The 72,089-nt window shown below is 37.1% G+C and overlaps 1 pseudogene; it reads right to left on the reverse strand.

Moving 5' to 3' along the window:
- Positions 1 to 27,329: 27,329 nt before the first annotated feature.
- LOC118720219 lies at positions 27,330 to 28,648 on the reverse strand (annotated as a pseudogene).
- Between the last annotated feature and the right edge of the window lie 43,441 nt (positions 28,649 to 72,089).

The following is a 72,089-nucleotide window of genomic DNA, read 5'->3' on the forward strand; positions in this document are numbered from 1 at the left end:
ATGCCCTGGAGCCCTCCTGCAGTCCTTCTCTGGCTGGCCAACCTCCTGTGTCCCTCCTCGGCCCCGATCATACACCAATAGGGTCCTTCAGCCTGGGCTGTGCCCTCTTGCAATCTGGGACCCCTCAGGGGATATTGGAGAGCTAGTTTAGGCCCAATCCCACAGGCCAGGCCAAAGAACCCGAATTCATGCACCAGGCCTCTAGTAAATAATGTTTAGAAATTCTCTTTTCTTTTTGATGCCCTACTTCTGTCCTTACTCCTAACTTGTCATCTAAATCACTGATTCATTCCTCTGCTTCATTGAACCTGCTGTTAATTCCTACTAGTGTATTCTGTATTTCAGATATATTTTTTTATTTCTGACTAGCTATATATTACAGTTTCTTTTTTGTTTTTAATGCTTACTATCTCTTTGTTTAAATTTTCATTCAGATTACCTAGTCTTTACTTTAGGTTCTTGAACATCCTTATAATCATTGTTTAAACTCTATATCTATTATTTTGATTGTTTCCACTTTATTTTTTCTGGGGATTTCTCTTGGTCTTTCATTTGAGGCATATTTCGTTGTTTTTCATTTTTGTCTCTGTATAATAGTTAGATCTGCTATTAGTACCAAACTTCTTATGTTGGTTTTATGATGAAGATGTCGTGTTTGCCTCAGTGGCACAATTTTCCAGATCACCTGATTTCCATGCTGCAGAAATGTTTCTTGTGAGTTATATGCACTCTCTTGTTGTAGTTCAGACTTAAATACTGTTGGCCCTTTTGTTCGTGGATTTATCCCTTCAGGCTGACTCTTTGAAGGTAAGCCTCAGTAATTGTGTATGAGTTGCTGTGCAGGGTTGCTTTACTAGGTGGATTAGTTCCCAGCAGGATCTGGTGTCTGCTGTAATCACCCTTTGGATGTGCTGCTTGTGTGTTTAGTTGGGTTGACCTCTGGTATGGTATGAAGCACTCCACTGGTTGTGTTGGTTCTGGGTCACTTTGGGTTGGATTCACTTACAGATTGATGTCAGATGTTGTGTTTAATCAACCCTGGGCTTCCTATATATAGCTACCAAACTATTCATTGTTGATAGCTGCATCTACTGGGCCTGTATGTGATGTGAGGGACCAATCTGCTTACAAGAGTTGGCTTCCTCTATCTTAGAGCTGGGGGCAGATCTGTAAAAGGTCTGAAGCTCCCTGAAGTCTGCTTCAACCTGTCAACTACTTAGCCTCTCCCTGAGTTTGCCTGGTTTTCCAGAGCCTTCTGAAGAAATACTATAGAGTGGGCCCAGGATAGCCAGGAACCACTAACTCTTCAACAGGTTTTAAGCTCAGTAGTGAGGGGCAACCAGTATGAGGAAGATATGGTTAGTGAGTCCTTTACTTGGTGGTCATGTGGCCAAACACTCAATGATAAGAAAGTGGCCCTATTCCAAAGCAGTGACATTAAGACTTTGCCATAGTATCAACTATACCCCCCATCACCCAAGAGAGGCATAGCTGAGCATAGCTACAGTTTCATGAAGGGTATCTTCTATCATTGAAACTTTATAGCCTTGAGTGGAGGCCTACTCTGCCACGATCAGGCAGAAAGCTTGGGTTCCTCCATTTGCAGGGGAAACCCAAGCCTCCCTCCTTCTTTCTATGGCCGCAGCCATCTTGGTTGGGTTTATTTGCATATTTTCTCTGATTGGCTGGTGGGCATGGTTGGTGGGCGTGGCTTGTGGGTGTAGCAGAGGTATGGTCAATTTGCATATCCCTCTTTTATTAGATAGGATTATAAAAAAGGTAAATCAAGTGAGAAAAGTAATTTAGTTTCTTAAGTAAATGATAAAATATAAAAAAAAGTGAAATAGTGAAGGTTGTTCACTTCCTCAACTATTCTGTCTGGCACATCTGTTTCTTTTCAGGTAGTCAGCACAGTGTTGGAGTTCCCTGTGATTCACCACTCCTTTGTGTCATAAGCCACAACCTTGCTTTCAAGCAGGCTGGATCGCTCTGCTCACTTTGATTATCTGCCTGCCTTTAGTTGTATTTACACAAGAGTCAATTTCAGACACAACCCCAAGTTGGTGGTGTTTTTGTATTAATTTCCAGAACTAAATGACACCTCTACCCAGTGTTTAGATTCTTCTTTCCCTGCCACACTTAAGACTGGATTGGAGGGATGGACTGACCCAGAGTTGGTTTCCTGCTTGTCTTTCCTTATTCTGACCCCCAGTTTTCACAAAAACTACTTTCACCTGCAGTCACAGTGAGTGTTTTTAATTTGAAGATCCTATGTACTGGACTTAGCAAGCAAAGGCAAGGAGGTAAAAATACAAAACAAAACAAAAAGACAAAAGAACAGCACCAACTCACATCTTTTTCCCCTGGCACTGCACTGGGGGATGGGAGTTGGGTAGAGGGGGCCCACGGGGGAAAAAAGAGGGTGGACAACTGTAATACTTCCAAAAATAAAAATAACTTAAAATATATGCATAAAAAGTAGTGAGATACAACATTCCAATAAAAAATAAAGGCTAATGAAAATACAGAAAACTAATTAAAATGACCCTTAAACTTATTGAAATGTGCTCAACCATCATAGTAAGAGAAATGCCAAAATTACACTATTAGCACAAAATCTTCCTTATTAGATTGGCAAAAAAAAAAAAAATACCAACGTTTTACAACATACTCTATTAGCAAATTCATGGGAGGAAATTCTCATACAGTGCTAGTGGGAGAACGAAATGACAATTTTTAAGGGAAATACTTTGGCAATGCTTGTCAAAATTATAAATGCATGTATAAGTAAACACTAGAAGGTGATATTAGAAACTAACAAAAGGTTTTACCACCTATGTGGTTGTTGGGGATTGTGGAAATTGGTAGATAGGAATGTGGAGAAAAAGTGCTTGTGGGGCACATACATGCATAACCATGGGCAGACAATAGTAGAGTGAAGGCCTGAGAAAAGAGTAGGATCAGAAGGAAGGGAACAATTAGGGGATTAAGAGGGACATCTGTAATAATTTTAACAAGAAAGATACTTTTTTTTTTTTTTTTAAAAAGTGGTGTGGCAAAGCAGAGGTCATGCAGCCTATTTAAACTAAGGTTGATTTGAGATTGAGCTATACATATACATTCAGGATTTGGAACAGCCTGGCCAAAAATAACTTGTCAAAACTTTAAAATACAACCATGAACACTAATCACAAATTTAAAACAACATTGGTATCTACATTAAAACTGCTGTATTACAGTGAAACTTATCTACCATCTTTATAACAATGGCTACAGTATTTAATTAATTTATGGAAAATTTTGACCAAAAAGCCCATTTCATTCAAAATGTTTTTTATGCCCTAGCTGGTTTGGCTCAGTGGATAGAGCATCAGCCTGTGGACTAAAGAATCCTGGGTTTGATTCTGGTCAAGGTCACATGCCTGGGTTGCAGGCTCAATCCTGAGTAGGGGGTGTGCAGGAAGCAGCTGATCAATGATTCTCTCTCATCATTGATGTTTTTGTCTTTCCTCTCCCTTCTTCTCTGAAATCAATAAAACAATATTTTTTAAATGTTTTTTGTTTTGTTTTGTTTTGAAGGAATTATTCCCCAAGATGGAAGCTGTTGCAAGGCTTCATTATCAAGATAAGAAGGTAGTGGAAAGAAGAAAGAATCTCAAAAAGTTATGGTAAAAGAACAGTTATGGATAATCCACCATTAACTTTGTTTATAACTGGCCACTTGTAAATAAAGTGTATATATTGTAAATAATTTTAACATCTGTTATTAATATTAATACAATGATATTTATCTATAGCTACAACCTCTAAACATTACTCTGATCTTACAGATAGTGCAAATATGAGGTTAATGCTGGGTATATTGTGGACATTAGAACAAAATATTTACTTTTGTATGACTGCCACATTTTCTTCTGCAGAGAAATTAAGATTCAAGTGTGCTATAGATAGGATAATGATTGGGGCTTGGATCTATAAGCCTGTACTTCCCCATTGAAGTAAAGTGGCAGGTTTTGATGCAAATACAGTTTCTTTTTTTATTGAAAATAATTTTATTCTTTTTATTCAGATAAAAAATCCTTGCAGAAACACTTCAATATATATATAATCTCAAATGGGTGCTGGTTTTTAAAACATCTGGAAAATGATTTTGTGTAATCATTACTGTATTATTATCAAATGCTGTATTGGAGTTGCTTTAGTCATGTCAGTCTTATTAGTGGAAGTAAATGATTTCATTATACAGCTAGAAGATTAAAGTGAATAGGCATTATATTTTTAAATTATAGGAAATATCTGGTTTGTATCAATTTGAGTCGATTACTTTAATTGGAGAGAACTGGTATGCTGTTCTCTTTGAAGTTTTCAACTGCCTTTCATTAATGATTAGTATGAAGATGAGACGATGCACCAGTTTTTTAGTGCAAACTACTTTGCTTTATGTTTAACCTGGAAATTTCTTTACTTTTTTTTGTTTCATAGACTTTTTATGCTTCTTGTTGGTTAAGCCATTTTTTTTTTTTTACTTAGCACTTTGAAGACAAGATTTGCTCTATCAAAATAGTCAGTAAATTTAATTGACATATTAGGCGCTCAATATGTTTATTGAATTCAATTGATTTATCACAAATAATTATCTCCAGATCAAGAAGAAGAAACTCTAAACATTGATTATTTTTGTTTGGTTAATAGACTCACCATACTGTGAGCACAAAGGTAAGTTTTACCTCATCCACTTTTGTGAGTCACATGGCCACAAGCTCAGTGCAATAACTATTTAAAAAATATCTAATAAACAATACTAAAATGGCACTGGTAAAAATGAAGGCTGATGAATATAAACAAAACAATTACAATATAAAACATAAAACATGAAAAAAGGGTGAGTCATTTATCTAGAGTGGGAAGTAAGAAGGTGGCAGAATTAAGAATAGAATAAAATATTGAAATTATGTTCTGGAGCAAGAATTCCAGTACAATGATTGAAAAAGGATTTCTACTAACATTTTAGAAGACCTAGTCTCTTGGTGTGTTGTGTGTGTGTATTTGTACATGTCTTGTGAAAATAACTAAAATTGTATATACTTAAGGTTTACAATGTGGTGTGTATTGATATATGTATAGATTGTAAAATGATTACCACAATCAAACTAATAAACATATCCTTCACCTCCTGTAATTACAGTTTGTGTGTGTGTGTGTGTGTGTGTGTGTGTGTGTGTGTGTGTGAATGATGAGAAAAATTAAGATGAAATCTCTTGGCAAATTTCAAGGATGCAATTCTATTGACTACTAGAGGCCTGGTGCATGAAATTTGTGCATGGGTGGGATCCCTAGGCCAGGCCTGTGATCAGGGCCGTTGACGGCCAGGCCGATTGGGGCAAGAGCAATCAGGGTCTGCCAGCCAGAGGGATGGATGGAGTGTGAGAGGTTGGCCGCTGGGCCCAATGAGGGAGCTGGCCCTTGGCCTCCCTGGAAAAGGGGCCATGGCTGCTGCCACCCATCCCCAGTTTTTTGTCCCATCTCTGAAATTCCCCAGTGGGGTTGAGAGAGGGAGTGATGATCGCCAAGCTGGGCATGGAAAGAATGGACACCAGATGCAGACGTCCACCGTAGGTGCCCCACCATGATGCAGGTCCCTGTCTTCTCCCCTTCTTCCCTCACCACTGCACTGCCACCAGGGCCTGCTGGCCAGGGAGAGCTATGGGGAGGGACCATGTGAGGTTTGCTGGCCAGGAGGAGGAACCATGGAGGTTGGCTACTGGCTCCCAACAAGGGATATGGCCCTTGGCCCCCTTAGGGAAGGGACCACATCTGCCATCACCCACTCCAAGTTACCCATCACAGCCCAGGGCCCAGTCCCGATTGGGCGATTGGGGTGTCTGGTAGGAGGAACTGAGGGAAGTTGACTGTGGGAGTGCACCGAACACCAGAGAGTAGCTCATTCATTGAGCAGCTGCCCCCTGGTGGTCAATGAACATCATAGCAACCAGTCGTTCTGGTCATTTGATATTAACGGTCGCTTACGCTTTTATACATATAGACTGGGGGCCCAGTGCATGAATTTGTGCACCTTGAAAGGAATTGTGGGCTGCAAGGCTGTGGTAGGCACAGGGTCATGTCTCAGCGTATCCTAGAGGCCCCTATCCAGCCCCTCCCGCAGCAGCCCCCAGTCCCCAGTCTTCTCGCAGCCCTGCTACCACCACTGCTGCTCCCATATGCTGAAAGTGCCAGCCCCGCTCATACCTGCTGATGTTGCAGAGCAATTAGGGCTGGTACCATTAGTAGGTGCGGGAAGTGGCTGCTACCCAAATTGCTCCTCAGGAGCATGGGGAGGCGGAGAAGCCCTCAGGGGCTATCAGGACCTTCAGCCGCTGCTTGCACCCGCTGATGGTGCTGAGTGATAGGGCCTTGTGCTGGGCACTGGCAGCAAGTGTGAGTGGTGGCTCCAGTGCAGGCTGCAGGTGCAAGTGGGGCTGGCATTGGCAGTAGGTGCAAGCACTGGGTGGGACTGAGGCAGGGTGGAGCAAAAAATTTTCAGTAACAACCAGAGGCTCACCCTAATGACAGTGACCAGCACTCTGCCTTGGTCTGGCGCCCCCATTCACCTGCTCCACTATCCCACTGTGGCCAACATCTGCCATGTTATGTTCTGCACATGCCCCCTGATGGTCAGCGCATGTCATACAGACCGGTATTTTGGTTGTTCTGCTGTTTGGTCTATTTGCACATTAGCCTTTTATTACTGTATATAGGATAGTTACCAAAGTGTACATTAGATTCACAGAATTTACTCAACCTACACAACAAGACCTTTTTTAATTTTGACCAAAATGTCTCCATTTCTCTACCTCACAAACCCCTGACAACCACTATTCTATTCTCCACTTCTATAAGTTAGAATTAGTTAATTAGCACATATAAGTGATATTCTGTGTTTGTTCTTCATGTTAGGCTTATTTCACTTATATAATATTTTTTAGAGTCCTCCATGTTAAAAATAGAAGGATGACTTTCATTTTAAGGCTAAGATTATGACATGGTAATGATAACCTGTTTTCTTTCTTTATTCATCCATAAGTGGGCATTTAGGTTATCTCAATATCTTGGATATTGTAAATAATGCTGCAATAAATATGGGGAAGAGTACAGATATCTCTTTTTTATTGTTTAAAGTATTATAAATAGTAGTATATATGTCTCCTTTTTTTCCCAATTGGCATTCCCCCACCTCCCCTATCCCCAGCACATGCTCTCACCCTCCTCCCAATGTCTTGTGTCTATTGCTTATGCTTATATGCATGCATACAAGTCCTTCAGATATCTCTTTAAGATAGTGAAATTATTTATCTTGGATATATTCTCAATAATGTGACTTGTAAATCACGTCAGTTTTATTTTTAATATTTTGAGGAATCTCTTATCTTGTTTTCTATAATGTTTATACCAATTTACATGCCCACCAGTATTGTACAAGGATTTCCTTTACTCCATATGTTTGCAAATATTCAGTATCTTTTGACTATTTTATAATAGCTACTAGAGGCCCAGTGCACAAATTTGTGCACAGGGGAGGAGGGTGCATCCCTTAGCCCAGCTTGCACCCTTTTCAATCTGGGACCTCAACTGGCCTAAACGAGGTCAACCACTTGCCTGCCTGCCTGCCTGATTGCCCCTAAATGGTTCTGCCTGCCAGCCTGATCGATGACTAACTGCCCCCTTGCTCGACCAATTACCCCTAACTGCCCTCCCCTGCAGGCCTGATCCCCCCAATTGCCCTCCCCTGCAGACCCAGTACCCCCCAACTGCCCTCCCCTGCCAGCCTGGTTGCCTGCAACTGTCCTCCCTTGCAGGCCTGGTCCCTCCAAATTGCCCTCCCCTGCTGACCTGGTCACCCCCAACTGCCCTCCTCTGCTGCCCTGGTCACCCCTAACTGCCCTCCCCTGCTGGTCTGATCACCCACAACTGCCCTTCCCTGCAGGCCATCTTGTGGTATCCATCTTGTGTACACATGGGGGCAGCCATCTTTGACCATATGGGGACAGCCATTTTGTATGTTGTAGTGACAGTAATTTGCATATTACTCTTTTATTAGATAGGATTCTAACAGATGATATATCATCATGCATTTGATTTGTGTTTCCCCAATGATTAGTAATATTCAGCATATTTTCATATATATGATGACTATTTGTATGTCTTTTTTTGTGAAATGTATTTGGGCCCTTTGTTGGTTTTTTTATTTTTTTTAATTTTTTTAATTTTTTTATTTATTTTAGTATATGTGCTGCCCAAGCAAGCACCCTTTGTTGGTTTTTAAGTTTTTTGTTTGTTTTCTCCTTTTGAATTGTTTAAGTTTGTTGTTGATTTTAGATATTAATCTCTTATAAGACACAAGTTTGTAAATATTTCCTTCTGTTCCATGAATTGCTGATTGCTTGCTCTATTACATATATTTTTTTTAAAACAATTGATGTAATCCTACATGTCTTTTTTATTTTATGGCATATGCTTTTGATTTAATATTGAAAGAAATCACTGCCCATGTCAATCTTAAAATAATCTCTGTGTTTACTTCTAGTAATTTTAGAGTTTTAGGTCTTATATTTAAGACTTTATCTTTCTTTTCCTATGTTAACATAATAAATATGTTTATTCCTACATATGTTTTGTTGTTGCAATTTTAAGGAGAATTTTCCTTAATTTTTTGCATAGTTCTTTGACAGTGAATAAGAATAAAACTGAGTTTTGTACATTAATTTTTATATTGCAACTTAACTAAATTTTCACTATAAAAGTGTGTGAATACATATATAATGGTATATGCTAACAATGTAGAAAGCTTTTCTCTTTTTATCTAATTTTTTTTTGTATTTATTTACAATTTTTTTTTTTTTTTTTTTTTTTTTTTTTTTTTTTTTTTTTTTTTTTTTTTTTTTTTTTTTTTTTTTTTTTTTTTTTTTTTTTGTCTAATTGCCCTGGTTAGGATTTCCTGTGCATGTTGAATAGAAATGGTGACAGCATCCTTAGATCTGAAGGGGGAAGTTTTCAGTTGCTTCAATGATTATGATGTTAGCTGTGGACGTTTCATATATGTAAGGTTTTTCTATATCTAATGGAGGCCCAGTGCACAAATTCATGCGTGGGTGGGGTTCGGCCTGCCTGGCCCCAATTAGGACAGATTGGGACTGGGCCTGTCCTGAGGAGGAGATTGCAGAAGATTGGCCAGCTGGTCTACCTGGATTAGTGCCTGATAAGGGCCCTTGATCAGGGCCAGTCAGGCTGGGGGAAGGGGCTGCAGTTGATTGGCCAGCAGGCCCTGCCCCAAATTGTAGTTGGTGGGCCAATTAGGGGCTGGCCGATCATGGCGAGGGGCTGTGGGTGGGGGGTGGCCAGCCCCATCCTATAATGGAGAGGTGGAGGGTGCTGATTGGGGGCCAGTGGCCTAGGGGAGTGGCCATTTGTGGTTGGCCAGCTGGCCCTGCCCCTGATTGGGGTGGAGGGACCAATCTGGGGTGGGGTTGGGCGGGGGGCAGGGGCTTCAGGAGATTGGCCAACCAGCCACACCCCCTATTGGGGTGGCGGGAGTGATCAGGAGTTGGGCCTGATGGGGGAAGGGACTGTGGGCTGGTCAGGATGGTGGGGGTCCATTGGGGACATGGCTGGCCAAGAGGAGGGATTGTAAGAGGCTGGCTGACCAGTTCCATCCCCTATTGAAATGGGATGATGATGAGGGGCAGGGATGGCCAGGGGGAGGGGCTTCAGGAGGTTGGCTGGCCAGCCCTGCCCTGTATTGAGGTAGGGTGGTGATCAGGGGCAGTGCTGGTCAGGGGGAGGGATTGAAGGCTCATCAGGGTTGTGGGGGCCCATAGGGCCGTGGCTGGCTGCGGGGAGAAGCTGCAGGAAGTTGGCTGGTCAGCCCCACCCCCTATTGGGTTGGGGTTGGGGATTTGATTAGGGGTGGTGAGGCCAGGGGAAGGGGCTTCAGGAGGTTGGCTCACCAGCCCCTCCCCCTGTTGGGTTTGAAGTGTGAGATCAGGGGCAGGCTGGCCAGGGGGAGGTGCTGCGGGCCTATCATGGTGGGGTGGGCTATTGGGGGCATGGCTGGCGGGGGTGGGTGGGAGGGGACATTTGGCTGGCAAGCCTGGCTCTTGATCAGTGTGGGAAAGTCCAATTAAAGGCAGGCCGGCAGGCCTGATTGAGCAGGTTCACTGGCCACAGTGGGCACCATAGCGACTGATTGTTAGGTCGTTATGGCGGAGGGGTGCTCCATGCACCTCCTGGTGACCAGTAATTTGGTCATTTTGTTCGTGACGCCTCTTGGCATTTTATTATTATGATTTTTGGAGAGTTTTAATCAAAATTATATATTGAACTTTTTAGTAGATGTTTTTCTGCATCAACTGAAATGACCATATGAATGTTTCCTTTTGTTTGATAATACGTTGTGACATATTCATTAGTTTGCATATGTTGAAAAATCATTAAATCCCTGGAATAAATCTTAATAGGTAAACTTGTATAATTCTTATAATGTGTTGTTGAATTTCATTTGCTATTATTTTATTTATTTTTACACCTAAGTTCATAAGGAATATTAACTTATCGTTTTGTGTGTGTGATGTCTTTGTTTGCCTGTGGTATCAATATGTTTTTTGCCTCAAGAAATGAATTTGAAATTGTTACCTCTTTTATTTTTTAGAACAGTTTAAGGAGAATTTGTGTGGGAACCCTAATTAAAGTATGCCGGATTTCTAAGGCCAAGTTGAATGTGGGGGCCCTGTCCAGAATACTCCAGATGATCAAGGCCTATCTGTGTTTGCTACTATATTAGCAAGGGTTGCTTTGTGTGGCTACTGTGTGAAGCTACTTTGAAGAACTGCTTTGTCTGATGGCTCCTTTTTGGCAATGGCTAATTGGTCAGCAATAAAGACTCTCATATGCCTATGACTTCTTATATCTTCTCCATTTAATACCCAACATCCATAAAGGTCTAGTTCCTGGCAGGGGAATGAAAACTTCACCAATTGTTGGCCCTGGTGCCCAAAAAGCTTCTGAAATAGCTGCACAATTGCTGCTTTGCCCAGATAGTGGCTGCTGCTGCAATGCTTGGCTGCTTCTTTGTCAAATATTAATTGACTATATGGTGTGGGTCAATTTCTGGGGTCTTTGTTCTGTTCCATTCAACTATATGCCTGTTATTATGCCAGTACCAGGCTGTTTTAATTACAATGACTTTTCAGTACAGTTTGATATCTGATATTGTGATCCCTCCAACTTTGTTCTTCTTTCTCAAGATTGCTGTGGCTATTTGGGGTCATTTATGGTTCCATATAAATGTTTGGAATGTTTCTTCTAGATCTGAGAAATATGTCATTGGTATTTTGTTGTTGTTGTTAATCCTCACAAGAGGATATTATTTCCATTTCTTCTCAGAGTGCAGGGAGCAGTCTACGGCCATACCACCCTGAACGCGCCCGATCTCGTCTGATCTCGGAAGCTAAGCAGGGTCGGGCCTGGTTAGTACTTGGATGGCAGAGTGCAGGGAGCAAACCAGCAACCGAGGTAGGTGCCCTTGACCAGGAATCGAACCTGAAGTACATGGACTGAGGCTCTAACCATTGAGAAACACTAGCTAGGGCTGTAGTTGGCATTTTAAGGTTTTTTTGTAGTTTGGACATTTTAATGATGTTAACTACTCCAATCCATGAACACAACTTGTTTGTACCTTCCACTATGTAATTTTTTATTCAGTTTCCTGTAGTTTGCTGAGTAAGTTAGTTAACCAACTTAGTAAAGTTTATTTCAAGATATCTTATTTTTTGTTTTTGTTGTTGTTGCAATGGTAAATGGGATTGTTTTCTTTTTTTTTTTCATTTCTCTTTCTGAGAATTCATTTTTGGTATATAAAAATGGCATTAATTTCTGGATATTGATTTTCTATCCTACTACTTTCCTTATTTCATTTATTAAATGTGGTAGTTTTTTTGTGGGATAAAATTTAGTTTTACTTTTTCTGCTAAAAAGATGAAGTATTTTTTTCTGCAATTGGTATGCTCCTGATGAGATACTGTTAAGACATTTTCTTCCTGGAAGCAACATTTTGTTCTTTGCACTGACTTCATCAGTTCTTTGATCAATTAATACTGAATCTTCTTCTATTTTTTCTTTTTATTCTTTATTGTTGAAATTATTACATGTCCCCTTTTTCCTTCACTGACCTCTCCCAGCCCTACTTTGCCCTCCTATTGTCTGTGTCCATTGATTATACATATATGTATACAAGTTCTTTGGTTGATCACTACACATCACTCCCTGGCCCTGTCTACCCTCCCTCTGAAGTTTGACAGACTATTTGATGCTTATATGTCTCTGGATCTATTCATGTTCATCAGTTTATGTTATTCATTATATAACACAAATGAGTAAGATCATGTGATACTTATCTTTCTCTGACTGGCTTATTTCTCTTAGTAAAATGATCTCCAGGTCCATCCATGCTACTGCAAATGGTGAGTTCTTTTGTGTGTGTGTGTGTGTGTGTGTGTGTGTGTGTATTTTTATAGCAGCGTAGTATTCCTTTGGGTAGATGTATCACAGTTTTTTAAATCCAGTCATCTGCTGATGGGCACTCAGGCTGTTTCCAAATCTTAGCTATTATAAATTGGGCTGCTTTGAATATAGGGGTGCATATAAACTTTCTGATTGGTGTTTATGGTTTTTTAATTAAAAAATATTTTGTAGTTGCAACTTGCCAGTCTGTGGCATTTAAAAAATTCTTTATTGTTAAAAGTATTACACATGTCTCTTTTTCCCCCATTGAAATCTCCCCAGCCACCCACACACCCTAGCACATGCCTTTACCTGCCTACTGTCTGTGTCCATGGACCATGCCCATATGCATGCATACAAGTCCTTTAGTTGCTCTCTTACCCCATTCCCCTGACTTGCCTCTGAGGTTGGATGATCTGTTCAATTTTTATATGTCTCTGAATCTATTTTCTTCATCAGTTTATGTTGATTATTATATCCCACATATGAGTTGAGATCATGTGATATTTATCTTTCTCCGACTGGTCTATTTCACTTAACATAATGCACTCCAGGTCCATCCACACTGTTGCAAATGGTAAGAGTTATTTCTGTTTTACAGCAGCGTAGTATTCCATTGTGTAGATGTGCCAAATTGTTTGTTTGTTTGTTTATTTACTTACTTATTTATTTATTTATTTATTTATTTATTTATTTATAATCCACTCATCTGCTGATGGGCATTTGAGCTGTTTCCAAATATTAGCTATGGTAAATTCTGCTGTTGTGAGCATAGGGGTGCATATATCCTTTCTGATTGGTGTTTGCAGTTTATTGGGATATATTCCTAGAAGTGGGATCACTGGGTCAAATGGAAGTTCCATTTTTAGCTTTTTGAGGAAATGCCATACTGTTCTCCATCAGTCTGCGTTTCCCCCAAGCAGTACATGAAGGTTTCTTTTTCTCCACATCCTTGCCAGCATTTGTCATTTGTTGATTTGTTGATGATAGCCATTTTGACAGGTATGAGATGATACCACATTGTCATTTTTATTTGCAACTCTCAGGTGATTAGTGACTTTGAGCATGTTTTCATGTGTCTCTTGGCCTTCCTTAAGTCCTCTTTCAAAAAGTATCTATATAGGTCCGTTGCCAATTTTTTTATTGGGTTGTTTACTTCCTTTTGTTAAGTTGTATGGGTTCCCTGTGAATATTGGAGATTAAACTCTTATTGGTCATAACATTGACAAATATGTTCTCCCATTCAGTGTGCTTTCTTGTATTGTAAATCAATATTGTAAATATTGTAAATCAATATCTTGCTGTACAGAAGCTCTTTATTTTTATGTAGTCCAAATTATTTATTTTGTCTTTAGTTTCCAATTCCTTAGGAGCTATATCAGTGAAAATATTCCTTCAGCGTATGTCTGAGATTTTGCTGCCTATGGATTCCGCTAATATTTTTATGGTTTCCTGTCTTATGTTTAAGCACTTTATCCATTTTGAGTTTATTTTTGTGTATGATGCAAGCTGGTGGTCTAGTTTCATTTTTTTTTGCATGTATCTGTCCAGTTTTTCCAACATCAAATATTGAAGAGATTGTCTTGACTCCATTGTATGTTCTTCCCTTTTTTTTTTTTTTTTGTCAAATATTAATTGAGCATAGTGATTTGGGTCAGTTAATGGGTTCTCTATTCTATTCCATTGGTCTAGATGGGCCAGTACCAGGCAGTTTTGAGAACAGTGGCTTTGTAATACTGTTTGAAATCTGGTATTGAGATACCTCCTACTTTGTTCTTCTTTTTCAGGATTGCTGCAGCTATTTGGGTCTTTTTAAAATTCCAGATGAATTTTTGGAGAGTTTGTCTAGGTCTGTGAAATATGTCTTTGGTATTTTAATGAGGAGTGCATAGAATCTATAGATTGCTTTGGGTGGTATGGACATTTTAACAGTGTTGATTCTATCAATCCATGAACACGGTATGTTCTTCCATCTGTTTATATCTTCCTCTATCTCTTTTTTCAGTGTCCTGTGGTTTTTTGCAATATAGGAATTTTACCTTTTTTGTTAAGTTTATTCCTAGGTATCTTAATTTTTTTTTGGTACAATGGTAAATGTGATTGCTTTTGTAGTCTCTCTTTCTGTAAGTTCACTATTGGTGTATAGAAATACCATAGATTTCTTGGCATTAATTTTGTATCCTGCCATATTGTAGAATTTATTTATTAAGTCTATTAGTTTTTTGATGGAGCCTTTATTTTTTTTTATTTTTATTTTTTTTTACAGAGAGGAAGAGAGAGGGATAGAGAGTTAGAAACATCAATGAGAGAGAATCATCGATCAGCTGCCTCCTGCACACCCCCTACTGGGGATGTGCCCGCAACCAATGTACATGCCCTTGACCAAAATCGAACCCGGGACCTTTCAGTCCCCAAGCCGACGCTCTATCCATTGAGCCAAACCGGTCTCGGCTGATGGAGCCTTTAGGGTTTTCTATATACAGTATCATGTCATCTGTGAATAAGGACAGTTTAACTTCTTCTTTTCCAATTTGGATGCTTTTTATTTCTTCTTGTCTTATGGCAATGGCTAGTACTTCTAGCACTATGTCAAATAGGAGTGGTGAGAGAGGGCATCCCTAAATAGTTCCTGTTCTTAGGGGAAATGGTGTTAGTTTTTGCCCATTGAGTATGATGCTAGCTGTGAGTTTCTCATTTATAACTTTTATTATGTTGAAGTATGATCCTTCTATTCCCACCTTGTTGAGGGTTTTTATCAAGAAAGGATGTTGGATTTTGTCAAACTCTTTTTCTGAATCAATTGATACGACTGTGTGATTTTTATCTCTCAATTTGTTTATATGATGTATCACGTTTATTGATTTACAGATATTGTACCATCCTTGCATTCCTGGGATAAATCCTACTTGGTCATGGTGTAGGATATTTCTGATGTACTGCTGGAGACTATTTGCAAGAATTTTGTTGAGGATTTTGGCATCTATGTTCATGAGGGATATTGGCCTATAATTCTCTTTCATTGTGTTGTCTTTATCTGGTTTTGGTATTAGGGTTATGCTGGCTTCATAGAAGGAGCTTGGAAGTGTTCCTTCCTCTTGAATTTTTGGAATAGTCTGAGGAGTATAGGTTTTAGTTCTTCCTTGAATGTTTGGTAAAACTCTCCTGTGAAGCTGTCTGGCCTCAGGCTTTTGTTTACTGGAAGCTTTTTGATGACTGCTTCAATTTCTTCCATAGTTATTAGCCCATTGAGCTATTTAGATTCTTCCTGATTGAGTTTTGTAAGGTTATATTTTTCTAGGATTATGTTCATTACTTCCAGGTTGTCCAATTTGTTGGTATAGAGTTGTTCATAGTATTTTTTAACAATCCTTTGTTTTGGTGGTGTCTGTTGTTATTTAGCCTCTTTCATTTCTGATTTTGTTTACTTGGGTCCTCTATCTTTGCTTCTTGGTTAGCCTGGCTAGAGGTTCATCAATCTTGTTTATCCTTCAAAGAAGCAGCTCTTGGTTTTGTTGATCTTTTGTATTATTTATTATTATTATTATTATTATTATTATTATTAGTCTCTATGTCGTTTATCTCCACTCTGATCTTTATTATTTCTTTCCTTCTGCTCACACTGTGCTTTTCTTGTTGCTTTCTTTGAGTTGTAGTGTTAGGTAGTTTATAACCATTGTTTTTTGTTGTTGTTGTTGTTGTTTTTTTTTTTGTGTTTTTTTTTGCAGTAGACTTGTAGAGCTATGAACTTCTCTCTTAAGACTGCTTTCACTGTGTCCCATAGATTATGGATTATTGTGCTTTCATTTTCATTTGTTGCCATGATATTTTTTATTTCTTCCTTGATCTCTCTGGTAACCCAGTTATTGTATAATAGCATGCTGTTTAGTCTCCCTGTGTTTGATTTTTTTGGATTGTTTTTATTGTCATTGATTTCCAGTTTTATGCCACTATGATCTGAGAAAATGCTTGATAAGATTTCGATCTTCTTGAATTTGAAGAGACTTTGCCTATGTCCCAACATATGGCCTATCTTTGAAAATGACCCAGGTGTATTTGAGAAGAATGTATATTCTGTGGCATTGGAGTAAAATGTTTTGAAGATATCAGTTAATTCCATCTGGTCTTGTGAGTTATTTAGGTATGATGTTTCTTTGATGATTTTTCTTTTAGAGGATTTGTCCAATTGTGATGATGGGGTATTTAAATTCTCCTACTATGATAATATTGCTGGCAGTCTCTCCCTTGATATCCTCCTAAAACTTTTTATGTGTTTGTATGCTCTTATATTGGGTGCGTACATGTTTACCAGAGTTATTTCTTCTTGCTGGATTGCTCCCTTTATTATTATGTAGTGGCCTTCTTTATCTCTTGTGATGCCCATCACTTTGAGATCTAATTTGTCAGATGTAAGTATTGCTACCCAAGCTTTTTTTTTTTTTTTTTTTTTTTTTTTCCCCCCATTAGCTTGAAAAACCTATTTCCATCCTTTCACCCTCAGGCTGTGTCTGTCTTTTTTTCTGAGGTGGGTTTCTTGTAGACAGCAGATATAGATGGGTTGTGCTTCCTTATCCAATCTATTACCCCATATCTTTTGATTGGGACATTTAATCCATTTATATTTGTAGTTATTATAGATAGGTACTTATTTGTCGCCATTTTTATTTTTTACCCTTGTGTTTCTTCTTCACTACCTATATCCATCCTTTCTTTCCTTCTTTCTTTCTTTCTTTCTTTCTTTCTTTCTTTCTTTATTTCTTTCTTTCTTTATTTCTTTCTTTCTTTCTTTCTTCTTTCTTTTTCTTTCTTTCTTTCTTTTTCATTCTTTCTTTTTTTTTCTTTCTTTTTTTCCTTTATTTTTCAGCAGACCCTTTAGCATTTATTGCATTGCTGGTTTAGGGGCGATACATTCCCTTAGTTCTTTTTTTGTCTTTGAAGCTCCTGATTTTAACTTCAATTTTGATTGATAGCCTTGCTGGGTAAAGTATTGGATTCAGACCCTTCGTTTGCAAGACTTTGTATATTTCATCCCATTCCCTTCTTGCCTGATGTGTTTCTGTTGAAAAAGTAGTCACTACTCTGATGGGGGATCCTTTGCAGCTAACTTTCTGTCTCTCTCTGGCCACTTTGAAGTTTATTACTTTGTTGTTGGTGTTTGCCAATTTAATTATAATGTGCCTTGGTGTGGGTGTTTTGGGGTTCATTTTGCTTGGGACTCTGTGAGCTTCTTGGATTTGTGTGGTTTTTTCTTCCCTATATCTGGGAAGTTTTCTGTCATTGTTTCTTCAAACAGATTTTCTATTCCTTGCTCAGTTTGCTCTCCTTCTGGAAGCCTTACTATGTGAATGTTGTTTTGTTTCCTGTTGTCCCATCATTCCCTTAGGCTCTCCTCCTGCTTTTTAATTTTTTTCTAGGAGCTGTTCTACATGGGTATTTTTTCCTACTTTGTCTTTTAGCTCACTGATCCAGTCTTCTGCTTCTTCTAGTGTACTCTTAATGTTTTCTATTGAGTTCTTTACAGCAGCAATGTCATTTTTTTTTATTTCTTCTTAGTTCTTCATTTCTTCTTGGTTCTTACTCATATTGTTGAATTTGTCTTCTATTATTTTCAGCTATCTTACTACCATTTTTCTGAATTCTTTCTCTGACTGATTGCTTGCCTCCTTTTTGGTTACTTCTTTTTCTGGTATTGCCTGCTTTTCTTTCATGTGCAGTGTTTTTTGTTTCTCCATGGTCTTTCTTCTCAAAGTGTCTGGTTATGTAGTTCTCTCTCTCCTGAATTGATTTAAAGACACAAAATACAACACAACCAGATAAAATATACAAGGCACTGAACAGGAATGTATTCACAATATTAATAACTCTAAATAAAGATGACCACCAGATAAAGGCAAATTAGGGGGATAGGAGAGAAAGAAGAGAGAGAGAAAAGGAAAGAAGTGCCAATATAAAATTAGAAAAAGGAAAAGAATAGTAAAACAGAAAAAGAAAGAGAATTTGAAAGAAATGGGGAACAAACTTTATATATATATATGGGGAGAAAACTCCAATAGAACAGCCACCAATCCCAACAATTGCCAGCAACAACTACCTGGAGATTAATACAAACTACAAAACAACAACTATTGATAATATCAAGCAAGGTGAGGGAAAACAGAAGCAAAAAACAAACAAAAATAAGCAAACAAGAAAACAAAACAAAAGAATAAGCAAAACAAACACAAAAAAAGGATAAAAATCGATACAATAAACATTGAGGCAAACAACAATAAAAGGAGAGAGAGAAAAACAATTTTTTGGATAGTGAAGACATTGAAGAGAGAAGTATGTATGGACTTGGAGTAGGGGATTGGAAATTAGATATATAAGTAGGGTGGAATTTTAACAGGGGTAAAAAGAAAGACTAGGGAAAGTCTAAAGCAGAAAATGGGTAAGAGAAACAGAACACCAAAAGGGGAAAAGTTATTAAGAGAGTGATGGCATAAAGGTAGAGTTGAGATAGAGTAAAAAGATGCTAAAGGAAAGATGAAAATAGAATGTAGAACACTAATCCCAAATCAAGTAAAGAGAAAATAAATTGACACTTTTAAAAAACAAAGGTAAAATAGTAGTAGTAATAATACTGATTGAAAAAAAAAAAGTAAAATCAAGTGAGGAAAAAAATTTAAAAAATATTTTAAGTAAAATATGAAAAAATAAATAAAATGTGTAGTAGTGAAAGTCATTCACTTCCTCTATTGTTCTGTTTGGCACACCTATTTCCCAGTCAGAACAGTATTGCAGTTCCCTGCATTCCACTGCTCCTTGGTATTGTAAGCCAGTCCTGGTTATTAAGCAGGCATTGTGTCTTAATTTATTATATTCTTTTATTTGTGATTACACAAGAGTCAATTTGTGATTCAGCTCCTGGGTGGCAGTGTTGGTAGTGTTTATGGATTAACCTCCAAGTCTATAGAGCCTTTTTATCCTGTGCTTAGATCCTGCTTTCCTTGTGGCACTCAACACCAATTTGTGGGAGTGGGCTGCCCCAGAGCTGGTTCTCCAATGGTCACTCCCTGCTCTGATCCCCAGGTTCCAGAAAAACAACTGCAGTGTACTAGGGTGCCCTCAACTGGGTGATCCTATGTATTGGACTTAGTAATCAGAAGTAAGGATTTGATGAAGGAAAAGCACAAATGTACGAACTCTCTTTTCCCCCCTTCGGTTTAAGAAGCTGGCACACTTTTAAATTATTTTTAGGCTGTTTTTTTGTATCAGATCAAAATGGTTTGCTTTATAGAGATCCCATCTGTTAGAACCTCTGAGGACCCTTTTCCGCATACACGGATCCCACCAGCCCCTATGGATTTTTCTAGGCTCAGACTTCCCCCGGTCCTCCAGCTCCTGCAGTGCGTGTGTTTCTCTCTTCTGCAGGGACCAGAGACATCACCTTATCCCAGGCGAAATCTGACCTTTCTGTGGTGGAGTGTAGCGTTCCTCTGAATCCACATGTTTGCACCAATTGGGGCCGGTGTTCTGGGGTTTTAGCTGTTCAGTGGGTGCCACAGTTGTAGATTTTTAGGCTTCCAATAACATCTATTGTACTTTCCCCTTCAAGATGGCACAGTCTCTGTGTCTGAGCTGTTGGCTCTGGGAGGAAACCCAGCAGCAGTGGGGGATGCCTGATCTGGGGAGTCCCATCCAGCAGTCCCTCACCTTCTCCTGGAGAATAGCTGTTCCTTAACTCGCCAATAAACACTCCCTGTGCAACCCTCAGCTGTTCTTTCTATCTGCTCCTGGACAAGGGTCAGGACACGTCTGTCTATTCCACCATCATTTTTTTCTCTCTAAACTGGTTTCTTAATTAATAAATGATATAGAGTAGTGGTTAATAATATAGAGTATGAAATCTGATTCCCTGAGTTCAAATCTTATTCCACTGCTGTTTAGTTTTCTGTAAACACACCAAGCTTCAGTTTGTTCTGTTTGAATAGTAAATATGATGCATATGAAGGGAATATTAGTTTGTGATGTTAATATCTCAGAATATTGCTATATGGGTTGTTATAATCCATAAATTGATTACATTATTAACTAGTATTTAAATAGTTATTTTATGAAAAATGAGAAATGTCTAATTCAGAAATGTATTTATATGCTACATTTGAACCAATAGCAAATGAATATGTGTTCATGTGATAAAATACTTTGAAGATAGTAAAAATCAGCTCTTGCCCACATAAAAGAAAGTAGCAAATATGAAAAAATGAAGCATATTTTTTATGAAAAAATGCAGAAAATAAATAAGGAACAATAAATAATAGTTTAAGGAAGATTAATTAATGTTGTCACTGAAAATTTTCTATAGACCAAACTCTTTCACATGGCACAACATGTTATAAGCTCTTACTGACCACTCTGCATATTAAAAACTCCCCCACAAATTGCTTTCACCATACCACTGTACTTCAAAAATGTGAAGTGCAAGAGTTAACAAACTTAAACTTTTAAAGAGTCGTGAAATGGACTGTTTCCTCTTTCCATCTGGCTTTTATCAATTGTGAGTTTCAGAAGACCAGCTACATTATCAAAACACACAATGTCTTCTAGTCAGATAATTCAATTTTATAAATGAATTACTTATGTGCCTATAAGTAAATACATTCCTATGCATGAGGATATCGACTGCTGTCCATGAGATAATCAAATCCAGGGGAAAAGGATATCCTTTTAAAAACTTTAAACTCAAAAAGGCTCCAAGTTTCTGGACTATGATAAATTCAATCAGAAAATTTTTAGTCTTACAGAAAGGGCAAGTCAGAAACGATTTTTAGTACAGAAACATAAGGTCAACAGAACAGAAACATTTATATTATTAGAGAAAGCAACTGAGTTTTTAAAAATGCCATTCTGTATCACTTCAATGTCTACAAAACATGTATGCATACCAAAAGAAGGTGAACATTGTTCCAGCATGTGACTATGATCTCAAAAAGATAACCTATAATAAAGGAAGTAACTTTGGAAGCTGATAAACCTGATATGAATCCTGGCTTTTCTACTTACCAGCTGTGTGACCTAGAGAAATTTACTTATGATCTATCTATTTATATCTATCATCTATCTATCATCATCTATGTATATTTATAAAACCTACCTCACATAATTAGACAAGGGATGAAGGAATAACATACATGTAAACCAGCTAGTGTAGTGACTAGCACATATGCACGAAGAAAGCACCCAAAGAATAATAACTTGTAAAATTTTGTCCAGCATTTACTATAGAACTTAGCACAAATAACCTAACTTCTTGGTCTTTTGTCTGATTTCTTGTTTTGTGGAGTAAACAAAACAGCAAAATATGGAGGAGAAGTTACATTGATGCATATGAAGGGAATATTAGTTTATGATGTTAATACACAAAATCATACCTTAAATATATTATAAATCAATTTTCATCTTTCCCAAAAGCTTTCATATACATTGAATTACATAATTTTCACAACAAACCTATGTTGTTCAGAGAGAAGATATTTTAATCCTCATTTTAAAAATAAAAGAAATTAGTGTGACTATTTCCTGCTTGTCCAAATTCACACAACTAAGACAATAATTCAGAACTTCTGCTCTATTAGACCAAAGTGACACATATTAAACATAGTTTTTCTTTTTGGTTTGCATAAAATTACTCTTTTTGTCCTTGTAAGTCAGGAAAGATAATTAAAATCATGAGGTAAAACATTTTAAACAAATATAACTACTATTGTGTCTTAAATCTTTTGACTTTTTCTTTTGCATTGATGGAACTAGAGTATTATGCCAAGTTAAATAAGCCAGTCAGAGAAAGAAAAGTACCATATGATTTCACTTATATCTTGAATCTAATGAAGAAAATAAACTACCAAGCAAAATAAAAAGTCACATAGATACAGAGAACAGGCTAACAGCTGTCAGAGGGGAGGAGAGTTGGGGTGTTGGGTGAAAAAGGTGAAGGGATTAAGCAAAATAAGAACCTCATAAACACCTCATGAGGCTGGTAGAAAAGGGTAAAGGAGGGGGATAAATTTTGATGGAGGGTATTTGACTTAGTGTGGTGAACACATAATACGATATACAAATATAATAATATATCTGTAATCTAATCTAATTTTATTAACCATTGTCACCCTAATGAATACAAAGAATAAAAATTAATAAAAAAACAATCCAAATTTATGTATAAGTAACATGGTACAAAGATATATGTAAAAATTGTTATACCACCCCAGTTAATACATTATCAATCAATAATTTATATATTCTAGCCATGTTTCTACATTTGTTGTTTTTCTATACTTATTTTGAGTAGATTCTTAGCTATTTTCTGGTAATTAATAACATATTCAATATAATTATTCTAGGCTATGAGTTACAAATATGTGAATAGAAATGTGTCACCTTACCTAAAGAAAACATTTACAGTATTTGAAGAGAATTTGATTTTAAAATTCAAGGGCCAAGATTTTATAATTATCACTATTATTTTAAATGTGTCTGGATTGAAAGTTCCTGGAGGCCTAGTATCTTACCTTTGCTTTATCGATATTTGCCTGATTGTGAATAAATAATTTCTCTCATATTATTTATTGGCAAAGTGAGGGGAATGGCTTTCTGTCTCCAAGTTCAATGGGTCTACGAGACACTATTTAGTGTATATAATATTTAATAAAATGTATTTATTCAAGAAATAGTTTCCAGTGTTTCATGAGTTTTTAAAATCTCAATTCATAAAAATTATCTTGAATGTTCAGGTATAACTGAATTTCTTGATAATTGAATTTTAGAGCAGTAGAGCTATTTAACAACTCTTATTTAAGATTTTGTGGAAAATGATAATTTCATAGATATCTGACATGATCTCCCTTTAATGCCAAGTATAGTTTTATGACCATAGATGTAAATAGCTATAAAAGGAAATGTCTTACAACAGGCATATTCTTTGTCATTGGGCCGTTACAAGTATTGTAGATACAAGGCAGATATTAGACATTGCTTTATATTTAAGGAAGGCTTCCAAATAAAAATGACTTGTATGTATTGGATCAACAGTAAGCAAGTTCAAACAATTAAATACCCATACTCTTGTGAGAAAAAAGAAAAACATACAACTATAGGGTTTGTTTTTTTAAATCTTTCATTCATTCATCTGCCATCTCTCACTCTTTATACTTCATATATTTAATAAGAAAATAATAGGAGAAACCAAGATGGCGGCATAGGTAAAGACCTACTTGCTGCCTTGCACAACAATTTCAAAGCTACAACTAAAAGACAAAATGTCTATGACCCAGAACCACAGGAAAGCTGATGAGTGAAAGTTCTACAACTAGAAGGAAAAAGAAAAGAACATTGAGATGTGCACAGGGCTGAAAAGCTGAGGTACGGATGCACATGATTTGGGCTGGTGGCCGGCTTCTGGGCGAGCTGCTTTTTTCAACCCAAAGGGAGACAAGCTCCTCATTATTCTGAACTCCAGTTCTGGGGAGACACTGGGGACCCAAACTCCTATGGGGAGAAGCTGGACTGTCTGCTATCAGGTCAGAAAGTGAGGGTGACTTTCTTGTAGAGGTTTACCCAGAAATCATTGTTTACTGTGCTGAGGCACGGGACGCAGGGACTTGGAAATGCAGAGATGGCTGACTGGCAGCCATCGCTGTTTGCCACACCCTAGCTTAGTGACTCCCTGAGACCCCACCCTGCACAATCTACAAACCCACTCAAGCTCCTCAAAGTGGCTTTTACATATAAATTGCCTGCCCTATCTCATCTTAACCTAACAAACTGCAGCTCTGGTCAGACAGCTCCAAAACCTCCAAACCCCAAGCAAAGTGGAGAAAACTGTAGTTCTCTCTGCAGCTCCTGCTGGGTGGCCTCAGACAGTAGCTGACCTGCACCTCATTAGAGATCCAGAAGCTAGTGTATCTAGTGGTTAATGTGAGACTATACCAGATTTCAACTACTCACATCCATAAGTGACACATTCAAGAGACAGACTCAGTGAGCACCAAAGCCCTACTGAAACAAGTCCTGCTCCATAAGCACATCTCCAGCACAGCAGTTCTTGGATAATAGACACAGCGGGTCCTCACAGCCAATTGGCCTGGAGGTCAATTCCTTCCAGTGATACCAACAACAATCAAGAGTTAACTACAAAAAGGCTATACACACAGTCCACAAAGGGGTGCAACAAGAGTGCCCACCTCAGGTAACTGAGAGGACAACCCATTGGGCCATAGAGGATACCTAGCACACAAAGCTACCCTATCAACTCAGGGAAGCAGAAAAAATACAGAGACAAAGAAACAGATCACAAATGAAAGAAATGGAGGAAAACAAATGATTGGATATAGAGTTCAAAACCATGGTTATTAGGTTTTCCAAGAATTTCCTAGAAAAGGCTGATAAATTTAGCGAGACCCTCAAGGATATAAAAACGGACCAACTAGAAATTAAAACATACACTTACTGAAATAAAAAATATTATACAGAGACCAAATAGCAGACTAGAGCACATGTGTCAAACACAAGGTCCGCGGGCCAAATCCGTCCCGCCAGGCCTTGCAATGTGGCCCGCAACGCGCTGTCATCACTGCACTCCGCTGCGTTTCCATCACAATGACAGTTTATGACTGTTCAGTAAACCATTTGGCCCACGATTTAGGCTGGATTTTAGATTTTGGCCCCTTCTCTGATTGAGTTTGACACCCCTAGACTAGAGGAACACAAGAATCAAGTCAAATATCTGAAATACAAAGAAGCAAAAAACACTCAACTGGGTAAGCAAAAAGAAAAAAAAAAATCCAAAAATTTGAAGATAGTGTAAAAAGCCTCTGGGACAACATCAAGCAAACCAACATCAGAATTATAGAGGTGCCAGAAGAAGAGAGGGAGCAAGATACTGAAAACCTATTTGAAGAAATAATGACTGAAAACTTCTCCCACCTGGTGAAAGAAATAGGCTTACAAGACCAGGAAGTGCATAGAACCTCAAACAAAAGGAACCCAAAGAGTACCACATCAAGACACATCATAATTAAAAATGCCAAAGGTAAAAGACAAAGATAGAATATTAAAAGCAGCAAGAGAAAAACAGTTAATTACCTACAAGGGAGCACCCATACTATTCTTAGCTGATTTCTCAGCAGAAACTATGCAGGCTAGATGGGAGTGGCAAGAAATATTCAAAGTGATGAATACAAGAGCTTACAACCAAGATTAGTCTACCCAGCAAAGCATCATTCAGAATTGAAGGTCTGATAAAGAGCTTCACAGATAAGAAAAAGCTAAAGGAGTTCATCACCACCAAACCAGTATTATATGAAATGCTGAAAGGTATTCTTTAAGAAGAGGAAGAAGAAGAAAAAAGTAAAGATAAAAATTATGAACAACAAATACATATCTATCAACAAGTGAATCTAAAAATCAAGTGAATTAAAAATCTGAGGAACAGAATAAACTGGTGAATATAATAGAATCTGGGTCATTGAAAAGGAGTGGGCTGATAATTATCAGGGGGCAAAGGGTGTAGTAGTACGGGAAGAGACTGGACAAAAATTATACACCTATGGATGAGGACAGTGGGGTGGAGGGAAGAGCAGAGGTTGGGGTGGGAACCGGGTGGAGGGGAGCTATGGGGGGAGGGAGAAATAATTGTAATAATCTGAACAATAAATATTTATTACATTAAAAAATAATAAAATGAAATTAAAGTGGAAATAGAAGTCAAGTGTGGGAGGGAATAAGTGAAAGCTATATCTCACTCAAACAAAATATTTCAAGATGACTAAAGGGAAGATATATGAAAAGCATTTGGATTTGAATAAATTAGCTTGAGTTGGCTCTAGAATCAGAATGTTCTGAGTTTGAATCTTGGCTCTGCTGTTTACCATCTGTGAAATCTTGTGTAGATTGTCATTCTTAAACTTGATTCTTTTATCAGTATAATTGCTATTTTTATAGAACAGGAATATAGTAAAGATCAAATGAGGCAATGACACAGTATATTTAGCTCAGTGCCTGACATATCTTAAGAACTCAATAAACATTAACTATCATGGAAAAGACATTCAGTGCTCATCAAACACCCATGCATTCCTCTACATTTCCCAGTCCCTTTTTAGTTAAGGGAGAATAAGTTATATTACAAGTTCTGGCCCATAGGCTGTAAGTAAAAGTAATGTGTGTCACTTCTAGATCAAAACCTAGAATAAAATATATGAATTATTCATTTCTTCTGCTCCTCTTCCTTGTTGACCATGGAGACCTTGCCTCTCAGAGAGTATAACTACAAGATGGTAGAACCTCTGCAAGTCTGATGACTGAAAGAACTAAATAAGAAGCAAAGCCCTTTGCCAGTCTATGTTAGATATACACTGAGTGGCCAGATTATTATGATATCTGAATGCATAATAATCTGGCCACACAGTATATATCTATATAATAAAAGGCTAATATGCAAATTGTTCCCCTGACCAGGCTGGTCGAACCCCACCCATGCACAATTCATGCACTGGGTGTGTGTGTGTGTGTGTGTGTGTGTGTGTATATATATATAGATAGATAGATAGATAGATAGATAGATATAGATATAGATGATATAGATATAGATATAGATATAGATATAGATATAGATATAGATATAGATATAGATATAATCTGTGGGCTTTTCCCCCCTTTGTTCTATCATTATGTGCTCTTTTTATGTTTTGGGGTTTTTTTTTTTTTTTTTAGTCTCTTCTTTTTTTTCTGGATCTTTTATTTCAAACTAAATAAAACTTGTCATTAATACAAACTAAAAATATGGGACCAACAGATATTTTTTGTTGGTTGTGCATGTCCTTTATGTACTCGCCCACAATCCTAACCACATCCTGTCTATGCATTTATCTCCCACAACTATTCAGTAGCCAGTACCAGAAACTTATCTTATGGCCTTAAACAATGGTACTTTACCTCTGGCTCAGCAGTGATATAGGAATTGTATAATAATTAGGAGGGATAAACTTGATATATTTGTTGTCATTAAACTTCTCTGGGCCAGATTCTACCACTCTCTTTTGAAAGTCAATGTTCCATTTGAACTTCACATCACCAAAAGAACTAAATGTCATCAGAAAGCAAAGCAGCCGATCCTATTTTGGATGTTCCAATTTTAGCCTTTCCAGTTCACTTTCATTCTGAGCATTGTGGTCATTAGAGAGAGTGACTGTTGACCAAGAGCCATCCTCTTCCTGCACACACAGCATGGCTTTGCTATTGCCAGTTGATGCCATCCACCTTGGCCACATAAGCAGTGGCCCCAGAAAATGCCATTCAAAGCACCAGGTAGTTGAGGAAAACATTAATTAGAGACTCCTTAACATCAATATCACCTGACTCCCGAGTGTTGAGGTCTATAAGTTCTTGCAAGTAAGTCCTCAAGCTGTTGAAGTAGAATTTGGATGCCTCCTTACTGAACTAATCATTGGGATACTTGTGCCATTGAAGAATGGGTAGCAGTGCCCGGCCAGTCTCCACTGTATTTTGAATCTCTAGAAAAGTCTCATGAGGTAACAAAGAGACAGCAATATAATAAGTCTTTCACTGACTGCTTGTGAACAAGCACAGCCTGCATGGCCATAAAAAAAAAAAAAAAAAAATACCCAAAAGCATCCCTCTGGGTCTGCGAGCAGGTTGCTGTAATTCTCGGATCCTCAATGGGTGTATTTTCAGGTAGCAAATTGCTTTCAAATTCAAGGATATAACTGACATTTTTGCCATCAAATTCTGGCATTTTGAAACTGTATTCATTAGTTTTCAGGATACTGTTGACTGGAAGTGTGAGGTAAAATTTCTGTGGTGTGGAAGTACAGTATATCTCCTTCCTTGGGTGGATTGCCACCAGGTCTCCCTTGGCTTGAAAAAGGTGCATATGCTGGATGAGGTGTATACCTCAGGTGACTCTGAGGAATGTAAGGATGTGAACAGCAGAGATGCCTGTGAAGCAGTAATATGCAGCACCACAGAGTCTGCTCAGTTCACAGTTACAAATCAGAGGCCAAAATAGTTGAGTTGGTCCTGGCATGGCATCAGAGAACAGTGGCAGTCTGGAACTTCTGACCTGGATTCCAATTCATCTGGGCCAGGGGGCACACACACATTCTCCTAGCCCGAGGGAAAGGCAGAGCCACAGCCTAAGGCAGTGGGGGCCCAGACACGAGCAGAGGTGTGCCCTGAGATCAGCCCCTCCATCCAGTTGAGCAGAGTTCAGATGGGCTTCCTGTAGAGCCACCACAGACCCTTGGCATGGCAGGTGGGAGCCTCTTCTTCCTGAAGGAACAGCTGGCTGCGTGCACTGCCCTACACTCCCTCAATTCTTTTTCTGTTCTATAACTCAATGCTGTTTAGAATACATGTAAACTTAACTTTGCAGATAAATATGATTTGACCCAATTCTGTTGACATTTAAATTTGGCCCATATATTTCTCTAATAGTGAAAAATTGATCTCAGAAAGCTGTTTGAAAGTAGGAGCAAGTTGGTCCGAAGGTTGTGGGTTATTGTTAAGCTGATTAACATTGAAAGTAGGAGCAAAGAAAATAGAAAGCTTTTACACTTAGCAGATCTATGAAGGACTTGAATGAAGAGAAATAATATACAGAATATAGACTTGCTTTTATTCCCCATCATCAGCCAGATTTTTTCATGACTTAGAGTTAAGAAAATGTTAGCCTCTTTACAAGGAATTGTCCAAAATATTTAGGCTGGCATGTGGTCTTCTAAGATCTGATGTTAGACTCTTTTGGGTCATGTTGCTCATGACATTCTCATTTAAGGTGTCGTCCCCCCCTCTCTTCTCCCCCCAAGCAAGTTTGGTCTTCAATACATGGTCTTCACTCATTACCTTTGTCCTTACTATTCCCACAACCTAAGGTGTCTTCATATTTAAATATAACTAATTCTTCCTAACTCCTAGTGGCTAAGGAATATTTAAAAGAAATCAATTTCAATTTTTATATAAGTTGAATTATGGGTCTGTAGTTTTCAGAAAATGTCTAAAGTTAGCCTCTTTCTCTTATTATTTTCTGTATATATCTCACTCTAGTGAAATGAGAAGGTTGAGTTGTCTGCATTGCTGATATTCTCTTTGACTTCAGCTGTTTATCTGTAAATGCAGAATGTTTTAACTACTTGTTTTATTTTTCTCTACATTAAATTATCCTATATAATAAAAGCCTAATATGCGAAGTGTCTGGTTGACTGGTTGGCCATTCAACCAATCAAAGTATAATATGCTAATGATATGCTAAGGCAACTCAACTCACTATGATGTGCACTGACCACCAGGGGGTAAACACACCAATCAATAAGTTAGCCTGCTGCTGGGTCCAGCCAATTGGGACTGAGCAAGATGAGCCAGACATGCCCCGGCTGGCCAACCTCCTGTGTCCCTCCCCAGACCTGATCGTGCACAGGTGGGATCCCTTGATCTGGCCTGTACCCTCTTGCAATATAGGACCCCTTGGGGATGTTGGAGAGCCAGTTTCAGCCTGATCCCACAGGCCAGGCCTAGAGACCCACTAGTGCACACCAGGCCTCTAGTTGCATGTAATGTGAATGGCAGGAAAAAAAAAGTCACATAGTAACTGGTCATATGGAGTAGAATAGAATGAAAATTTGGTAGTTCAGTTTGACATTGAAACCTATTGACTGAAAAAAACTGTATAATGTGCTGTTTATATACAGACACAAGTATTCAGTTTTAGGTCATGTTTTGAAAGGGGCATTGAAAAATGAGTATATGTTAGGGGGTGATCAGGATCATAAATTGCCTGGAATTAAAATCATATGAGAAAAATTAAAACAATCTGGGATATATAGACTGGAGAAGAATGAATTTTTAGGAACAAAATAATTGTCTCCAACCATTTAAAGAACTATCATGTAGAAGAGGGAAGAGGGCTTTTCTGGGTCTAAATATTTGTATTAATTGGGCGAAAGTTACCAGGAAAAAATTTAATTTGGTTCAAGAGGGACTTCTGAACAAAAATGGCATCCAATCAATTTGATTGCTTTAGGCAATGAGCTATTCATTAGGATAATGTTTATATATATATATATATATATATATATATATATATATTCATCTGTTAGAGATATCATGGAAAAAATAGGAAGATGTATTCTACTTTTAGAGTGCCTTCCAAATTTAAGCTTTTATGAGTCTGAGTTTTATTTTTTGTTAACCTGGAGGATGCAGGCTTTCTGATATCACAAGGTAGAAAAAAACGTTGCTAATATTCTTAAATTATTTTTTCATTGGATCACACTTGGTTCAAATACTGAATTGCTCAGTTAGCTCTAGAAGCATTGTGTACACTATTAGTTGCATTTTCCAAAGTAACTTTTTTTTCTTCTTTTTAAAAAAATATATTTTATTGATTTTTTACAGAGAGGAAGGGAGAGAGATAGAGAGCTAGAAACGTTGATGAGAGAGAAACATCGACTGGCTGCCTCTTGCACACCCCCTACCGAGGATGTGCCCGCAACCAAGGTACATGCCCTTGACCGGAATCGAACCTGGGACCTTTCAGTCCGCAGACCGACGCTCTACCACAGCCAAACCGGCTTTGGCTCCAAAGTAACTTTCAAAATCTTTTTGAAATCTTCCATGGCAACTGGTAATGTGAAAGAACACACTGGGTTGTGCTGCCACTCCTGACCCCATATTGCCCACCAAGAATGGATTTACATCACAAAAATACTTTTAAACTTATTGACAGTCTGTAGTCAATAACAACTATAATTTATTTAAACAGTATTATAGTGTCCATAATCTGTATACCAAATGTTTATAATATAATAAATTGATATTTACATTTATTAATTAATCTTGATAAGGGTGGTGTATAACTTTCAATTTTCTGGAAAGAACATGGTGGAAAATAATATAATTAATATTGAAATAGAAAATTTTCCTGTCACTCATGGCAGATGCTGAAATTAAAGAATGCAATGCAAATATAGGTTTGAACCATGGCGGAATGGTTTAAAATAACTCCAAACATTATGAATGTTTATTTTCCTGTATTTTCATTGCCCTATAAAGCAAAGAGAATACATTTTCAACAAATGAAATGAGTTCAGGTCACTTCAAAATTGATAACTGCAATAGATTAACATTTTTGTGTCACATGGAAAGGAATAAATTTATAATACTGGGTAATATTTGAACCTACTCATTTATGTAGTAAAGATGGTTAATCATAAAACAATAGAAATTGCCAGTAACTTAATCTTCACAAATGTTTCCCAGTTCTTATGTTTAACATTATTAAGTAGAGAAAAGGAACACCCTAGATTTTAATCATGAATATGTGCTATGCTTATTTTATGCAAACAAAAAATCTTCTGTGATCCTCCAGGTTCATTTTTTTTCCCCACATGGAAAACCTTAGTAGTGATTACAGCTGACAGACATTCCTTATAATAATCATGGTTTTGGAAAGTAGTTTGCATATTTTGGCACTTCATTTTAGAGTGGTACTGAAGTTGCTGCCAACATTGCACTAAACTACACCTTTAAAGGTGTGTTGAATTTTTTTTGTCTCCACTATTTCACTTTGGAAAATCCTAGAATAAGTACAGTTATACATTCCCCAAAGAATAGCCTCCCATAATCAGCCCTAACAAATTTCAGGAAGTTCTATTTTCATGGGGGAAGTGCTTTAATCAAGATTAATTTTTTCCAGTTTTCTGTAATTGGAGCTCTTCCTGAGTTTTTTCTCAAACCTCCTTTAGGATGAAATTATCGAATTTCCATGGCAATTAAATAAAAAGTTCAAGTGTGTGGATCATTTTGTATAATACTCACCAAGGTACAAATGAAATTAAGTAAGGGAGAAAAAAGTGCAGGATTTAGTTTGAAGGGCAGAGTTTCACAAAATGCAAATCTGTGACTGAAATCCTCTGCTGTGAAAGGTTTGCTTTCTCACCGGATTCATTTCTCTGGACCTGTTTTATCCATAGCTCCATCCAGACACAAGTTCCATAATTTCAAAAAATAATAATAACATAAAATTATTTTTAATTGTATCTTTATCACATTATTTTTTTCAAATTTAACTTTTTTATTTTTTAAGTATTACATGAGTTTCCCTTTTTCCCCATTGACCTCTTTCCAGCCACTCCTATCCCCAGCACATGCCCTCACCACCCTACTGTTTGTGTCCATTGGTTATGCTCAGATGCATGCATACAAGTACTTCCGTTGATCTCTTACCTCTTCATACACCCTCCACCTTTCCTCATAGGACGGACAATCTGTTTTATACTTTTTGTCTCTGGTTCTATTTTTGTTCATCAGTTTATGTTGTTAATTATGTTCCACAAATGAGTGACATCATGTGATATTTCTCTTTTTTTGACTGGCTTATTTTGCATTCATACTGTTGTAAATGATAAGAATTCCTTCTTTTTTATAGCAGCGTAGTATTCCATTGTGTAGATGTACCACAGTTTTTTAATGCACCCATCTGCTGATGGACACTCAGGCTGTTCCCAAATATTAGCTATTGTAAGTTGTGCTGCTATGAACATAGGGGTGAATATAACCTTTCTGATCGGTATTTCTGTTTTCTTGGGATATATTCCTTGAAGTGGGCTTGCTGGGTCAAATGGAAGTTCCATTTTTTTTTTTTTTGAGGAAACTCCTTACTGTTTTCCACAGAGGTTGCACCAGTTGTTTTTAATCTTACAAATTGATCATTTCCACAGTTAATTAAATCATCACCAATTTTACTCCACCAATTTTAGTGAGGTTATGCCTTAAATTTGCAATATACATAAGTAGTTGTCACAGTCTGCTTTCCATCTTGAGTGCCCATGACTTCTGAGTTGATTTTAAAAAAAATTCATATATGTTCATTTTTTGTTATAAATTTCCACGTGTTTAATACATGTGTAGTGCAAAGTATCTAGCATTAAGTACCATACAAAATAGTTTCACAGCTCTGTGAAATATTCCCTGTGTTTTTCCTAGTGAAACACCCTTTGCTCCCCAAATATCTGACAATCCTAATTTTTTTTCATGATCACATTGGTATCTGTTCATGTATCAATATTCATGTGCTGCTTCCATATATTGGGTATTATAAACAACTAGAGGCCCGGTGCATGAAAATTCATGCAGTGGAGGGAAGGTCCCTCAGCCCAGCCTGCTCCTTCTCACAGTCCAGAAGCCCTCAGAGGATGTCCTACTGATGTCTTAGGCCCACTCACTGTGGCCCTTGCAGCTGCTGCAGCTTTTTCTGTAAGATGTCCAGTTTAATTAGCATATTACCCTTTTATTAGTATAGATGTTGCAATGAATATAATGGTGTGTATATATTTTTTAAAATAGTGTTTTCATTTTCTATGAATAGATCCCCAGAAATAGAATTATTGAGTCATTATTACAACTTTTATTTTTTAGGAGCCTCCATACTATTTTCCTAATGGCTATTACAATGTACAATCCCACCAACACAGCATGAATGTTCTCCTTTCTCCATATAATCTCCAACAATTATTGCCTTTTTATAATAGACAACCTGATGTGTGTCAGGTGATATTCATTGTGGTTTTGAATTGCATTTTACTGAAGATTAGTGATGCTGAGCTTATTTTGATGTATGTGTTGGCTATCTGTATGTCTTCCTATGGAGGGGGGGAGGAGTATATTCAGGACCTCTAGCCATTTTATTTATTTATTTATTTATTTATTTATTTATTTATTTAATTGATTAAAGTATTACATATGTGTCCTAGCCATTGTTTTTACATCTGATTGTTGTTGATGTTGTTGTTATTGTCTTGATGTTGAGTTGTATCAGTTCTTTTTAAAAAATATATATTTTATTGATTTTTCACAGAGAGGAAAGGAGAAGGATAGAGAGCTAGAAACATCGATGTGAGAGAAACATCGACCAGCTGCTTCCTGCACACACCCCACCGGGGATATGCCCACAACCAATGTACATGCCCTTGACTGGAATCAAACCTGGGACCTTTCAGCCCGCAGACCAATCCTCTATTCACTGAGCCAATCCGGTTTTGGCTGTATCGGTTCTTTATATATTTTGGATATTAATCCCTTATCAGATGTGTCATTTGGAAATATCTTCTCCCATTATGGAAGATAACAAAAGTTATTTGGTGCTAATTGTTTCTTTTACTGAGCAAAAGTTATTTAGTTTGATGCAATTCTGTTTGTTTATTTTTTCTTTTGTTTCCATTGCCTAGAGACAAATATACAAAAAGTATATATTGCTAAGATGGATACCAATGAGTTTAGTATCTAGGTTTTCTGATAGGAGTTTTATAGTTTAAAGTATTTTATCTATTTTTAGTTTATTTTTGTAAAGTGTATAAGATAGTGGTTCAGTATATATATATATATATATATATATATATATATATATATATATATATATATATATATATTTGTTTGTGTGTAGCTGCCCAGTTTTCCCAATACCATTTCTTGAAGAGATTGTGTTTCCTCACTGTATATACTTACCTCCTTTATTTGGATATGAATTAACCATATACTTGCTCCATTAATCTATGTTTCTGTTTTTGTGCCAGCACTGTACTGTTTTGATTACTATAATTTTGTAGTATAGTTTGAAATCAAGGAAAATGATACTTCCAAATTTGATCTTCTTTCTCAAGATTTCTTTGGCTATTCTGGGTTTCTGTAGATTTGTGCATATTTTAAGATTTTTTTCCTAGTTCTCTAAAAAATGGCATTGGTATTTTGATAGGAATTTTATTGAATCTGTAGATTGCTTTGAATAGTATGGACATTATTAATTATATTATTAATACATAAAGAGTGTGATATATCCTTCCATTTATTTGTGTTACATTTAATTTTTCATCAATGTCATAGTTTTCAAACCTGATGACAAACCTGTTATCATATTCATGAAATGTTTTCAGGTATTCTGTTCTTTTTTATGAAATTATACATAGAATTGTTTTCTTAATTTCCTGATAGTTTATTATTGTAGAAAAAATAATTCCTTTTTAAAAAATACATTTTTATTGATTTCAGAAGGAAGGGAGAGGGAGAGAGATAGAAACATCAATGACGAGGGAAGATCATTGATCACTACCTCCTGCCCCCCTGCACTAGGGGTCGAGCCCACAACCCAAGCATGTGCCCTTGACTGGAATAAAACCCAGGACTCTTCAGTCTGCAGGTTGATGCTCTATCCACTGAGAAAAACCAACTGGGGCAAAAAACAATTTCTTTACATTAGTTCTAATAGCTTTTGTGGAATATTTATGATTTCATATGTAATATCATGTCATTGGCAAATAGGATATTAGTTCCTCTTTTATTTATACATGTATTTTTTTAATCTGCTTTCTATGGCTAGGACTTTCAATACCATGTTGAATAAAAGTGATGAGAGTGGACAACCATGTCTTGATCTTGATTTTAGAGAATAAACTTTCACCTTTTTATTATTGAATGTAAATTTAGCTATGGGTTTATCATATATGGCCTTTATTAAAGTGAAATATGTTCCCTCTATCTAAATACATTATTGATGCATGCGTTAGAGCATAACCAATGGACACAGATCGGGGGTGACTAGGAGGTGAGGGCATGTGCTGCGGGGTGGAGGCAGTCAGGGATAGGTCAAGTGGAGGGGAAAGGAGACATATGCAATACTTTAAACAATAAAGAATTTAAGTTAAAAGAAAAAAATATATTTTATGGAAAAAATAAATGCATTATTGTAGCTTTTCACAATAATGGATGTTCAATTTTGTCAAATTCTTTTTCCACATTGATTGAGATTATAATATTATTATAATCTTTAGTTTTGTTAATTGTTATATCATACTAGAGGCCCAGTGCACAAAATTCATACATGTGGGGGGGTGTCCCTCAGCCTGGCCTGCACTCTCTAGCAATCCAGGATCCCTCGGGGGATGTCCAACTGCCAATTTAGGCCCAATCCCACAGGGACCCCTGTGGGTTCAGGCCTAAACTGATAGTCAGACATCCCTCTCACAATCCGGGATTGCTGGCTCCTAACTGCTCACCTGCCTGCCTGATCACCCCTAACCACTCGCCTGTCTTCCCAATCTCCCCTACCTGCCTCTGCTTGCCTGCCTCATTGCCCCTAAGCACTCACATGTCTGCCTGATTGTCCCTAACCACCTCTGCCTCGGCCCTCATCCAGAAGTATGTCCGGAAGGTTGTTTGGCTGTCCAGTCTAGTAAGCATATTATGCTTTTATTATTATAGATAGGTTGATTTGCAAGTACTGAACCATCTTCCAATCCTGGAATAAACCCACTTAGTCATAGTGTATGATCCTTTCAATATATTGTTGAATTTGATTTTGTTTTCATAATTTTTTGAAGGTTTTTTGTGTTTATGTTTATAGGTTACATATATATATATATATATATATATATATATATATATATATATATTACTGATATATATATAACATATATATTATTTTCTAGTTTTGCATCATTGTAATAAGAAAAATGCTTGCTATGATATCAGTCTTCTTACATTTATTGAGAAATGTTTTTGTGACTTAGCAAGTGATCAATGATAATAATAGTATATATATTAGTTTTGTTGTTGTTTTGGTAACTGGGGGTAATGCTGCATTTGTAGAATAAGTTTGGAGGCACTCCATCTTCAACTTATTGGGATAGTTTTAAAAGGGTAAGTATTAATTCTTTAAATTTTTGGTAGAATTCACTCATGAAGCTTTCTGGTCCTGGACTTTTGTTTGTTGAGAGTTTTTAAAAATCATTATTACCTATCACCTGTGTTACTAGTAATATATTTGTTCAGATATTCTGTTTCTTCCTGATTCAGTCTTGGAAAAGTGTGTGTTTCTAAGAATTTTTTTATTTTTTTATTTTAGGTTGTTCAATTTGTACCCATATGATTCTTTTTGTTGTATTCTTAAAATCCATTGTATTTCCATGGTGTCAATTATAACTTTACTTGTCTCATTTATAATTTTATTTGTGGTCTCTTTTTCTCTTGATGTCAGCTAAAGGTTTATCAGTTTTACTTATATTTTTTTCAAATACCAAGTGCTTCTTTTTATTAATATTTTCATTTTTTGATTGATATTATTTATTCCCACTCTGATATATACTATTTTATTTTTTTCTGTTAACTTTAGGCTTTATTTGATCATCATTTTCTAGTTCCTTTTAGTGTGAAGTTAGAGTATTGGGATTTTTTTATTTGTTTGCTTGTTTTGAAGTGGGCTTGTATCTCTATTAACTTCCCTCTATTTCTATGAATTTCCCTCTTAAAATTGCTTTGGCTGTATTCATAAATATTGGAACAATGTGTTTTAATTTTGATTTGTTTCAAGAGTTTTAAAATGATATCTTCCATTTTTTTCATTAACATATTGATTATTTAGTGTCATATTATTTAGCCTACATATTTGTGTGTGTTTTTCTTCTAGCTTTCTTCTTGTAATTATTTTCTAGTTTTGCATCATTGTAATAAGAAAAATGCTTGCTATGATATTAGTTTTCTTATGTTTATTGAGAAATGTTTTTGTGACTTAGAAAGTGATCAAAATGTTCCAAAGTACACTGAAAAATAATGTGCATCCTGCTTTTTTGAGGATGTAATGTTATAAAAATATCTATGAAGTTTATCTAATTGAATATGCCATTAAAGGCCAATGTTTCCTTGTTAATTTTTTGTCTGGATGCTTTAACCATTGATATAATTGGAGTGTTAAAGTCCCCTACTATTATTGTTTTATTATCAATCTCTACATTCATATGTTAATATTTGTTGTACATAGATAGGTGTTCCTATGTTGGGTGTATAGATGTCTACAAGTGGTATATATTTTGTTAGATTGATTCTTTTATCACTATGTAATGTTCATTTTTGTCTCTTGTTACAGTCATTGTATTAAAGTTTATTTTGGTCCTAACTGGTTTGGCTCAGTAGATAGAGCGTCAGCCTGTGAACTGAAAGGTCCCAGGTTAAATTCTGGTCAAGGGCATGTACCTTGGTTGCGGGAACATCCCCAGTAGGAGGTGTGCAGGAGGTGGCTGATCAATATTTCTCTCTCATTGATGTTTCTGACTCTCTGTCCCTCTCTCTTCTTCTCTGCAAAAAATCAATAAAATATATATTTTAAAAAGTTTATTTGGTGTGATATAAGTATTTATAATCCATATTTCTCTGGTTTTTATTCTTCCTAAATATCTTTTTCTATTATTGCACTTGCATTCTGTATTTGTCTTTAGATTTGAAGTGAGTATTTTATAAGCAACATATGCATTTTTTTTAACATTGGAAAATTCATCTCAGGTGGAGTTTTTTTCCAATTGCTGCTCTGTTTGGGTGTTTTTTCCTACCTTGTTTTCTAGCTCACTGATGAAGGCTGCAGCTTCTTCTAGTCTACTGTTGATGCTTTCTATTGTGTTCTTTATTTCAACTATGCCATTCTTCCTTTCTTCTTGGTTCTTCTTAATTTCCTCTTGATTCTTACACATGTTGAATGTGTCTTGCATCCGTTTCAGCATCCTTATGATTATTACTCTGAATTATTTCTCTAATAAGTTGCTTACCTCTATTTCACTTTCTTTTCTGGTGATTCTTCCATTTCTTTCCTATGGGGGCTGTTTCTTTGTATCCCCATTTTTGCTCCTCACAGGGTGTCTGATTATGTGGTTCACTCTTACCACATTGATCAAAAGGCACAAAATAAAACTCAAAAACACAAAACACAGAGAAAACAAAGCATGAATGTATATCCCCAAATAAATGTGGCCACTAGAGAGAAAAGAATTAGGGGAGAGAAAGGAGTGCAAAAATGACATTGAGAAAATGAAAAAAGGTAAAAGAGAAACAAAGAATTAAAAAAGGGGGGAAAATTATGTATATGGGGAGAAAACTCCACAAAACCCGACAACTAATCCAAAAAAAAAAATCAAATAATAAATAAACAGAAATAAAGAGGGGGGCTAAATCTGAAGAGACAGAGCTTATTTCCATAAGGTAAGGTAAAGGAATTGAATGAATGGGGGAATGGCCACAATTCAGTATAGAGGAGGTAGAAGGAGAATGAGTGTATAAGAAGAAAGGCAAAAAGCAAACTACTCAATGAAAAATATAAAAATATGAAAAATAAAAAAATAATAATCCTATCTAATAAAGAGGAAATATGCTAATTTACCCTCATGCCATGGAAAAGGTGATGGTGCCCACAGCCAATAAGGGGGCAATATGCTAATTGACTGCCCTGCCCTCAAAGATGGTGACACCCACAGCCAATAAGGAGGGAATATGTGAATTGACTGCCCCACCCTCAAAGATGGCAGTGTCAACAGCCAATAATGAGGGGGTATGCTAATTGATTGCCACATCCTCAAAGACGTGGCTCCCACAGCCACAAGATGGTGGCACCCAGTCCCCTCAGCCCTGCTGGGCCAGCAGGCACATGGCAAAACTGGGCCTGCCCCCTGGTGGGCCCAGACACTCCAAGAACCTGCTTCCAGAGTCCCCCAGTCCCCTCAGCCACCCAGCCACCGAGGGGCACCCGGAGGTGCAGGCAAGCCTCAGATGGTGGCTTCCCAGCCACCCAAGGCTGCCCGAGGCTCATGTATCCAGAGCCGGTCAAGGCTTACACTGCTGGCAGTGACAGCAGCAGAGGTGTGATGAGGCACCACCTTCCCCTGATTGCCAGATCACCTCCTGAGGACTCCCAGACTGTGAGAGGGGGCAGGACGGTCTGAGGGACTCCCCCTTCAGTGCATGAATTTTCATACACTGGACCTCTAGTAGTTAAAATAAAAATAATAATTTAAATATATATTTACATTAAATATATATAAAATAAAAAAGTATTTCCACTTTCTTTAATCTATCTATCTATCTATCTATCTATCTATCTACATATACATATATTTTTGGAAAAGGAGAATATAGTAGAGAGCAGATAGACCTGAGTTTGTTGAGTGAAACTAATTAAGCTATTAGTAGAAGAGAACATCTGAGGAGAGGAAAAATAAAAGCATAAAATTAAAAGCAAAATCAACAATAAAAAAAAAACCTAACAAACAAACAATGACAACAAGAAAAAAATTGTCTACCACAGAAAGAGAAAAGAGAAGGTTGCATGGATTTGGAGCAGGGTAGAGGAAATTACATATATGAGTAAGCCAACAGAGACTACTATCATAGTAATGCATCAATAAAGCAAAAAAAAGAACATCAATTTTTAACTAGGAGTAAAAATAAAGGAGATAGAAAAATGAAAGCGGGAACATGAAAAGAGAAACATGATGAAAAAGGGACAAGTGAGGAAGAAAAAGATGGCATAAAGGAAATAGGGTAAAATAACGATAATGTGAGTGTTTGTAATTGAAAGATCTTATGCACTAGGTTTGGCAAGTAAAAGCAAGGGAATTATAAAGACAGAGCAACCATGCAGCTGTACTTCTCTCCCCTCGACCACCCAAGGTACTGTGTGGCCAGTGTAGAATTTCAGGCTGTCTTTTTTTGCACACTCTCCCATGACTGTGGGTTTAGATCTAGAGCACATGTGTCAAACACAAGGCCCGCGGGCCAAATCCGTCCCGCCAGGCCTTGCAATGTGGCCCGCACCGCGCTGTCATCACTGCACTCCGCTGCGTTTCCATCACAATGACAGTTTATGACTGTTCAGTAAACCATTCGGCCCGCGATTTAGGCTGGATTTTAGATTTTGGCCCCTTCTCTGATTGAGTTCGACACCCCTAATCTAGAGTCTCACACTGCCAGCTGTCATGTGGACTCCCTTTCACAATTGAGTACTACACATGTACCCAAGGGACACAAATTTGGTATAGCACAGTCTTCCTCAGATATTCTTGTCCCAGTTGCATGTGTTTCTCCCTCCAGCCCAGATCCCAGATCCCACCTCTTTCCAGGCCATCTCTGACATATCAATCCACTGATTGCCTCACTAGCTGTGTTTAATTCACCAATTCCAGGTGTATGTTATTCGATTTATCTGTTTCTTCTATCTGCTTTGTCAGAAGGTGCAGGACCCCCATGCCTATTCAGCTGCCATTTTGTCTCCCCTTTGGACAGACTTTTCAGGAGCCCTTTACCAGGGAGACTGGAGTCTTGGTGTTCATGGGTTCCCAGCTGAGGCAGCTGGTCCCTAGCAAGTGTGACTGTAGGGTTCCAGGTGCTGTCTGAGGTCTCCCCAGGTAGAGCTGAGGGTAGGCTCTCAGACACAATCACTCTCCCTTCAAGGTGGCATGGTCTCTGTGGGAGATCCGGCAACTCCAGGGGAGATTTCAGCAGTAGTAGGGTAGCCTGGTCCGTCAGTCACCAACAGTCTTATGGAATATAACTGTCCCTCATTCACACATACACATAAATTATCTAACCATACAGATCAAAGAGTTAGAAAGATAAGCAGAAGGAAGGAAATAATAAAGATCAGGGTGGACATAAACAACATAGAGACCAAAAAACAATACAAAAGCTCAATTATACAAAGAGCTGGTTCTTTGAAAGGATAAACAAGTTTGATGAACCTCTACCAGACACACCAAGAAGAAATGAAAGAGGGGAAATAACAATGACCCCACAGAAATACAAATGATTATGACAAAATATTATGAACAATTCTATTCCAACAGAATGGACAAGCCAGATGAAAGAGACACATTGTTAGAAAAATATAAGATCACAAAATTCAATCAGAAAAAAACTGAATAGGCTGATATCTGCTGAATAAATCAAAGCAGTGATTAAAAATCTTTAAGCAAACAAAAGCACTGGTCCAGACAGCTTTACAGAGGAGTTCTACCAAGCATTCAAGGAAGAACTAAAATCTATACTCCTCAGAATATTTCAAAAATTCAAGAGGAAGGCACACTTCCAAGCTCTTTCTATGAAGCCAGCATTACCCTAGTCCCAAAACCAGATAAAGACACCACAAAAAAAGAGCACTACAGGCCAATATCCTTGATGAACATAGATGCTAAAATCCTCAACAAAATTCTAGCAAATCGGATTCAGCATTACATTAGAAAGATCATACCATGACCAAGTGAGATTTATTCCTGGGATGCAACAATGGTACAATATCCAAAAATCAATAAACGTGATACATCAGATAAACAAATTGAGAGGCAAAAATCACTTATATGCATACTAGAGTGACAGTGCATGGATTTGTGCACTGGTGAGGTCCCTTGGCCTGGCCTGCAGGGATCTGGCTGAAACTGGCTTTCTGACATCCACCAAGGGGTCCTGGATTGCAAGAGGGTGCAGGACAGGCCTAGAGACCTCACCAGTGCAACATCAGGGCCAGGGAGGGACTGTGGGGAGTGAGGCAGGGCTCCAGAGCATGCTTGCCTGCCTCACCCAGTCCTGATCAGCCGGACTCCAGCAGCAAGCTTAACTATCAGTTAGAGTGTCTGTCCCTTGGTGGTCAGTGTGTCATAGTGACTGGTTGAATGGTCAAGAATGGTTGGACACTTAGCGTATTAGGCTTTTATTATATAGGATAAGCATAGCCCATGGACACAGACAATAGTGTGGTGAAGGCCTGGAGGGGTGGATGCAGAATGGAGGGGGTCAATGGAAAAAAACCCCAAAAAAACCAAAGGGGATATCTGTAATACTTTCAACAATAAAGATAAAATTTAAAAAATAAAAAGTATTTTACACATTTTCATATCAATCAGACTCCTGCTTACAATGCATATGTTAAAAATGATTCTATCTCACACTCAAGAAAAGAAGTCCTTAACTGAGTTTAGGTGTGCTTCTAATATGAAAAAATATGGGTGAATGGGAAGAGATAAACCAATGAACTTGTATGTATATATGCTTAATGTATGGACATAGTCAATAGGGGGTGAAGGCCTGGGGTGAGGGGTGGTTGCTGGCTGAGAGAAGTCAATGGGGGCGGGAAAGGGGACATATCTAATACTTTCAACATTAAAGATTAAGAACTATATGAAAAAGTATATTATTGAGAATATGACAACTGTTCCAAGATTCAAAATTCTCAGAATACTAAAATAAAAAACTTAATGATGTACTTGCCATTGATATTTCAGATCACCCTTATCATTCATAATATTGCAATTGGAATGGGATAATATCTTAGCTGATATGATAGAATTCCTTTATACACAAATGTCATCCAAAAACTCTCCCACAATATCTCTTGACAGTAAAAGAAAAAGAAAGTTATATGAGTAATGGACTATTAAAAGACCTTATAGTTTTTTTATTTTACATTCAAATATCATTCTTATCACACAGAGATTGTTGCTAACAGAAAGAATAGAACACAGAAAAGGCATGATTAAGAACATATGCACTATGCACTTTTAGACATACTAGCCATATGTATGCTATAGAAAGTTAAGCCAGAGTCCTAGCTGGTGTGGCTCAGGTGGTTGGTGTTGTCCTATGCACCAAAAGATTGCCAGTTCAATTTCTGTTCAGGGCACATGTCCCAGTTGTGGGCTTAATTCTGGTAAAGGGTGTGCAGAAGACAGATGATCAATGTTTTACTCTCACATTAATGTTTTCCTCATCCTCCTTCTCCCTTCCTCTCTCTCTAAAAATCAATAAAATTAAACTAAGTATTTCAGTGATTTGGAGGTACTTTATTCAGAGGGAAACATCATTTTGTGAGATCATGGTCTTCAATACCTATCCAAATGAATGCCAAGAATTGTTAGAATTAACATAATTTAATCAACAAATAATGTTGATTTTCCCCATCAGGCCAGCAGGCCAGCAGGGGAAAGCAGTTAGGGGCAAGATCAGGCCAGCAGGAGAGGGCAGTTGGGGGTGAGATCAGGCCAGCATAGGAGCAGTTATACATCAATCAGGCTGGCAGGGGAGTGGTTAGGGAGTGATCATGCTGGCAGGCAGAAGCAGTTAGGAGCTTATATATCAATCTTTGGGTTACACAACATATACCATGGACAGGGAAAAAGAAGTCAAATGACCTTAGAGAGTTCTTCAGTTATGATTTTCTTGATCAATCATGCTATGTATTAAGGAATTTGAAGTATAGAAATTTGAGTGAATAGGATCTGCATATTCTGACACTTTTCAGAAAAAGAATTTGGGAAGGAATAGAAAAATTTTAACTTTGGATTAATAATATTAGCTAAGGCAAAAGATGACTATAGTTGAATAAACAATAGTAAAGAAAATGTACCCTCCTTTTTATTATAGTTCTTTGAATAATTATTAAGCCCTGGCCAATGGAAAGGGCTAAACCAATAGAGCTGAGAAATAAAGAAATTATTCTGTTTTTCTTTTGTGTATGATTATATAAAACATAATTTGAAATAATTATTTTAGATTCTGTTATTTAATCCTCATCTCTGTATTAAGCATGACAGTTGAGAGGCGACTTGTTTTACAAAGCTCTTATGATAGTTGTAGCTATTATTCAATCACTCTATCTCTAGTATTTTATACAACACCTTTTACATAGAAGGAATTTAATAAATATTTTTGAGTACATTAAATTGACCTGGAATAGCATGGAATTATATTTCAGAAAATGAGAGTTTTCTATTTCAGAGATGGAATCCTATCTAAGAGGGAATTTGCAAATTGATCATCACACCATCTCAGAGATGGTCGCGCCCATAGCCACAAGATGGCAGTTCCCAGTCCCCTCAGCCCCACCAGACGTCCCCAGTCCTTTCAGCCCCGCTGTGGGGGTTGCAGGCACGTGGTGTGGCTGGACCTGCCCTCAGCCCCTCAGCCATCCAGGACCTGCACGAGGTCCAGGCAAGCCTCGGGTTGTGGCTGCCCAGCCGCCTAGGGCCGCCCAAGACTCAGGTAACCAGCACCTGCTGAGGCTTGCAGTGCCATCAGTGGCAGCAGCAGAGGTGTGATGGTGGCATCGTCTTCCTCTGATCACTGGGACGCTTCCCCCTCCTGAGGGCTCCTGGATTGTGAGAGGGAGCAGGCTGGGCTGAGGGATTCCCCCCCTCCAGTGATGAATTTTCATTCACCGAGCCTCTAGTATTTCTAATAATTACATATCCCAGAATGCATGCATGTAAGTGGTTGATGAAAAAAGTAGTTGACTATATCTTCTTGATGTATGTCATAACTCATTCAATGAATAAAGTACTTAATCACTTTATACTGACTTCTTATTCAGCTTTATCCTCCTACATATTTCTGGGCATATCAAGATCTCTTTGAAGTTGAAGGAGAAGTTTAGGAAGCAAGATGAAAATCTGGCCAACAGTCTGTTTACATATAACATCGTCTGTTTTATTGTATCCTTGTGATCTCTTGCACAGAACTTAAAGATCCAAAGAAAAGCAAATAAGTAGCATTATTCCAACTTGACCTTGAATTGTAATATTTATCAACAACTCCAGAGGTGGTATTAGAGAGTTCTTTCTGGGGTTGGAAAAAATGAAGCATAAAAGAATGAGTTGGAAAGAAGGGAGTGCCACAATTCACTTACTGAGATCCTTGAATTAAACATTCTCATATATTGTCTCACTGACACTTGGTGGCAAATAGGAAGAAGTTGTCATCATATTCAGTCTTGCTAAAGCAAAGGAACCCCATTTTGAAAAAGGGAATGTTTAAAATTGCATTTTATAACAAACCAAGTGGACACACCTAGATAGAACATGAGATGGCTTAGTTGTTACAGGGATTTTTTTTTTATAAGAAAATTGACTTTCTAAAAATGTTAAAATAGTTCACAAATGTCTGTATATGAATGTTACTATCACTATGTTGTTTTTAATATTATTAAATGTGTAATTACATAATTGCCGCCAGTCTTTCTATAGCAGAAACAAATAAACAGCAAGTATTTGTCAGTCTCAGCAATAAACTATAGTGGCAGCAAACAATCTGTTGCTAATTAGGCTTGTGGAAAACTAAATCAAGCGTCAAAAACCACAAATTATTTTAGGCTTCTTCTAGCATAAACAGAATACCTTGAGGGTCCGTAACATGTTATTTTTGTTGACAGTCTTCCACTTTTTGACCAATTGATCTCTTGTTTCTGATAGTCTCTTCTTGATTGCCCTTAGCTCTGTTTTCTCTTGGCCTTCAAGCAGCAGTTTGTTAATCCTTCTGATTTTTGTGTATTTACGCAGGATTACAAACTTCAAATACATTGTAAAATGAACCTGTATACAACCTTTCCAAACCACTTAAGTGATATAGTGATGGAAGTACCAGTCTTGTAAGTAAATATAGAACATTTAGGAAATCATCCTAAGTGTTTATTTATCGGTCATTTTTAATTACTAATTAAGAATGAATGAAAGCTCTGGAAAATGTAAAATGGCAGAGTCTTTTGCATTAAATTACTCTTTACCCACAACACAAAAAGGATAATACTGTGTTTTTTAAAAGTTTGTTCTAATTTCATTGAAAATAAAATACTTTTAAACTGCAGAAACTTTAGTACACAGGTAAAGGAATAAATCATTACAATGACCAAGCAGTTATGGGCAATAGTCATGCTCCATTGCAAGGATTCCTTACAGTTTCATTCACCTAAGGGATGACTGATCAAGTAATGAAATTTAAAAAATTATTTGTTATTCCTGGAGGTTTAAATTCAACTGATATTCTCTATTTTATATAGTAACTCTACTCATAATGGACTAAGTGTAAATTAAGAAAGCAATGTGATTTTATTTTCATAGCATCTGGCAATAATTAAAATGATTGTATCCTGTGTGTTTAACCTTGTCTGAGTTCAAAATCAAATTAGACCTAGTTAAGCAGTACCAGGGATCATAGCCTAGAAATAATTTTATTGTCCTAAACCTGAGTTACAGTGTACCACAATTAAGCACCTAGGCACCATTTTGCCTACAATAACAAAATTTTCTTGTTTGTTCTGTCAAAACAATCAGGATGTACTCTGATTCATTTGGAGTCTGTAGTCATATTCTTAATGCCAGACTATTGCTTGAATTCTAGAACCACTTATCTAATCTTGTCAGCTCTACTGTATTTGAGCTGATTTTTTTGGTAATTTTTATTGACTTTATTTGCTTAATAACATTTTATATGTTTCAGGTGTAGAAATTTTAATTTTTCTTCTTAAGGGCTTTTTCAAAAATTCTTTATTGTTTAAAGTATTACATATGTATTATTTTTCTCCCATTGACCTCTCCACAGACACCCTCACCTTCCACACATTCACTCACCCCCCCGCCCCCCCGCAGTGTCTGTGTCCATTGGTTATGCTTATATGCATGCATACAAGTCCTTTGGTTGATTTCTAGCCCCTTCTCTACTGCCATTTGTCTCTGGATCTATTTTTTGTTCATCAGTTTATGTTGATCATTATATCCCACATATGAGGGAGATCATATGATATTTATCTTTCTCCAATTGGCTTATTTCACTTAGCATAATGCTCTCCATGTTTATCCATGCCTATTGTGTATGGTAAGAGTTCTTTCTTTTTTTACAACAGCATAGAATTCCATTAGAATTCCCAAATCTACTCCCTAATCTCTACTTTTTATTATTTTTAATCAATGTAAAAGCCCTAGATGTTTTCTTAGAAATTCCTCCCTCCCTCCCTCCCTCCCTCCCTCCCTCCCTCCCTCCCTCCCTCCCTCCCTCCCTCCCTCTCTTTCTTTCTTCTTTCGTTTCTACCTTTAGCCTGATTTCCTTCTGTCTTTGAGCATTTATCCCCATTCTTCCTTCATGCTTTGATCTCTAGTATCCCCACTTTTCATCTCTGTCTCTCTCACCTTCCCTCCCTTTCTTAGGGCATATTCTGGGTGTGTCTATATTGGTTGCCTGGAAACTGGAGGGAGGGTCTATCTCTTCAGGACAAAATGGCTGCCCAGGTCCCAGGCTCAGATATGACTCAGCGCCAGACATGCTGTCACTTCTCCTGAACCCCCCACTCTCCTCAGACTCCAAGAGTCTGCACCTTCTCCCTCACCTCAGCCACAGGCAAGTGCCCATATCCGGAAGGTCCTGTGAACTAGGTTCAGTGAAGAAAATCATAGGCTACAAAAAAGGGAAAAACTGCGCCTCTGCAAGCTCCTCTCCTGCTGGCACTGCACGGTCTGGTCAGCCCCCTCTAGGCTCAGTCTTTCGTGACTGTAGACCCAGATCTGGAATCCCCGGCCACCAGCAGTCCTACGAACTTCCTTTTCACAGTCAGATGCTATGCCTGTCCTAAGGGAAGCGGATCAGTGCCATGCGGTTTCCCTCTGACCTTCTGGGCTCATAGGTCTGCCAGCTTTCTCCTGCCCAGATCCTTGATTTTGCCTTTCTCCTCTGCCCTTCCAGGTTTCAAATTGTCTCACCCGCTCAGTCTCCTTCGCCAAATGTTAATTCGTTTCAACTGTTCATTCTATCTGCTCTGGGACAATGCTCAGGACATATCTATTTTGCCGCCATTTTTTCATCCTCTGAATTATTTTTAGGTCTTTTATTTCTTCTTTGACTAAGTCATTTTTAGTAGTATATATTATAGTTTAATTTCAAGTTATTTGTGGAGTCTTTACTTTTAACCATTGATTTCTAATTCCAAGGCATCATAATCAGAGAACATCCTTGGTATACTTTCAATCTTCTTGAATTAGTTGATGTGGTATATCCTTGAGAATGTTCCATGTGTCCTGGAGAAGAATGTATACTCTGATGTTCTTGGATTAAAGGCCTATAAATACCAATTATGCCCATTTGTTCTGGTGTTTAACTTAAGGCTGATATTTCTTTATTGATTTTCTGTTTGGTTAATAATCTGTCTAGAGCTGTCAATGGAGTATTAAGGTCCCTGGCTCTTTCTTCCTTTAGTTTTTTGAGTCGTTGTTTTATATGGTTTGGTGCTACCTTGTTGAGCACATATATATTAAGAAGTGTTATGTTCTATTGTGGTAGTATCCCCTTTATCATTTTAAGTGAACATCTTTGTCTCTTGTTATCTTTAAATCTATTTTGTCAGATATAAGTATGGCTGCACTTGCTTTTCTGTGGATGTTATTTGCTTGGAAAATAATTTTCCACTTTTTTACTCTGAATTTAACTTTGCACCTCAGATGTGTGTTTCTTGTGGGCAGCAAATGGTTGGGTTTTGTTTTTGATCTGGTCTGCTACTCTGTGCCTCTTTATTGGTGGATTTAGACATTTACATTTAGGGTAATTATTGACATATGTGGATTTCCTTTAGCCATTTAATATTTTATTTTATGGTAGCTCTGTGCCTCCATTGGTTCTTTTCCTTTATGTGTTTGCCATTGTTTTGTGTGTTTTTTGTTCGTTTTTTGTTTTTTGTGTGTCATTCCATACATCTTTCCGTTGTTTCCTTTTTTTTTTGTTATAAGATTAATATATTTTATTTTATTAAATAAATCTTTATTGTTCATATTATTACAGATGTTCCTGTTTTTTTCTCCCTCCATTGCTCCCCTCCACCAGGTTCCCATTCCACCCTCTACCTTTCCCCACCCCCACTGTCCTCATCCATAGGTGCACCTTTTATGTCCAGTCTCTTCTTCCCACGCCCCCGACTCCCCCTTTCCCCGAGAATCGTTAATCCACTCCCCTTCCATACCTCTGATTCTGTTATATTCACCAGTTAATATTGTTCATCAGATTTTTTAATTCCTTTGGTTTTTAGATTCACTTGTTGATATTTACGTATTTGTTGTTCATAATTTTTATCTTTATCTTCTTCCTCTTCCTATGTTGTAGTTTGTGGATTTTTGTATGTTTATGAAAAATGAAGTCCCATATATACCATAGTTTTTTTTTTCTTTTGAGTGCATCTAATCTTCATCTAGCTTTGTCTGCTGAGATATCCCCCCCGCTTCTTTTTCATTTTTGTTGTCACAAATTATCCTGATCTAAGTGTTTTGTGATCTTACTCATAGTGTTGTGACCTTAAGTTCTTTGTTTCTTATAGAATAATTCTAGAGTATTTCCTGCAATCAAGGGTTTGTGGTGATAAAACCCCCCAGTTTCATGTTTGTTTCTCTTCTCTATTTAAAGAACATTTTTTTCTGGATATATTATTTGTGACTGATAATTTATCTTTTCAGACTTTTTAAAAGTATTTGGTTCCACTCTCTTCTGGTTTGTAGAGTTTCTGCTGAGAAGTCAGATAAAATTCTGATTGTTTTTTTATAGGTTATTTCCTTCTTTCCTCTTCTGCTTTGAGAATTTTTTCTTTGTCACTAATTTTTGACACTTTCAATACTGAGTGCAGTGGAGAGAACCTCTTGGGATTGAGGTAACCAGGTGGTCTTTTTTCTTCTTGGATTCAAGAATCTAGCTCTTTCCATAGATTTAAAGAGTTTTCTATTTGTCTTAATAGACTCTCTATTCTATGCTCCCTCTCTTTCTCCTCTGCAATGCCTATAATTCTAATATTGCTTTTTCTGATGAAGTCAGATAGTTCTCATTGAGCTCTTTCATTTTTTTTATTCTCAGATCTCTACTTTGTTTTATTTCTTGTTTACTATCTTCTGTTATATTAGTTCTTTCCTCTATCTCATTGGTTCTGTTTTCTATGTTCAGTATTTCACTCTTAATCTCCTTAATTGCTTTGTTCATATCCAGAATTTTTTGATTAGTTCTTTTGTAAAGTTTTAATCTACCTGCTAAAGTACTCATTTTGTTCATTGATTTGTTTTCTGGATTCACTTAGTTGCCTGTTAGTATTTTCTCATATCTTATTGAATATTTTCAGAAATGCCATCTTGAAATAGCTCTCAGTTATATCATATATTTCCATGTGTTCCTGCCTACTTTCTGGGGATTTTTTTTCATTGTATTTCTGATCATTGTCATTACTTTGGTTCTTCATGGTATTTGCAGTCCTCTTTTGCTTTCACATTACTGAAGAGGTCTTTCTACTATTTTCCAATAGATGGCACTAAATCACTAGATATTTACATCTGTGATCCACTAGTCATGAACCTTTTTAGCTTACATAAGGCAGTACAGCCACACTGCTTGGGTGTGGAGTTTGTTTTGCCCTTACCCTAATAGCAACTCTTGACTTCCATGGGATCCCTCCCCAAGTACTCCTCCTGGGTATAAGTCACAGAGGGAAACTGATTCTACTGCATCAGCTCTTGGTTTATAGGTAATATGTTCCTGAAACCCATTCCAAGGGAAACAGGAGGCAAATTTTGGGAATCCAAGCAAGCTCTGTAGTCCTGTTTCTTTTTCTGAAATACCACCACCCTACCTGACATTGGGGAGCCACAAGACAGAATCCTGTGCTCTGTCAGGAGCCTTCGGACCCAGACACTGTTTACTCTCTCCCTGCTTGACATTTGCCCTGCAGGGCTGTCTCCCCACAACTCTGTTTCTCCTAACAGAAGTAAGTGTTTGCTACTGCAGGATTTCTCCTTTCTCTTGTCCAAGTTATGAGCTCCCAGCTGTGGGGCTGTGTCTGTGGGCCATCTGCACTTTTTTTCCTTCTTGTCTCCCCATTTATTATATTTCCCATTGCCTACCTTAAGACATTTCTGTGCACAGGTCTCTCAGGCATGCTTCTGTGTTGAGTAGGAATACATATGTTGAATTATACATGGTTAACTTGTTGAAATGTCAGAGGGAAAGGAAAAGATTCACCCCTATGCCACCATTTCTCTGATATCACTACAATATAATCTTATATATAGAAAATTCTAAAGGATCCACAAAAAATGTTAGAACATATTGCCAGCTTACATAATACACAACAACAAACTCAAAATTGACAAAATAATTCAATGTAAGTTGTGAAACCATAAAAAGGGAACCCATAGTATGGAAGAACATATTGCCAATGATCCATCTGATAAACGGTAAGTTTTCAAAATATATAAAGTATTAATAAAAGTCAACAAAAGGAAGAAAATCAACCCAATTTTAAAAATGGGCAGAAGACCTAAATAGATACTTCTCCAACGAGGATATACAAATGGTCAAGGGACATATGAAAAAATGCTCAACATCACTAATATCAGAGAGATGAAAATTAAAAAGAAAATGAGGTATCATCTCACCTCTGCCAGATAGGCTATCATCAATAAATCATCAAACAAGTGCAAACAAGGCTGTGAATAAAAAGGAAGCCTAGTACTATTGCTGGGAATGCAGACTGGTAGACATCCTACAGAAAATAGTGTGGAATTTCTTCAAAAAATTAAAAATGGAACTGCTATTGACCTGGTAAGATCACTTCTAGGAATATATATCCTAAGAAGCCTGAAACACCAATAAAAAAATATATGCACCCTTAAGTTCATAGTAGCACAATTAATAATATCTAAGACCTGGAACCAGCCCAAGTACACATCAGTAGATGAGTGGATATAAAATTTGTGGTACATTTACACAATGGAATGCTATGCAGCTGTAAAAATGAAGGATCTCTTATCTTTTGAGACAGCATGGAGGGACCTGGAGAATATTATTCTAAGTGAAATAAGCCAGAGAGAAAACAAGTATCACATGATCTCACTTACATGTGGAATCTGACAAACAAAATAAAATTGATGAAAAAATAGAACTAGAGACTTTAAAACATGCAACAGACTAACAGTTCATAGAGAAAGGGGAAGTGGGAAGAGATTAACCAAACAACTTATATGCATATATGCATAACCCAATGGACACAAAAATAATGCTGTGAAGGCCTGGGCAGGGGGCATGAGTGTCTCCACATTTGTGAAATCCGAGTGATTATTCTGAAGACACATGTTGTTGTTAGTTTAGCAGAGATGTGTGGGGTGGGTTTGACTGGGGGAACCCGGAAACCTCCTAAGTTGTTTTTCCCTCCTGGTAATGGTGACCTCAGATCTCTGAGAGGTTCTCCCTGTGTTCCAACCATGGGACCAGTCAGAGAGTGCACCCTTAGCTTGGGGGGGAAAGTGTCTTGTTGGGTCAGTTCTCAGGTTTTCAGATAAAAGATGCTCCACAACCTGACACTACGGTTGAACAGAAGTGATCTATGGGAATTTAAGAAGCAGACAGAATCTGTGGCTCTGTTTTTCTGTCTGGAATGACAACCACCAGACAATCTGTCTGCATCCCTACTTTGGTCACTGGGCTCAGCTGCAGCTCATACTTCCCATTCCTGCTTGAATGTTCACTGAATCTCTCTGCTCCTCCTGGGTGAATGCAGTGTGAGGCACAACCTGATTCCTCCCCTTTCAAGGCTGTAGGCCTGGGTATATGGATCATCTCAACATTTCTCTCTCCTCACCAATCCAGTTTCCTCCCATTTGCCCACTGATAGATATTTCAATGTGAGGATGTCTGAGATGTGTTTGTGAGTTGAGCAGGAAATCTCTTTTTTTTATTATAACTGTTCAAATTCTTGAAACTTCAAGGAGAGAGACCAAGGGTATTTCTCATGCCGCCATTCCTCTGACATCACTTATAAGTAATCATTTGAGGTGAACAATTTAAACTATCACTTACCTTTTTATATTAAAGCATTATATGGAAACAGCAAATTAATTTCAGATCCACAAATGAGTCACCACCTCAATATTTTCTCCTTAGTATTCTTTTCTAGATATCCATTCTCCTTATTGCCATCTCAAAATATTGATATGTTGGTTGGGATGCATCTAGTCCTCTGGATCTGCACTCACTCTCTCTGGAGGCAATCATATCTAGTCTTGTTTTATTTAATTTATTTTATCAATATTTTGTAATTTTCCATGTGGAGACCTTTCACTTCCTTGGTTAACTCATACATGTGCATTTTATTCTTTTTGATGGTGTTGTAAATAAGATAGTTTCTTCATTTATTCCTTGGAGTATTTGTTTTAGTGTGTAGAAATACAACTGACTTATGTATATTAATTTTGTATACTGTAAATTTAGTGAATTGATTTATTAGTTCTAACATTTTTAAATTTATATTTACTGTTGAATTATTACAGGTATCACTCTCTTTTCCCCACATTGACCCCTTCAATTGGATCATGAACCAAATACTAGCAAATCGGATATAATAATACATTATAAAATAATACATCACAAACAAGTGGGGCCCATTCCAGGGACACAAGGATGGTTCAATATATACAAATTGATTAATGTAATATATCACATTAACAAAATGAAGAATAAATCATATGATCCTATCAATAGAGGCAAAAAAGCATTTGATAAGATACAACATTTGTTTATGATTAAAACACTCTATAAAGTAGCTATAGAAGGAAAGTACCTCAACATAATAAAGGCCATATATGACAAAACCTCAGTCAATATAATACTCAATGGTGAAAATTTTAAATCTTTTCACATAAAATCAGGAAAAAGACAAAGATGTCAACTCTCACCACTTTTATTCAACATAGCTCTGGAAGTCCTAGCCACAATAATTAGGCAGAGAAAGTAATAACTTTCATACAAATTGGAAATGATGTAGTAAATGTTACACTTTTTGCATGACATGATTCTATATATTGAAAACCCTGAATACTCCACTTTTCCACTAACAATGAAATTTAAGGAAAAGAAATGAAAAAAATCCTTTTATAATTGAAAAAAAAAATAATAAGATTCCTGGGAATAAGCTTAACAAAGAATTTGAAGGATCTATATACTGAAAACTATAAAGCATTATTAAAAGAGACTAAATATGACATAGTCCAGATGGTATGGCTCAGTGGTTGAATGTCAACACATGAACAAGGAGGTCACTATTGGATTCCAGGTCAGGACACATGCCCTGGTTGCAGACTCAGTCCCCAGAAAGGGGCATGTGGGAGGCAGCAGATAGATGATTTTCTTTCATCATTGATATTTCTAACTCTCCCTTTCCATTCAATTCTCTGAAATTAATAAAAACATATTTTAAAAGTGATAAATGAAATAGAAAGATATTCCACGTTCAGGCATTGGAAGAATCAACATAGCTAAAATGGTCACATTACCCAAAGTAATATGTAGATTAATGCAATCCCAATCAAAATGCCAACATTATTTTTTTTAAAAGAAATAGAAAAAAAAAAAGGCATTATACTTGTAAGGAATCACACAAGACCCTAATAGTCAAAGCAATTATGAAGAAAAAGGATTAAACCAAAAACAGACTTCAAAATTATAGTGCAGAGCTAAAATATTCAAAATAGCATGGTATTGCTAGGTAAGCATACACACAAACCCAATAACACAGAATTGAGATCCCAGAAATAAAACCACATATATATGGGGGAAATTTTTTTTGACAAAGGAGCTAAAAATACAAAATGGAGAAAAGATAACCTCTTCAATAAATGCCTTGGGAAAATAAGAAAACTCCATATAAAGGAATAAAACTAGATTATACTTTATTCCATGTACAAAAAAATAATTAAAAATGAATAAAAAAACTAATTATAAGATTTTCCACAATAAACTAAATAGAAGGAAACATAGATACTAAACTTATGGATCTTGATTGTAAAGAACATTTTATGAATTTGATTCCAAAGGCAAGGTAAGCAAGGAAAAAAATTAATGAATGGGACTGTATGAAATTTAAAAAATCAGGACAGCAAAATAAGTGACCAGTAAAACAAAAAAGGCATCCAAATGAATGGCAGATGATATTTACAAACAACAGCTCCAAAAAAGTGTTGATATCCAAAATATAAAAATATCATACAACTCAACACCAAACAATCAAATTTTATAAATGGACAGAAGACCTGAACAGGCGCTTCTCCCTAGGGACCATACAAATATTTGTATGGTCCCTAGGGAGAAGCGCCTGTTCAGGTCTATATATATTTGCTAGTCTTCAGTAGCTATTAGAAAAATGCAAATCAAAACTTCAACAAAATACTACCTAATACCTGTTAAAATGGTGATTATCAACAAGACATGTAATAACAAGTGTTGGGGAATTTGTGGAGAAAAGGGAACTCTCAATTTCTGCTGATGGGAATGTATACTAGTACAACCATTATGAAAAACAGTATGGCATTATCTAAAAAATGAAGATACAATATGGTCCAAGAATCCTTCTTCTTGTATCTACCCAAAATTGCAAAAACATTTATTTACAAAATACATGTACCCCTATGTTCATTGCAGCATTATTTACTGTGTCCCAGACATGAAGACAAAGTGTCCTCCCACAGAATATTGGATAAAGAAGATATCCTACATATAAACTATGGAATACTACTCATCCATAGTTAAAGATGAAATACTTGCCATTTGTGACAACATGAATGGAAAGTCAGTTAGATACTCTCAGGTGGGATATAAAACTGAAATTAATAAATACAATAACAATATGTTTGTTACCAGAGGGAATGGGAGTGTAGGAGTATTAAAGGGCGCCATATATATGGTGACAGAAGATGATGTGACTTTGAGTGGTGGGCACACAATGCAATATACAGATCATTAAACACAGAGATGTACACTTGAAACCTATATGATCTTATTAACCAATGTCACCCCAATAATTTAGAAAAAGAAAAGAAATAAACAAGCAATTAAACGGAAATGTATCCCAAATACAAGGATTGTAAGACTTAACATCATTAAAATGTTCATAGTATTCAACGTGATGTACAGGTTTAATGTAATCTTTATCAAAATTGCTATGGCATTCCCCACAAAATTAGAAAAAAAGCCACAGCAATTTTAAAGTTAATATGGAACCACAAAGATCCCTGTATTGCCAAAGTGAACTTGTTGTAGGGAACAAAAGCTGGAGATATCATATTTTCTGATTTTAAAATATATTACAAAGCTACTAATCAAATCAAGGTGCTGCCAAAAGACAGAAATACTCAAATAGAATATGAAATCCAGAAATAAATTCACATATTTACAGTCAAATTATTTGGGCAAATGTGTCAAAAACACAAAATGGGCAAATATTAGATGATTAAATATATATATATATATATATATATATATATATATATATGTGTGTGTGTGTGTGTGTGTGTGTGTGTATATATATATATATGATGTAGATATAGGTATAGGTATATAGGTGTAAGGATTGGGAACCCACAGGCATTTGTTTGTTTGTTTGTTTGTTTTTGTTGTTTTTTTTAAGAGGAAGAAAATAAAATGCTTGAATAATAATGTAAGAGCTCCTTTTCTAAGTGTAAGAATATACCAGTATGTAAGTAGAAATAAAATTGTGTTTTAATTCCTTGAAACTTTCAGAGACTCAGGAATCACTAATGTGCTAGTATTTTTCCAGAACATTGGTTTAAAAGTCAGAGCAAAAAAAGGGAGTATAAACTTCATACAATTATGCATTTGATATGAAAGATTATTGATTTTAAAAATATATGAGTTTTAATCAGTACTCATCTGAATTTCCACAGATCCATCACAATCCCTTGTGAGAATGTTACATGCAGCAGGCACTTGGAAAATTTGTATTTTTTATTTTTTTTGGCAAAAAGTTGTAACTATTGGAGATAGTCCAGGGACATCTGGACAGTGCTATCATGAGTAGACTTTTTGCCCATATATATTATCATGCTTCAATCCAGAAAAGTTTTGAAACATCATGTTCTTAAATTGTTGAAAAATTGCCCAGGCATAATGAAATCCAAACGGTATAATGGTGCATAAACACTCCAGCCATACGGAGTGCAAAAAATATTTCTATTATCTAACCCTGAAAGCCATAGGTTTACTGAACTTATGTAAAACAGGTACATGTCATTGGAGGCTGATGGAATTGTAGAAATATGTTAAGGATCAATTGGAAAAATCCTATTCCTTCATGTAGTTTTTGAAAAACATGTAGGAACTTCAAGCAAGGAAACTGAAAGAGAAATAAACATTTACTGGTGATTAGTTTCTAATGTATTCTTATAATATCTGAAACTTAAGTTCTAAAAATAAAGTTATTTTCCAACTAGAACTGTTTGCATAAAGTTAAGAAACTAGCATAGTCACAATGTCAGAGAACAAGTAGTCATCTTATATAATAAAAGCCTAATATGCAAATCATCCAAATAGCAGAATGATCAATGGAATCATTGGTCACTATGATGCACACTGACCACTAGGGGGCAAATGCTCAACGCAGGAGCTGCCCTCTTGGTGGTCAGTGGGGGAGTGCAGCTCAGCCAGAAGCTGGGCTCAGGGCTGGAGAGCTCAGGAGGCTGTGGTGGGAGCCTCTCCCACCTACATGGCAGTCCTAAGGAGCAGCAAGCCAGCCGAGAGGTAAGAATCAGTGATCAGGCGGGCAGTAAGGAGCGAGGGTCCAGACTGAGAGAGGGTGCAGGCCAGGCTGAGGGATCCCCCCCCCCCCAACCCCCAGTGCACTGGGCCTCTAGTAAAGGTATAAAACACATTCCATAATTTTGGTAAGTACAGAGACTTCACATATTCAATATATCATTGTATGCTGCATTATAATTAACATAAAACTCTCCTGTTTCTTGGACTGATAAAAACATCTAATAACATAATATTTACTTGAGGGTTTCTTGTAGATTGAAGATCAGCAAATACCAAAGCCCATATAGCTAGAACTAGGCAAAGTAACTAAAAATAAAATTAAGGATATAAGTTCTCAAGGTGATTATGGAGTCATGTGTCTCTCTGAGATACAGGGAGAAATCAGACATTATTTAATGGGCATTTCAGAAGATGCTGATGACAAAAACAATCAATCAAACAAACAAACAAACAAATAAATAAATAAATAAAAATTTTCAAAAAAGAACTAAACTTTCTGTCATTTAGGCATGGAAGTATTAGCATTATTAAATTTGCAAATATAATCTGGAATCTTTTTGTAGCAGCTTGCTTGTACATTATTTTACACTCAAAGGTTCCATTGCTGAGATCAATTGATTCATTGCTTGGGTTTGGTCACTTGGCATTTTCTGAGCCAAAGCAAAGCCTCAAAGTAAATATTTCCTACATAAACCATTTAGGCCACAAATGAAAATGTAAGGAAAGCAGCAGGGAAAATATTGCTTTAAAGTTTCTTCCAAACCATACTGCTTGAATTAGTGACTAAAGAATGCAGCTGGCTAGAGACCCAAAAAGAGGGGTCAGGGGTAAAAAAACAACAACAGCATTTTAACATTTTCATCCGTTTCAAATTGTTAAGGCTCCAAACCCCAAAAGTTGTCATGTTTCTTCACATGCTAAGTAAGCTAAACTTTTGCTGCTTCTAAGACTTGTAAAATTTTCTCTTCAATATGTTTCCAGAAACCACAAAGAAGAACTAGCATATAGCATCTCTGTGTTTAGTTCCAGAAGGAGGAAATCTGCAATAACTAATAAGTTATGTATACTGTCTGGGTGAAGCATAAGTAGAGACAATAGTTTTAGTAATGCAAGCGTTTTTTTGTTTGTTTGTTTGCTTGCTTGTTTGTTTCTGAATAAATTGTCCCCAAGTTAAATATAATTGTGCAGAGCACATTAATGTAGCACTATGTTTTAAAAGCTATTCCCTTCTCTTTTGATCAACTGATTCAGGCTGGACCTTTCAGCTAAATTTATAGTCATTTTTCCAAACACATTTCATAATTACTCAGAGGAGAAAAGAAGGCTTCTGGCTTTCCACATCATTTCATCTGATAAATGTGCACTTCTTTTGGAGGAATATTTTCTTTTTTATCCTGTCTGGAAGTCGCAATCAAATGAGGAGGCAGCAGTGCAGTGCTATTCAAATAGCATCTCTAGCAACCTCTACTCAATTATTTTGGTTGTTTTGCAAATAAACAGCGATTTGATAGATTTCCAGAGGGAAACACTAAGTTGCAAATTTGAAGTGAACCTGGTTGCTAATTCATTCAAGTTTTCAATCACATTCATTGAGCAGCTATCATGTGCCATAAAACTATTAGTTATACATGAAGAGGATCCTGGGTGGCAAACTCCAAAGTGTCTTTCTCTAAGCAATTTCCAAGGTGATGTTATAGACCCCTCTCACCAACACCAGAGAGGTGTTCAGGACAGTCTCCTGAGTCAGTGGGAGAAGGCTGTCTCCAACCTTGATCCTTATCTTCTCTTATAAATTATTTATACAAGAGACTTTGATTTCATTGTGAAAAGCCAAGTTATTACATCAATAAAAGCATGCATCTTTTTTTTAAAAAAAGCAAAAGCAAACCTATACATTTAGCTTATAAAGCACAAGCGTGCTCTCATCTAATCTGAGATAAAGTTGAGTGGGGGTCTGAGGCATTATAATACCCCCTGTCTGTCTATAGGTTTCAAAATTCCTCTGCTGACTATTTGGTACAGATTACTTTCAAGGGGACAAAAAAAAAAAAAAAAGGGAGGAGGGGGGGAGGGAGGGAGTGAAGGAAGGTGATAGGAAGGACAGGAATGAAGGAGGAAGGAAGGACAGGACAGGAAGTAAGCATAAGAACAGAACGAAAGACAGAAAGAAACAAAGAACGAAAGCAACAGAATCCCTCGCGATACATAGCGATCTATCCGTATTCTTATAGGCTATTCTTTGCTTCTTTCTTGTATTGTCTTCTTTTCTTTTCTTCTTCTCTGATTTCTCTCTATCTCTCTCTCTTCTCTCTCTCTCTCTCTTCCTTTTATTTCTTTCTTTCTTTCTTTCTTTCTTCTTTCTTTCTTTCTTTCTTCTTTCTTTCTTTCTTTCTTTCTTTCTTTCTTTCTTTCTTTCTTTCTTTCTTTCTTTCTTTCTTTCTTTCTTTCTTTCTTTCTTTTTCTCTGTTGTGGCCTTCCTGGAAATCATGAAAAGCACTTGGCAACTTTATCTGGCCAAGCCTTGAGACTCCTGGCTTCTCTGCTTAGGGAGTAAAATGGCCTTATTTTCCCCTTTACTTTCCCCCCCCCTCCCTTTCTGAATCCTCTTATTAGAGAGGTTTGTTTTTTTTTAAACATTTTTTCTCTTGTCCTTGGCTGGGAAAGATACTGGCTTGTTAGTTGCAAGTTGGCTGCAAATTGCCCACACTGTTTGGCCTTGTTTTAACTTTCCTGTCCCAGTTTCCTTATTCCTCCTGGGATGTAACAGTGATAACTACATTTTATTATTGGCATTTTCAGGAGACATTTAAGAAGTGTAAAACTTATAAATTAGATATGTGTAGACTGAAATCAGTATTATGATAAACTGTCATAATACCATATATGAAATATCAAGTTATCATAATACAAAAAATAGAAAATTGCAGGGGTAGTAAAATTGTAATTAAGGAAAACTTGAAAACAACACATCTGACATCAATGATTTAGTAATAACAAAAGGAAAAAAATGACTGTTTTTTGGATTACAGTTGTCCCTTGAACAAGGTGGGGGTTAAGGGTGCCACTGCCCTAACCCCAACACAGTAGAAAAATCTGTGTATAAGTTTGGACTTCCTCAACATGTTACTAACAGACTACTGTTGACCAGAAGCCTTACAAATAACATAAATAGCCTATTAACACATTTTTACATGTACTTTATTATATATTGTATTCTTACAGTGAAGTAACTTAGAAAGAAAGAAAATGTTATTAAAAATTATTAGGAAGAGAAAATACGTTGATAGTATTTATTGAAAATAATTGTATGTGAGTGGAATCACACAATCCAAACTCATGTTGTTCAAAGATCAATTGAATATCCGGGACTAAGTACACAACAGAACTGGCTTACTTGTTTCCACCTTCATTGCCATCTGCAGTTCTGACTGGAAACTGATGCTCAGAAGGGTGAATCCAAAGTCCTGAATATTCAGCAAAAAATTTAACGTGGTCACCAGGCTATCTTGAATAAACTAAGAAATATGTTCCTGCATTTTTCTAAGTACTCAAGTAAAAAGGATTTAAGTTATCTTTTATTTAAACCCAAATCTGAACTAATTTAATCAGAACTGCTTTAATCTTTAAGTATGCTGACTAATCATGGCACATTAGTGATATGATTGAAAATCACTCTGAACAACCTCTTGGGTAATTATGCCCACCACTCAAACTCATTCTTCTTGGCGTATTAATCTCTTACCTTGACAAGAATTAATGCAAATGCAAACTGAGAAGTATAACCCTTTAAATCATTAATCATACAATAATTCTTAAGTGAAAATTAGTTAATCTGATTTGCGAATGTGAAATTAAAGAACTAAAGAGCTCTGACTAATGAAAGGAGACCTGGAGCTGAGGGCTTTGGCCAGAGAAGGAAGGCTCAGTGTGATTAATATAAAGTGAACTTTTAAAATCATTGGCAGGATTGGATGATATTATGTTCATAGCAGCACAATTTACAACTCCTTTGGTTGATCTCTCCCCCTTCCTTTTTACAGCAGGGTAGTACGCTATTCTAGAGCATAAGAAGGCCATAAAGGATGCTAAGGAGGCCATGGCCTGTGTGGCTCAGTTGGTTGGAGCATTATTTGAAAGGTCTCAGATTGGATTCCCAGTCAGGGCACATAACTATGTTTCAGGTTCAATCACTGGAATCCTCATGTGGGAGGCACCAATTTATCTTTCTCTTTCTTTTTCTCTCCCTCCCCCTTGCTCTCCACTACCCCATTTCTACCCAGCCACAGGCCTTCACCACCCTACTGTATGTGTTCATGGACAAAGAATATATGCATATCAGTTAAATTTCATAACTTACCACCCCCACCCCACTTCCATTGGAGCTTCATCAGTCTGTTCCATGTTTCTATGGCTCTGTTTCTATTTTATTCATCAATTTATTGTGTTCATTAGATTCCACAAATAAGTGAGGTCATGTGAATTCATGCAAATTTTGTCATTCTCTGACTGGCTTAGTTCACTTAGCATAATACTCTCAAGGTCTTTCCATGCTTTCTCAAAGGGTAAGAAATCCTTCTTTTTTTGCATCTGCATAGTAGTCCATGGTATAGATGTACCAGTTTTCTTTTTCATAATTTTCTTTATTGATTAAGGTATTACATGTGTATCCTTATCCCCCATTGTTACACTCCACTCATGCCCTCACCTCCCTGTTGTCTGTGTCCATTGGTTAGGCTTATATGTATGCATACAAGTACTTTGGTTGATCTCTCCCCCTTATCCCACTCTCCCCTTCCTTCCCTCTAAGGTTTGACAGTCTGATCAATGCTTTATTGTCTCTGGATCTGTTTTTGTTGTTGTTGTTCATCAGTTTATGTTGTTCATTACATTCCACAAATGAGTGTGATCATGTGATATTTATCTTTCTACAACTGACTTATTTCACTTAGCATAATGCTCTCAAGGTTCAACCATGCTGCTGCAAATGATAGGAGTTCCTTCCTTTTGATCACAGCATAGTATTCCACAATGTAGATGTACCAGTTTTTAAATCCACTCATCTGCTAATGGGCACTTACACTGTTTCCAAATCTTAGCTATTGTGAATTGTGCTGCTATGAACATAAGGGTGCATATATACTTTCTAATTTGTCAAATATTAATTGAGCATAGTCCTTTAGGTTGATTTCTGGGTTCTCTATTCTATTCCATTTGTCTCTATGTCTGTTCTTGTGCCAGTACCAGGCAGTTTTGAGAACAAATGGCTTTGTAGTATAACTTGTTATCTGGTATTGAGATCCCTCCTAATTTGTTCTTCTTTCTCAGGATTGCTGCAACTATTCAGGTCTTTTTATTCCAGATGAATTTTTAGAGAGTTCATTCTAGGTCTGTGAAATATGCCATTGGTATTTTAATGGGGAGTGCATTGAATCTATATATTGCTTTGGGTAGTATGGACATTTAATGATGTTGATTCTGCCAATCCATGAACACAGTATGTTCTTCCATCTATTTGTCTTCCTCTATTTCTTTTGTCAGTATCCTGTACTTTTCTGAGTATAGGTCTTCTACCTCCTTAGTTAAGTTTATTCCTAGGTATCTTAATTTATTTGGTGCAATGGTAAATGGGATTTTTTTTAAATCTCTCTTGCTGTAAGTTCACTATTGGTGTATAAAATGCCATAGATTTCTGGGCATTACTTTTGTATCCTGCTACATTGCCAAATTTATTTAGTAAGTCTAATACTTTTTTGATGAAGTCTTTAGGGTTTTCTATATATAGTATCATGTCATCCGTGAATAATGACAATTTTACTTCTTCTTTTCCAATATAGATACTTTTTATTTCTTCTTCTTGTCTAATTGCTATGGCTAGCACTTCCAGTATTATGTTGTACAGGAGTGGGGCATCCCTGTCTTTTTCCTGTTCTTAGGGGAAATAATTTTAGCTTTTGCCTATCAAGTATGATGTTGGATATAGGTTTGTCACATAAGGCTTTTTATTATGTTGATGTATGATCCCTCTATTCCCACTTTGTTGAGGGTTTTTTGTTTTTGTTTTTTAAATATATATATTATTGATTTTCTACAGAGAGGAAGAGAGAGGGATAGAGAGTTAGAAACATCAATGAAAGGGAATCATCGATCAGCTGCTTCTTGCACACCCCCCACTGGGGATGTGCCTGTAACCAAAGTACATGCGCTTGACCTGAATCGAACCTGGGACCTTTCAGTTCACAGGCCGATGCTCTATCCACTGAGCCAAACAGGTTTCAGGTGCTGAGGGTTTTTATCAAGAAAAGTTATTGGATTTTATCAAATGCCTTTTCTACATCAATTAATATGACTATGTGAATTTTATCTCTCAATTTGTTTATGTGACATATTATATTTATTGTTTTGCAGATATTGTACCGGCCTTGCATCTCCAAGATACTTCCTACTTGGTCATGGTGTATGATCTTTCTGATGTACTGCTGGATCAGATATGCTAAAGTTTTGTTTAGGATTTTGGCATCTATGTTCATCAGGGATACTGGCCTGTAATTCTCTTTCTTTGAAGTGTCTTTAATTGGTTTTGGTATTAGGGTAATGATGGCTTCATAGAATGAGCTTGGTTGTGTTCTTTCCTCTTTAATTTTTTTTTTGGGAATAGTCTGAGGAGGATAGGTTTTAGTTCTTTGAAAGTTTGTTAAAACTCCCCTGTGAAGCATCTGGCCCAGACTTTTGTTTGCTGGAAGCTTTTTGAGGATGGTTTCAATTTCTCCAAAGTTACTAAGAATTTTAGATTCTTCCTGATTGAGTTTTGGAAGGTTGTCTTTTTCTAGGAATATGTCCACTCCTTCTAGTTTTTCTAGATTGTTGGATTAGAGTTGTTTATGGTATTTTTTTATAATCCTTTGTATTTGGAGGGGGGGGGAGTGGTCTGTTGTTATTTTGCCTTTTTCATTTATGATTTTCTTTATTTGGTTTCTCTCTCTTTGCTTCTTGGTGAGCCTGGCTAGAGGTTCATCAATCTTGTGTATCATTTCAAAGAACCAGCTCTTGGTTGCATTGATCTTTTGTATTTTCATTTTATTTTGTTTTGTTTTTGTTCCTATGTCATTATTTTCTGATCTGATTTTTAATATCTCCTTTATTCTGCTCACTCTGGGCTTTTCTTATTGCTCTCTTTCTAACTGTTCTAGAGTTAGATTATTTATTTATTTATTTATTTATTTATTTATTTATTTATTTATTTTAGTTAGGCCTGCTGAGCCTCTTCCCTCTCTGGACTGCTTTCACTGTGCCCCATAGATTTGGTGGGATTGTTGTGTTTTTATTGTCATTCTTTTCTAGGATGTTTTTAATTCCTTCTTTGATCTTTTTTGGTAACCCAATCTTTGTTTAATAGCATGCTGTCCACTGCTCCTGTTTGTGTCTGTCTCCACAGCCTTGTCTGCCAGTAGGTGGAACCAGCCTTCCCATTTAACCTGACTGCTGCTTTCAATCTTAACCTCTCAAGCAACTGTTTCTGACAGGACTATAGTTCCGGAGGAGGTTGCAGTACGGCTTTACGGATCTGAATGGCATCTCTTCAGGCCAATCCCTGAGGGCTCTTAGTAACTAGTCAGCTTTGTTTTGTTTTTTGTTTTGTTTTGTATATTTTGTAACACTCAGGTGTAGTCTGGGTGTGGCTGTGTTGGTTGCTTGGAGACTGCAGGGAGGGACTATCTCTTTAGGAGAAAATGGCTGCTAAGGTCCCAGGTGTCAGGTTGTCTCAGTGCCAGACCACCAGCCACCTCTTTCAGACCCTCTCCTCTCCCCAGCCTCTCCTCGGACTCCACAAGTCCACACCTCCACCTACACCTCAGCCACAGGTGCGTGTTTGTATTTCAAAGGTCCTATGATCTGGGTTTAGTGGATTAAAGCAAAGATCAAAGAGGGGAAAGAGCTGTGCCACTGCCAACACCTCTCTCCCTGGCATGGTGCATAGCTGTGGACTTAGAAGTTTGGCTTAGAATCTGTATAAGCCAAGCTTATATATTATACAGAAAGTAAGATTAAGAAATTGGATAAATATGAGGAGGCCTAAGCCCTGGTGACTGTGGGCTTAGATCTCCAATCCCCTGCTGCCAGCAGTCCTGCGGACCTCATTTCCACAGTCAGATGTTACACCTTTCCCAGGGGACATACATGACTTTGGTGCTATTCAGCTTCCTTCTGAATCTCTGGGCTTGGAGTTCTAATAATTCTCTCCAGCCCAGATCCCTGATTTTACCATTCTCCAGGTAGTCTCTTCCCTTTCTGGCTGTGAATTGTCTCACCAGCTGTGTTTACTTTGCCAATTCGGAGTGGATGTTATTTGATTAGTTGCTCCTTCTATCTGCTTTGGGGCAAGGCTCAGGACACGTCTACCTATTCCACCACCATTTTGTGTCTCCCCACAATTTCCTAATCCATGTATGCATCCTTTTTCATGTGTCTCATTGCCATTTGTATGTCCTCTTTTTAAAAAAAATATATTTTATTGATTTTTTACAGAGAGTAGGAGAAAGTGATAGAGAGCTAGAAACGTCGACGAGAGAGAAACATCGACCAGCTGCCTCTTGCACACCCCCTACCGGGGATGTGCCCGCAACCAAGTTACATGCCCTTGACCGGAATCGAACCTGGGACCTTTCAGTCCGCAGACCGACGCTCTATCACTGAGCCAAACCGGTTTCGGCTGTATGTCCTCTTAAAGAAATGTCTATTCAGATCCTCTGCCCATTGTTTTAAAAATATATTTTATTGATTTTTTTTGCCCCCCCTCCCATTTTTAATTGGATTGTTTGTCTTCCATTTGTTGAGTTGTATGAGTACTTTATATGCGTTGGAAATTAACCCCTTATCATTGGAAGGTATGTTCTCATACACAGAGGGTTCCCTTTACATTTTGAGGCTGGTTGCTTTTGCTGTGTAGAAACTTCAGAAATTGACCCAAACCATTTGCTCAATTAATATTTGATTAAGGAGGGGAGAGCATACAATAGAGTCAATACAGTCTTTTCAAATAAATGGTGTTTGGGAAAATTGGACAGACACATGAAAATAAATGAAACTAGACTACCAACCTACACCATACACAAGAATAATCTGAAAATGGATAAAGGACTTAAACATAAGACGTGAAACCATAAAAATCCTAGAAGAAGCCATAGGCAGCAAAATATCAAACATATCATGAAGCAGAATTTTCACTGACACATTGACTAGGGCAAGAAACACAAAGGCAAAATAAACAAATATATTTATTCTTTAAAAAATGAAAAAGTAAAATTTATTACCATATGAACAACCAAATATTTCTCATGGTATCAATTTGTATGATATGATTATCTATTTACAAAAATACCTAAGGACATTTTGAAAATATTGTTTAGATATAAATGTTGTAGTAAAAAGTAAACCATTTCAGATAGAAGATGGCTGCCGATGGGAAGGCAGGCTGCAAGATACTGTGAGAGTGAGAGAACAAAAGGAGAGTATGTGAACGTACAGGGAATGTCTATTTGTGAGTGAGGGACAGCCATATTCCAAGGAACTGTTGGGGACTGCAGGACTGAGCTCCCCTGACCAGGCAGCTTCTACAGTTGCTGAAATTTCTCCCGTAGTGACAGGCTCTGCCACAGAGACGGCACCATCTTGAAGGGGAGAGTGGCTGTGATCAGAAGCCCAGCCTTACCTTCAATCAAAAATCTGTAGCCTTTTTATACACCAATAATGAACTCACAGAAAGAGAAATTAAAAAACAATCCAATTTACTATAGCAGCAAAAAAAAAAAAAAAAATTAAGATACCTAGGAACAGACTCTCAAATTATAGCGGGAAGGCTGGGAAGTGTTGGGGCGAGGGTTAAGAGATCAACTGAATAACTTGTATACATGCAGATAAGCATAACCAAAGGATGCAAGACATGGGGGGGTGGAGTGGTAGGGGAAGCCGGCAGAAGGTTAATGGGTAAAAAAAAAAAAAAAAAAAAAAAAAAAAAAAAAAAAAAAAAAGAGAGACATATGTACTACTATTGTAATACTTCGAATAATTAAAAAATAAAATATATGTATTTTTTTAAAAAAGTAAACCATTTCAGTTAAGTATTTTGAGTTTCTCCTATGGTTTACCACTAGGGGGCATGTGAAGATCAAATAAAAAATAAATTTGTTAAAGGTATTTGATTTTAGAATTGCAGTTTTTATTCTTTTTGAAAGGGTGAATTATTTGTTTGTTTGTTTATTGCCACGAGTGTGTTCATTTTGTAAAACACAGTTTAACTGAACATTAATGTTGGCTTAATATTCAGTGTTCCCATATTCTTTTCTGAATTTGGAGCTGAGAAAATGGTTTTATTATTTTTTTGAAACAGTTTAGCCCTCTTAATTTATTAGATGAGGAAAAATATTAACAAAAAAATATTCTTGTGTCACTTTAACAAGCAGATATTTCAGGGTGGACAGGAACACCTTTTGTGAAATTGGTTGTCTTGCCAAAACCGGTTTGGCTCAATGGATAGAGCGTCGACTTGGGGACTGAAAGATCCCGTGTTCCATTCCGGTCAAGGGCATGTACCTTGGTTGCGGGCATATCCCCAGTAGGGGGTGTGCAAGAGGCAGCTGATCGAGGACTCTCTCATCGATGTTTCTAACTATCTCTCTCCCTTCCTCTCTGTACAAAATCAATAAAATATATTTAAAAAAAAAGAAATTGGTTGTCTTAAAAAGAAACTGAAAACCTTTGAGAGGTTTCTTTCACTAATGCAGTGCAGTTTATTTTTCTTTATTACACATATTTTAAATGTCTTTACTTAAAATAACTAGCCTTCAATTGTTATATTAATAGTGAACATCTGTTCTCCACTGGTTATTATTTTCCCTCTCACACACACATGCATGTACACATAAATAATAATCCAAATCTTGACTGACTATGGAAATATGAGCAATTTTATGCAACAAATATATACAAATCATACTTTTTCATAAATTCACGGGCATTACCTTTAATACTCTAAACCTGTGGTTAGCAACTGTGGCTCATGAGCCACACGCAGCTCTTTGGCCCCTTGAGTGTGGCTCTTCCACAAAATACCATGGCCTGGGCAAGTCTATTTTGAAGAAGTGGTGTAAGAAGAAGTTTAAGTTTAAAAAATTTGGCTCTCAAAAGAAATTTCAATCATTGTACTGTTGATATTTGGCTCTGTTGACTAATGAGTTTGCTGACCACTGCTCTAAACTATTTTCCACAATTCCTCAAAGAGAATATTAATTAAAAAGTGGGGAAGAAAGAAGGGATGACCAACCAAAACAGAAATTTGAAATGAAAAATATTTTGAAAACTTTAATAATAAAAGCAGGTATTTTCCAAGTGTTATATATTCTTTTTTGTATATTATGCAAATGAAAATTCAAGCAAATAATTTAAACTTTAGGTAAAGTTGGCAAAAAATTGAATATGTAATACACATATTCCAACCAGCCCGCTATGGAAATCTGCAGCATTTTTTTGGGGGGGGGGGGGAAGTGGCAGTGGGTGGGTGTAATGGTTATAAGAACAGGAGCCAAAGTTTTGGGGATCCCGTAGGGTATATGACAAATTAAAAAAATATTTCAAGCCTATATCGCATTGAAATGAAGGATATAAGAGGATGAAGCAATTAAAAACTGACATGCTATCCCTCATCTTGTGTCACTTTTATAACTTAAATTAAAACTAGAAACATTAAAACATATAAAGTGTTTTCCCAAAGCTATGTGCATAGAAAGCCTGAGCAAATGTTTACTTTCCAGGACCACCCACTCCAATTTATAGTGTGCATTACTGTGTGCACTATGTTCTAATTTAGTGAGTTGGACTATTTCATTATATTATAGGTTAGAAACTTTGGAAATATTAAATCTCCTATGCTAAAATGCCATCTTTTTATTGAGTTTACTAATGCTTTCTGCGGTGGGCATTTTCTCTGTTTTCCGTGTCCCGCACGGAAAACGACAGGTTCCTGAGTGGAGGAGCTGGGGATTAAGAAATTAGAGAAAGAAAGAGACAAGAGGCAGAAATAGATTCATCAAGCTGGATGCTAGGTGGGCGCCACCTCTCTGATGAAGAGGCAGTCATACCCATCAGAGACAACACAGTACATTTATTGATTTCCAAAGGGGAAGTTTAAGGTCAAAAGGAGTTTCAGGTATTCCCAGGTCCTATTCATCAAGACCTGGGTAAGTTCCTCATTTTTTGGTACAAGGATGAGATTGATCATGTCAAGATCTGGGTAAATCAAGGTCCTATTTGTTCCTCATTCCAAGCACATGGATAAAGATAAGAAACCAGTACAGATTGTAACAGGACTCTGCCAGTCCCCTTGGGCTCAGCTGATAAGAATTAAAAGACTGTCCTTGTGCCTTCTCAGGCGGCTCTCTACAGCTTCCATTCAACAAATATTTATACAATATCTACTATGTGCTTTGGAAAATAAATGCAAATAAATAAGCTACAAACTCCGTGTGGAAGAAGCTTTTGCCTAACTGGGAGAGAACAAACACAGAGCCAAGAAATGCTAAGTCAGCCGAAACCGGTTTGGCTCAGTGGATAGAGTGTCGGCCTGTGGACTGAAAGGTCCCAGGTTGGATTCTGGTCAAGGGCATGTACCTTGGTTGTGGGCACAACCCCAGTAGGGGCTGTGCGAGAGGCAGCTAATTGATGATTCTCATTGATGTATTGTATCTAACTCTCCATCCCTCTCTCTTCCTCTCAGTAAAAAATCACTAAAATATATATATATATATATATTTAAAAATGTCGTCATTGCACAAAAAAATCATATTACACAAATGTGCCAATGAGATAGTAAATTCTATTGGAAGAGAGAAACCAAGTTGGCGGCATAGGGTAGACACCCGAATGCAGCCTACCACAACAAATTTGAATTTAGAACTGGAAAACAGGGGAGGCATTGTCCTGAAGCACCGGATGACTATCTAAGAGGAGACTCTGCCATCTGGGAAGGAGAGAGAAGGCACGCTGACCTCAGGAACTGTGAAGGTACAGAGAACTGTGCGCATGAAAAGGTGCTGGTTTACTCCTGGCATGTGGAGAGGAAGGGCTGGACCGAGATTGCTGCTGGCTTACTCCAGGTGTGCGGAGAGGGCGGGCCTGGCTGAGTTCCCTGCTGGCTTACTCCTGGCGCAGGGAGAGGGCGAACAGCTAACACGCGGCTGGCTTTTTTGTTTGAGAGGAAAACAGAATCACCCTATTGCTTTGATAGAGGGCCCCAGACAGAGAGAAGCCAG

This window comes from Pipistrellus kuhlii, unplaced genomic scaffold (genome assembly GCF_014108245.1).
Source record: "Pipistrellus kuhlii isolate mPipKuh1 unplaced genomic scaffold, mPipKuh1.p scaffold_m20_p_16, whole genome shotgun sequence".
NCBI classification, from domain to species: Eukaryota; Metazoa; Chordata; class Mammalia; order Chiroptera; family Vespertilionidae; genus Pipistrellus; species Pipistrellus kuhlii.